General features: G+C 38.8%; 1 protein-coding gene, 1 long non-coding RNA gene and 1 pseudogene across 7 annotated transcripts; 1 reads left to right on the top strand and 2 right to left on the bottom strand.

The window, feature by feature from the left end:
* Window positions 1–1,919: 1,919 nt before the first annotated feature.
* KLHL24 (kelch like family member 24) lies at window positions 1,920–41,452 on the bottom strand. Of its 6 annotated transcripts, XM_033403124.2 has the most exons (10): window positions 41,182–41,448; window positions 36,273–36,403; window positions 34,807–34,848; window positions 31,771–31,843; window positions 30,056–31,036; window positions 18,550–18,734; window positions 17,279–17,397; window positions 13,505–13,693; window positions 12,203–12,391; window positions 1,920–7,042 (listed from the first exon to the last, which is right to left on the bottom strand). In XM_033403124.2, the coding sequence occupies exons 5-10, from the start codon at window positions 30,973–30,975 to the stop codon at window positions 6,842–6,844; spliced, it is 1,803 nt and encodes a 600-aa protein (XP_033259015.1). In that variant the 5' UTR covers window positions 30,976–31,036; window positions 31,771–31,843; window positions 34,807–34,848; window positions 36,273–36,403; window positions 41,182–41,448; the 3' UTR covers window positions 1,920–6,841. The 6 variants fall into 6 exon arrangements, with proteins under 6 accessions (XP_033259015.1, XP_033259013.1, XP_033259016.1 ...); XM_033403122.2 differs by lacking the exon at window positions 31,771–31,843 and having other exon boundaries at window positions 41,182–41,447; XM_033403125.2 differs by lacking the exons at window positions 13,505–13,693; window positions 31,771–31,843 and having other exon boundaries at window positions 41,182–41,452.
* A 3,900-nt stretch (window positions 41,453–45,352) lies between these two features.
* On the top strand, window positions 45,353–48,139 carry LOC117196043 (uncharacterized). The gene is made up of 4 exons (XR_004476016.2): window positions 45,353–45,682; window positions 45,822–45,903; window positions 46,071–46,217; window positions 47,696–48,139. It is a non-coding gene; the product is annotated as an uncharacterized LOC117196043 (long non-coding RNA).
* Window positions 48,140–49,673: 1,534 nt separating this feature from the next.
* LOC117196042 (translation machinery-associated protein 7-like) lies at window positions 49,674–50,833 on the bottom strand (annotated as a pseudogene).
* Window positions 50,834–58,626: the final 7,793 nt, after the last annotated feature.

Here is a 58,626-nt window from a genome sequence, read left to right as displayed (position 1 = left end):
ACCTCTGTGCTGAACATGCCATTCAAACATAAACATGTGACTTATGAGTCTTAATTTATAGAGGTGACTGGGTGATAACACGGAGCAGTCAGTGCCATTGAAAGAAAAGTTTAGTGTTACAGTTCTCCTAGAAACAAGAGGCACAGTGTGTCACACAGGGCCACAGGGGAAGCACCAGTGTCAGTCAGGAGGCAGAAAGAAATGAGGGGGAAGCATAGGACAGAGCCTTTACTGGGGTTTCCATGGGTAAGTCAAGGCATAGCAGGGTAAACAGTTTAGGGTTGGCTAATTTGAATAATCCCAGCTGGTTTGGTGACACAAGGGGTGGTTCTTAGCAGTCTGGTACCTGGCCCTAGGGTGATTTAGGGCATGGGAAATGTTGGTGTGAGAGTTAAGGAGGCGGCTGGAGTTTTGGACAGGAGATTGGTTGGTTTATATATGAAAGCTGGGCTCACTGACAAGCTGTTTACTGCCTCTAGGAATTAGCCAGTCCTGGGAGGAGCAGTCTCTCCCCAGCCAGCAAGGTCCCCCAAAGATGTCAAAACATCATATAAAAAATATAAAAGACCCCAACATAATTAGGAGGAAATCATGCCTTTTGATTTTCTCAGTCTCCATTAACAGTTAATGAATAGCAGAGAGGCAGAAGGCAGGTTTAGCCCATTTTTCCCCCTCATTCTGTTAAGAGCACAGGTTATTTTTTGAAGAGAAAATTTAAATTATATGAGGCTTCTATTCTCTACCCATTGCTCATGGTTTTCCAATTATAAGCTAACAAATGCTTTTAATTCTTTCAACTCCTTCCCTGACTTTGCATACTGCATTTTTGTCCTGAAGACAAAATGCATAGAAAAGGAATCAACATTTATATTCTCCTCTTCTGTGCCAGAACTCTGTTCACTCTTCAACATACATCCCATTATCCAACAAGCCTGTAAAGTGAGTATTACGACTGCATTTCCTAGAATAAGCAAAGTATGGCTCAGAGAGGTTAAACGGCTTTATGGCAGAGCACAGGTTGGAATCAGAGCCGATGAAGCCTATCCACTTTCCAGGTGTGGCTACAGAGGAATTAAGTGAAATGAAAACAGCTTTAACATTTATTACTTAAGACACATTCTAACTTGCCATTTTATTTTGATGGCACAATATAAAAACTAAGCATAACAAGCTAAAGCATTGCTTGCACTTCTTTTTTTTTTTTTTTTTTTGCGCGGTACGCGGGCCTCTCACTGTTGTGGCCTCTCCCATTGCGGAGCACAGGCTCTGGATGCACAGGCTCAGCAGCCATGGCTCACGGGCCCAGCCGCTCTGCGGCATGTGGGATCTTCCCGGACCAGGGCACGAACCCGTGTCCCCTGTATCGGCAGGCGGACTCTTAACCACTGCGCCACCAGGGAAGCCCCTGCTTACACTTCTGTAACATATCTTTTCAAGATTTTACTTTTGCTAATGTAAAATCAGACATTGCCTCTGCAGTAAATAATGTGCCCTCTTCGACACCTGCAATAAAATTTCTTAAGTTCTTTACTCTTGATATTACTATAAGGGTATTTTTGAGAGCCAAATCAAAAGAACACTACAGTGCAAATGTTATGGATCACTTTCATAATTAAAAATTAAAATCATAATAAAAAAATTCTGAATAGTAACACTTACATGTGGTTCACACTAAAAAACTGATTATGTGCATATTTATATAAATTACACACAATTCTATAGGAGTATGCAGTGAAATTGCCTTTTTACTTGTCCCTAAGCCACCAATTCCTCATACACACCAATGTTTTTAGCTTTTTGTTTAGCCTTCTAGTTACTTTGTGAACACACTAGTAAATACATATATTAACTTGTAATTTCCCCCACTCCTTTTTCAAACAACCACTTGAATATATTTAAGGTAAGACAAAACAACGAGCTTTTGGTAAATAAAATTTAATACAACCATAGTCAAGTAATAATGGTTAAAAGACATTTTTTATTAGATACAACTTTTTAAAAATTAAAGACAACTATGCACAAAGTATATTTATACAAGACATATAAGTATTAGTGTGCTGCAACTAAATTGAAAACAAAGAAATACAAAGCTTTTTTTTTTTTCCCCCACTGTGAAGACTCTGGAGCATCTGAAAGCAAAAGACACTTGGCTGCCACAAGTCTGTACAAGCTGTAAAGCACATTATGCTTTTGTTCAACTCTATAATCGTGTTGTCTTAGATAGCTCCAGAAACTCTCAACAAGATTTAAATTAAGAAACCATGGGGAGGGGTGTTGGAGAAAGAAAGACTAAGAACTTTTTCAGGAAAGATAAATGAAAGAGCCTGTAGAAGGAAAAACAAAAGAAACAAAACAGTACATAAGAATGAAACAAAAATAAGTAGACTTACTTTTTTGACTTTAGATGCAGATATTGCAAATGATGTTTACAAGGGTTTAATCAACCTAAGATAGATGTTTTTCTTAATATCTTAAAAAGCACCTTGGCATCAAACAAAAAAAGTCCCCCCAATATAATAAAACTCCAAACACCCAACAACCTTTCTTAACATTTTCTTTCAAGCAACCACAAGGCTGGTGCTCATTAAAGAATTCAAGAAGGGAAATTCACTCTATAGGAAACAAGTATGAAACTTATCTAAGGTAAGCTTTATTTAGATTGAAAGAAAAGTTGAAATAGCACTAGAGAACTTAAGGCATATAAACAAATTCAGATGCAGTTATTTTGAAAACATTAAAACAAACTCTTTTCTTTGGGACAATACATAAAGTAAGTTATAACTACTGGTATTCAAAACATTTTTTAATGATGATCTTTAGCACTACAAAAATTTAATATCTAAGGCAATCACACAAATGTAAAACACTCATAAAAAACATTTTAAAAAAGTCTGAAGTATGTTGAAACTGTCTCTGGAATTATCAATTCACACTCCTGGCTCAAGTGGTTTCTGATGACTAGCATTAGATGTGACAGTAAGTATAACTAGCTAGTCAAACCTACTGCCTTAAAGGCCAACCAAATTGCCCCATTCTGGTTTCTTGGTATGGTGAATTTATTTAACTAAAAGGAATAATGGGGTGAGGTGATATAAACCTGGTTTTCAATATAATGCACAAGAAATTCTAAGAAAGGCCAAAATTATGTTGAGGTTAACTGGTGTCTTGAGTTTAGGAAAATAAAGGCAGTCCACAGGAAGCCTTTAAGAGACGTTATCTTATCACTTGGCACCACATAAAGAGCAATCTCTTCTCTTTGAAAATACAGTCTGGAGTAGAAGATATCTTTTCCACATATAAATCTCAAGAAACAAAAGGCACACACTGATGATTCAACCCTCTCTTTTCATGTATGGGTTCTCACAGCATTTCTTTTTAAAAAATCTATTGCCATATCCACACAACAGGAAAAAAAAAATACACCTGGTTTGTACACTGACAAAAGTAGTATAATTGAACCTTTATATTTTCCTGAGTTTCATTTCAAAAGGGTATGACAGTAGAGATACATAAACAATTCATATTCACTAAGAGAAAATGTATCAGTCCACAAAACATTTTCATCTTTCTAAATATAAAAAAATGAATGTTTAACCACCGCCATGTGTGAAGCCCCTTTACCAAACTGAATTTACTCTAGAATCATGAACTGCAAGTTACTTAGATATGGCACTTTAAACACTCCAATTAGGCAAAAATGACAAGTTAATACCCTCCCTGAGTATTTACATCATTTTTTTGTTAACACCTGGTTTAAATGGAGTAAATACCTATATTTCAGTCATCTAGGGGAAAAAAAAAGGTTACTGAAGATACAATAGGCTACCATTTCATACCTGTGCAGTAAAGTCAGTGGGAAGATTAGAGTAGAAAAGGAAGAAGGCCTTTTTGTTGTAAAAACTAGACCACTTTATAGCTCATTCACATATAGGAACACATGAAAAATGATTAAAGTTCATGGAGAAAAAACTGTACATTTCTGTTGACCCACAAAAAATACTTTTGAATTCCTTCCCCACTGAGGTATATCAATGGCTAGGTTTAGCAAACTTGTATCTCCCGTCAATTTGTTTTCTGATCTTGTAAAACTGTATGCATTATATAGATTCTGACTGTATATGAGTCATCATACTAATATTCATCATGTACTTTCATATGTAACAAAGTATTCTAGAAATGCCCAAATTAAAAAAATATACTTCTGGAATTGAATTTAATAAGATCAACTAATTTTTACTTTATGTGCCTTTTTCTGATCAGAAACTGATAAAATTCTTGATGTCTGTATGTATGTGTGTACATGAGCATACCATCTATCTACATATATACACACATGTATTGAATATATACATACACACTAACCCAAAGGCTTATACGAGCATCACCCACCAAAAGAAAATATGTCAACTATGTGATGAGAGCATGAATATAATCTGATACCATTTTGGTTGATAAATCCCTTTTGATATACTAATTATACCCTAAATTCTTTATTACTTTATCAATGCTAACATCATTATTTATCAAAAATCAGTAAATGAAAATAAATAATTTAAGAAAATTAAAGTATCAGTTGGGTAACTTTAAAAATTGTTACTTTAATTTCATAGGATTCAAACTAAGTTCTTGGTGGCTACTTAATTTATGTAGTTTTAAATTATGTAGAGAAAAAAATTAAGCAATATTGGTATGAGGTCCATGTTTAAACAAATTCTGTTTTATAGGATTTCCAATTTACTACAACAGACACCTGAACATTAAAAATAAATGTATAACAAAATACAAGTAAATAGTTAATACTTTTATAATAGACGAAAGTACTAAAATACAGGTTATGTTGAGAAAGTCTTCTTTGTGTGAAGTGTCTATTTATGGATGGGCATGATCTTACAAATACACATGAAAATAACAAGTATCATTTGTATAATTCTCAGCATTTACAAAACACTTTTCTCATATACCACAGAGAATTTCTGAACTAAATAGGTTCCATTATCTACAAAAGGTATGATGCAGAAGTAGAAGTTTACTCTAAAATTAAAACAAGTATCCCAATTGTATCTACTACTGTCTTTCAACTAAAATGGTAGAAAAGTGGTTTCTGAATTGCTCTGATAATTATCACAAAAAGGTATACATCATTTCAAATTATGATCTGAAAAATAAAAATTCCTTAAAGATTTGTTAAGTGTTTTAGAGTTTTCCTCAGAATTCAGACTCCAGCTAGGCATTAAAAGTTGACTCTGTATAGGTTTATTTCAAATCTTTGCATCATTCTAAAATGAGAAAGAAAGAGTAGTTTATCAATGTTAGGTTTTTGATTACTCCCTTGTTTTTAACAGAAATCTGGTGACACTATAATCACATATTTGCATCATTTCTCCTATGGCAAATATATAATTATGATGTGAGACAACAATAGTGCCTGGGGAAGTCGAAATATAGCAGGCTACCTGAACATCCCTAAAATGTTTTAAATTATATCTGTCCACCCAGGAATATCAATAATCACGTACACTATAGTTCCTGCCATTTCATTTGCCTTAGAAAAAGTTTTACACTCTTCTCTGAAAACCAGTAAGCTTTATAAACTGGAGTTGAAACATCTAGACAAAGGCAATTTGATGTAGAGAAGCTTGAGAATATTGATCACTATTTTACACAATGGGTACCAAATGAAAGATTTATCTTAGAAGACTGCAACTACTGCTGTTAGTTTCTTCAGATAGCTAATTTTAAAAGAAATATGGACCCACTGAGACAGGTGGTCCCTGCTTTATCCTTTAAGGGCAGCTTAACAGTAGAGACTCCCAGGATTTTTAGCTGTTCACAAGAAAGTAGGATAACCAGGAAGAGGTCCTCACCCAAAGCACCATAGTAATGAGGTCAAACCCTACTGGGCTACGGAGAAAATCTGTCCCTGTTTTTCACAAGATAATATTGCAAAGTGGATTTCAACTCTTCTGCCATGTTCAAGAAAAGGCGCATCCCTTAGAGGATTTAGAGATGATATATAAATACTTTTGAGAGCCACAGTGGGTCATTTTCCCTTCAATGGTCTTAGATGATTTTTTCTTAGGAACTAACATGTAATTTTAATCTCCATTTTAAGGGCACTTGCTTTTGTATCTCCTCCCCCCAAAATACCTTTAATATAAGAAAATAATTCTAAGAATGAAGTCATAATAATTCAGTATTTTATGATACTCAGATTGTCATCATTACACTTTTATCAATTACAGAAAAAAACCCACAATAAAATTAATCAACTTGGATGTATTTTTTAGTGACAAAGATTTTAAAAACTGGTTTTTCTACCTTAGAATGATTCTAAGTATTCTAAGCATTATATGAGTCAAACTAAATGAAAACTTGCCATGCAATTATATATATATATGTATGTGTGTATATATATATATATACACATACATATATATATATACACACACACACACACATATATGTGACAAAGTAAGGAATATACAGTCTTGCAGATAAACATACATAAATGAAGAAACCATCACAAATTCCTAAAAGGTATGCAGGCAGACATTATTTCCTACTCCACATAGGTTTCTTACAAATACTCACAAAGGTACACTCTCAAAGCCCAAGCAAAGACCACTATTACCTTCAACAACAACAAATTTTTTTTTCCCAATTACAGAAAAGCCTTTATTACAGTTTGAAAGATTGATATTTTGGGAAGAAAGGCATGACAATTATTATTTTTACTTTTCTGTGCATATTGCAAAAAGGAGATATGTCAAGTTCCCACTCTGGAGTTTTTAAAACCTCTCATCTTGGATTGCTGTGGCTTCTTGGGTGAGGTATCCTGGTTTTAGAGCTTAAAGCATTTCTCATTGTATCTATGAATAGTCACACATCCATGATAGGACACTGGCCTGGGCATTGCAGCTACCCCTGTGATGATACTTGTTGCAGGATCATAACAGAGAATAGTGTCTGTGGCTTCTCCATTTTCCCGTCTTCCACCCAGGATATATATTTTACCATTACATACAGACATACCACAGTTTTCCTGTTCAACCAAATTAAAAAAAAAAAATTAACTGTTGACAGTAAGGGATTTGGCAGCAAACTGAAAAGTAAAATAAGACATGCTTTAACAAGTCAAAAAAGGAGACATGAAATAATAAGCTCCCTTTTGCCCAACTCCTATGTGTGAATACTAGGTAAATTTGCATGGGTGAAGGGAGTGTTAAGATAGAATATATGTCACTAATTGGGGTCAAGATATGGGAGGTGAAGTGGGGGTGGTGGACTGAGAGAAGGGTTTTAGTTAACTTAATGGTAGTTGAATGAAAACATCCTTGAAGACTTGCTTCTCCTATTACAGGAAGGTCCTTTATTATAGAAAGTGGCTATTACATGATCAAAGGGTAGGAACATTATTCATTATAGGGGATTACCCACAAGTTGAAAGAATGAATGAGAGTTATAACCAAATTAAAGAAGCACTGTTATTAGGGGCCTTGGATGGGGCACAGAAACTCCCCAGATAACATTTTATAGTTAACTTTCCATGCAATGAGACTCTTAGCTAAATTTTACTCTTCTCTGTCAGTAATACAATTATTATATAAAACAAATACTCTTGCAAGGATAAGAGTGATTCTTCAAAGAAAGAAATTATACTAAAATTGTCTCACTATTGCATGAATCTGGTTATGCTGCAGGTCAATTATTCTTCCATTTAAATTTCACTTTAATTCAGAAAGTTATTGTATATTATTATCCTGTTTCCACATAACCAACAATGAGATGGGTTCTACCAGTGAGTACAATAAACATTTTTACTTGATCAGATTTGCTATATATAAATTTCACTCTTGTAGAAAAAATTAAATCTTGGTGGATTTCTATAATAGAGGATAGTATCTTTGGGTCTAGAAGAATTAGTGAATATTTTAAAATGTCTACATTAGAGTTTATATATTATATATAATATTATATTATATATAATAATATATATTATATATAATATATATTATTATATATTGACTTGGGGCCCATATATATATATATATTATATATTGACTTGGGGCCCATTATCATCAGTGAATGACAAACTTTTATGTAGAATACCACCCATGAATTGTACCAATTATGTACCAGACTATAACATTTTCCATCGAAAGCACAATGAGCTCTTTCTATAAATTCTGAAAGTTCTGAACACAATAAAAGACAACATCCTTAGTTTTCAAGTACAAGCTGGCTTGCACTATTGAACTTTACAGTCACTTTGATGATGATTCTTAAACTATATAATTATAGGATCTTGTTATTAACGTCATTTCATAAATAGTGCTCAGAATTAAATGAAGCAAGCAACCTTCAGAACAGATATTCATTCATATCAGGAAATTACTTGCATAGTAGTTTATTTCACTCTATGAGAGTCTCAAGGGTAATGGCAGCTAGTAAGAAAAATAATTCATCAATACATGAAGTTTTAATGTTATTTTTCATGACTTAAATGAAACACAATCTTAATATTGTAAAATATACCCCTCTCCTTAATTATTATTTTTTATAATGCTTAATGCTTAAATGTTAAAACGCCAATAAAGAAAAAGAATCAGATTTCTTTTCAATTATTATTCTAAACTTTAACGACATTTTAAATACCTAATCCGCTGAAGAAGGGTAAAAAAAAAAATCTTCGTCAGTAAAAAAAAAAAAGTTCCTGATGAAAGTTAAAAAGCAAAATATGTTTAAAATAGCAAGTTGTGGAATTTAGGAATTATGCAAAGTCAAAAGGCATGGAAATGGCGAGGTAAAAACAGAGAAAAAGGCTGGGTCCATTAGGACTGGGGAAAAAAAGCTCATTTTTTCAGTTCTTTTTTTGTCATTCAACATTCTAAGCATTTAAAAACACCACAACCTTTGACTCAAATAGCTGTCTACCATGAAATTACAGTTGATTTATCATTTTTCATTTGATTAGTATTAAAAGGGTAGGCAGGACTTCCCTGGTGGCGCAGTGGTTAAGAATCCGCCTGTCACTGTAGGGGATATGGGTTCAAGCCCTGGTCCGGGAGGATCCCACATGCCGGGGAGCAACTAAGCCCGTGCGCCACAACTACTGAGCCTGTGCTCTAGAGCCTGTGAGCCACAACTACTGAGCTCACATGCCACAACTACTGAAGCCTGTGTGCCTAGAGCCTGTGCTCTGCAACAGGAGAAGCCACCACGATGAGAAGCCCGCACACCGCAACAAAGACTGGCCCCTGCTCTCCACAACTAGAGAAAGCCCGAGCACAGCAGTGAAGACCCAATGCAGCCAAAAAAAAATTAAAAAAAAAAAAAAAATTTACCGAGCACCAATCAATCAATGCAAGATACATGAGATGAGTTAGAAAACACAGTATCCTTAAGAAGACTGAATTCCAGTATAGAAATGAACATTTATAACTATAAGGAAATTTATCACTTGCATTATAGAGGTGTTAAGTGTAGTGACAGATCAGAAAAACAAGAGATTAATTCTGAACAGGGCAACCTCAGTTTGTTGTAACTGTGAAGTGGTACTTGAAAGATGAGTAGAATTACAAATAGAGAAGGTAGAAAAGGCATTAAAGGCTAAGAGGACAACATGAATCAAGGCAAGAACACATACCATCTGGATAGCAAATGCAAGCAACAGATACTTAATGTAATTTGGGTAAAGGTGAAGAAAGTGAAGCTAAAAGGCAAGAAGAGGTCAGACAACAGGAGACCTAGAATGAAGTGGGAAAACTTTTAGATTTTATTCAGTACATTTCCAGAGAAGAGACATAATTTGATTTGCTGAAAAATAACTGGTGGTAAAATGGGTTAGAAAAGCAAGACATTAGAGAAAGGAACACTACTTAGAAAATACTGTTTTAGTTTAGGTAAGAACTGATGAGAACCTGAACAAAAGCAAGAACCACAGGAATGGAAAAGAATAGGAGAAACTCTTGAGGACACAGAACTGATACGATGGATTGATTCAATTTAAGAGAAATCAAGAAAAATTTTAAAAATTAAGTTTCTAAGTGTGAAATAATAGAAAATACATATCAGCCTCTGCCCCCAGTTCCTGACACAGAGCTCCTAAATCCCTTGCAATTTCCTGGTTGATGGGAGTGTCTTTTGTTCTAAGGAGGGACTGTTGCTGGGCTCCTAGATGGGGGTTGGTCACCAGAGAAACCAAGCCATAATTAGAAGCTTGTAAGTTTCACCCCACCCTCCCTTTTCTGGAGAGGGGAGCAGGGCTGGAAACTGAATTATAACTGATCATGTCTACATGATAAAGTCTCCATAAAAATCCCAAAAGTATAGGATTTGGAGAGCTTCTAGGCTGGTAAATGCATCTATGTCCCAGGAGGGTGGTGTACCTCAAATCCATGAGGACAGAAGGTTCTCTGCTTAGGACCCTTCCAGACCTGGCCTTAGGTACTTCTTTATCTGGCTGTTCATCTATGTCCTTTGTAATATACTTTATCATATAACAAACCTGTAAACATAAGTAAGTGTTTTCCTGAGCATTATTACTGAACCCAAGGCGGGGGGGCTGTGGAAACCTTGATTTATAGCTGATTTGTCAGAAGTACTGGTGAAAACCTGAGACTTGTGACTGGCATGTGAAGTGGTGGCAGTCTTGCGGGACTGAGTCCTTAACCTGTGGAACCTGAAGCAAATTTCAGGTCATGTCAGAACTGAATTGAATTGTAAGACACCAGCTGAAGACAGAGATCGGTTGGTGTGGGAATAAACCCACATACCTGGTGTCAGAAGTGCTGTCAGGGAGAAACAGAGTTTTTCCATTCACTAGGTTGTTTGGAAACAGAAGAAGTAAACTTGGGGAAGAAGGTGAATTCTGTTTTAAAGTCTTGGAATGCCACGGAAAACATCAAATAGGCAGTTGGAAATTTGAGTCTGGAGCACAGGAGAGAGGCTTTAATGGAGAATAAGATTTGAAGTCATCAGTACTGAGCAGTAAATGTGATCACTCAGGAACGGAGTATAATCTGGAAAAAGGGCAGGGAAAAGAGGCTCAAGGAATACCCATATTTAAGGGTTGGGTAGAAAAAAACAAGAGAACATGAATGAGACTCAGGAGATTATTAATGACCTTTGGGAGTACAATCTCTCTAGAGTGGTACAGGTAGAGCCAGATTTCCAGCATCAGAGCCATCAAGCATTTTGATGGTGGAAGGAAAGAGGGTAGAGCCACGAAACAAAAGGCCAAGGGAAGGCCTTTATGGGGCAGGGGTAAAGGCCATATACGGGTACAAGTGCAGTGTGGATGAAAGAGACCCAAGTACAGCCATTTTCTTTATAGCAAAAACAACAAATTACCTAGTTTCTAACCGCAGAAGGAAAGAAACCAGTTTGAGAGAATTTCTTCTCTTTCAAAAATGTGCTAGAGAGAGGGATAAGAACTGGAGTAGGAGTCTCAAAAAGGTTAAGGGGAAAAAAACCCAACAGCCCAAGAGCAATACCTACTTTACCATGGGATGGTAAAAAGTAAGTTATTTCAGGGAAGGAAGTCCAAAAGGGAGGGGATACCTGTATGTGTATGGCTGATTCATTCTGTTGTGCAGTGGAGGCTAACACCGCATTGTAAACCAACCATACTCCAATAAAAATTAATTAAAAAATTAAAAACAAAAGTAAGTTATTTCAATAAATTCCTTGGAAGGAGTTCAAAACAAGAATACCATATGCTTTATGTGGAGTTTAAACAATTTTTGAGGGACTTCCCTGGTGGCTCAGTGGTTAAGAAACCGTCTGCCAATGCAGGGGACATGGGTTTGAGCCCTGGTCCATGAAGATCGCACGTGACGCAGAGCAACTAAGCCCGTGCGCCACAACTACTGAGCCTGCACTCTGGAGCCCGCGTGCCACGACTACTAAAGCCTGCGCGCCTAGACCCCGCGCTCCACAACAGAAGCCACCGCAATGAGAAGCCCGCGCACTGCAGCGAAGATTAGCCCCCGCTCTCTGCGCTAGAGAAAGCCCGGTGGGCAGCAACGAAGACCCAACGCAAACAAAAATAAATTTATTTATTAAAAAAAAATTTTTTTTTTTGGAAATAATCCAAGCATACATGAAACACATAAATAGTAAAGTTACTGTATATTCATACTGGTCCTGTACTTGGTCTCTCCTACATTGATTATTCTTTTGGACTGTTTTATGTTATTACCTGTCGGCTGAATGTATTCTGTACATGCATCCAGTAATCTTCAACGGGATCATAACAGTATATTGCCTTGGTCAGTCCACCAGCAACATATATCAGGTTGTTTAAGGATACGGCTGTTATACACCTCTTGGCAATTGGGATAGCTGCACGAAGTAGCCAAGAATTGGTTTCTGGATCATAAGATTGAACCTAATAATATATAGAAGTACTTAATTAAAATTTCTCAACAAAAATGCAAATTTACATAATAAATAGTCTGCCAATATACAGAAACATGATTAAAAATAAAATCCCATTAATTCACAGAATTAAGGGAGGTTGGCTTGAGAGTAAAATATCTGAATTATGAAATTCTCAAAAGAAATACAAATTTATTACTATCAAGCAGAATAGAGTAAGAAACACAGACCGTTTCCAAGATGAATGTCTAGCAGGTTTGCTTTTTTTTTTTCCATTAAAAATAACAGTCTTCAAAAAAAATAAAATAAAATAACAGTCTTATAAATTCTGTTATATCGGATAAGTATGCCTCAATTTGAATATAATTTCTTCACATGTTTAGGGAGTCCTTTCTTCAGAAGAACACCAGCGAACCTCAATTCAGTATACTTTGAATTATCACAAATTCTGAATTAATGAATTCTAAATATGTAACATTTGACATTATATTAAAATTTAATTTAGAAAAAGAATTTATTGATTGACAAAGTTCAGTAAACTATTGCTAAATGAATTAGGCATTAGACACGTTTGCAGAATAAACGGGGTATTTTCTGAGATGTCAGGATGGCACATGTTCTTTTGTCTCACGAATTCAATGAACTGCAGCAGCTTTGAGCCATCCTATATTTACATTAGAGAGGTTTTCTTTTCTTTGTTCTAAGAATATTTTCAAAGTATGCAGAAAATGACCCAGTTGGAAGCAGTACAGTATCTTACCCTTTGCTAATTCACTTCCCAATTGTTTTATGTGAATAATTTTTTGATTTTGTAAACTATACCAGTAAAAAGTTTTAAAATGGTTTATAGTATAATGCTGAGATCAGTTTCATCTCAAAAAAACTGGATCACACTTTTAACAGAAAATTGTTGGATATGTTATGATCTCACTTTATGATCTCACTTTAGTAACTTGAAACTCAATGTTTTCCTCCCTAAGTATAAAGTACCAGACAATTTTTAAAAGCCCCCTCACTCTAAGGGACCAAACTACCTACTTGATAGGCCTTCCATATTTCTCTTCTTGTGTATATCATTGGTAATTTCTATTTAAAAAAAAAAAAGAGAGAGAGCATGGCTTACCTTATCAGAACAAGTATTATCATCAGGTCCTCCACCAATCACAAACAATTTGCCTATACAGCTAGTCACGGCAGGAGAACTCACTGCTTCCTTAAGGGGGGCAACTTCAGTCCATCGATTTGAAAAGGAATCATAACATTCTACACTGCTAAGTCTGTTTTGCCCATCATAGCCTCCAACAACATATACCTATATGTAAAATACATGGAGAAATCTTAATTATCAAAAGTTTGAATTTTTAACTAGTTGGCTAAAGAATTAAGGGATGGGGGCTTCCCTGGTGGCACAGTGGTTGAGAGTCCGCCTGCTGATACAGGGGACACGGGTTCGTGCCCCGGTCCGGGAGGATCCCACATGCCGCGGAGCGGCTGGGCCGGTGAGTCATGGCCGCTGGGCCTGCGCGTCCCGAGCCTGTGCTCCGCAACGGGAGAGGCCTCAGCAGTGAGAGGCCCGTGTACCGCAAAAAAAAAAAAAAAAAGAAAGAATTAAGGGATCTCTCCCCTTTAAAAAGCCCTTGGTAACTGTAATTGCAATATATTTAGCTCAGTTTCTGGACCTTTAAAAAAAATTATCATTCTCTCACCACCACCAAAGAGCCTTTTTAGACATTTTTTTCATAGTAGCCCCCTCCAGTGAAATTTTTAATACCACAGATATATTGTATATCTGTTATATATTGTATCTGTGCTTTATACACAAAACAGTATGATTTTTTTTCACCCGCCCAAGAACCAATCTTCATCCCCTTAGGAGCAATATTGCTTGCACTGAGAATTACAGGATTTAGCATAAATGCTCATACTCAGGGATGGTGAGAATACTTGAATATTATAAAGTAATAAAAGCTATGAAACTAAAGTATTAAGTAAGGATTACTAGACTGTGAGATCTTTGAAGGCAGGGCCTATCTTGTTCTTTAATTTAGTCCCTGCAGTACCTAGAAAAGTACCTGATACATTATGAACTCTAGAATGTGTATTTCAAAGGGCTTCCATGTACATTTTCTTTTCACAAATATGAGGAAGGTAGGGCAGATGAACTAATCAACAAGCCATTAATTAAATCAGTTACATGCAGAATAATCCATTAAGCATCACAAGATATACAAGAAACTTTCAACCTATAGAAGCTCTCCTAAAAAAGAAAAAAAAAAGCTCTCCTGTTTAACACCTATAATTCTTTTAATGAACAGTCATCATCAACTCTTTTCTGCATCCATATCTAATTAACTATTAAGTTCTACCAAGCGTTCTTTCACAGCATCTCTCACGTCTGTCCCTTCCTTTTGTTTCCCACTGCCACCATCCTTGGGGTCCATATCATTTCACACCTCTCAATCTCCTGGTCTCCACTCTTGTACTCTCTGAACCACAGCTTAATCTTCCTAAAACACCTCATCAACTCCTTTTACTAGTTTAACAATGAATGCCTAAGGGTCAAGGCCAAACTTTATACATTGTCATTCAAGTGTGTCCACAAATCTCTTTCTGTACTCTTCCAAATTTCCTCAGCAGCTAATGCTATTTCAATCTTGCATTTCTTACATTATGTGAAAATTATCTGTTGGTGGGTTTGTTCTCCCAACACCAGGCAGCCCAGAGAGGTTAAGTAACTTATTCAAGGTCATGCAGCTAGAAGGGGTATGGAAACTGTGGCACAATGTAGTACTTAAAGGTATGGGCTTTGAAATCAGGAGAGGTAGGTCCATCTTTAGCTCTGCCACTGCAAGTAAGACCTTGCTTGGGCAGTTCACCTATCTTCTCTGAGACTCCATCTTAATTTCCTCAATTTAAAAATGTAGACAATAATAGTACCTATCACATAATATAATTTTGAAGATTAAACTTTATTACTATTCCCCTACCTGCATAAACTAAAAATATATGCTGTGTGCCTTAAGATAAAAGGCCTCTAGATTAGGAAAATCTGAGCTTTTACCCCTGCTTTATCACTTTCTGTGCAACCTTGGGCAAATGACTTGATCTCTCTGGATTCAGTTTCTTTGTAAACTAAAGAAGTTACATTAAATATTCTCTAAGATGCCTTCTTGCTCTAAGATTCTATATTCCAAATCATCCTAGGTTTCCTTAACAGAGTGCATTTACAACTTTAAATAACTTTCTGTGTTTGAATTCAGCCTATATTGTAGTTTTTGGGATAACTGTTTTCCATGAATTGAGTACTTGCTGTGTAAGGCAGGAAGGATTCCTTTTATTTCTTGATTTAGTGCTTCCAAGTTTTGGGCACCTTCAAGTCAAATATACTAATATTTGTCAAATAAATTTGTGTTCATCAATCCATATACGATATTTGAGACATCAATCTTTTTCACATGCCTCTGTATGTTCAGACTAAATAATTATAATGTTTTTAGTAAGACCTCATCTCTTTTCAACACCTTAATTATTTTAGCTGCCACTTTCCAGTAATATTTTGTCATCCTTGAGGTATAGCTACCAAAACTGTATATAATATAGTAGGTACTAACAAACCAGTGGTTTTAGAAAATACTCTATTAGTATTTTATTTCCATTACATCTACCTCAAAGTCCTCATTATTTCATTGCTCTTATAGACAGCAGCAACACAGTAGATTAATACCCTTAGGAATTAACAATACCTTTCAAACTGCGCTTTGAGAAGCTCTAGTACTCTATAGTATAGCGATTTCAAGACCTTTCTGTGGGGAGATAGGAGGAGGGAATCAGAACTGATGGGTGGCTGAGTAGGAAGGGTTCCTGGCATTATCTCTGTTCCAACTAGAGCAGTTCTGCTTTCTCACTGGTGGCTCTAAAATGTCTTCAAGAGAGGGCTTAAGAGGCAGCAATCTTTTTAGAAGAGAGTACTAGGGGACCAGACAAATATATACGTGCAGTATATTCAATATCTTATGATAACCTATAATGGAATATAAGCTGCAAACAAACAAACAACACCCCTAAAACATGAATCACTATGCTGTACACTTGAACACAATATTGTAAATCATCTATACTTCAAAAAAAAATGTGCGAGCAAGTACGCTGCTTTTATTTAGATTGCTCATTAATTTGAAGTGGCTTTGGAGGAGATGATAGAGACAGAGGCAGGGAAGGGCTACAGAGTCCAAGTTAGCCCTTGATACACAGCTGTATTTTTATCTGCTTTATGTAATAGCTTTTTATATTAGATTTAACTTCAAAAAAGTTACTAGTCTACTAGTGATTCAAAAATCACTAGTCTACAAGTGATTCTCAAGTTCCTAAGGACAGTAAATGGTCCAGAATCAAATTATATGTTTTTCATATTTATTAGCTGCAGCCAATAATAAGTTTGCTTTAAAATATGTTGGTGAGTTTATCTTAACACTTATTTGTTTTGTCCCTACTTGTACAAATAAAAAAGATAAAATAATATCACTCTACATAAATATATCTTGGCCTGAATGCCAAAGTCAGTAAAAGGAAAAAGATTGCTTGGATTAGACATTGGCCTGTTTTTGTACTTGATGTAACTGCTTTATTTTCCAGTGCTTCTCAGTCATTTAGACCGCATTGGTGCCTGAGAAGAGAAATGTGCTGCACTGCTACAAATTCCTAGTTGGGAGAACAAAATATCCATTCAAAAGTACAGTGTCAAATTGTTTATATCTTCAGTTTATGTATTGAGGTTAGAAATGGAAGGAAATACAATCTGAGTTCAAAATACCCAGAGGGTGAGTAAAATCAAGGATTCATCTGTGGTATTCATTCTGGAAACGTAACAGCAATAATAATAAAAAGTGGTTTCTCTTACTTTACCAAGGAGGACAGCCATTTTGTGACGCCATCTGCCTTTATTTAGAGAAGCAACTCTGATCCAAATATTCAACTGTGAGTTATAAATCCAGACATCACGGCCATTGATTCTTCCACCTTTAAATGCAAAACAATGCACACACACTAACATGTGTATCACCAAGGGATCTTTGCCAAAGGCATAATGAAAACATTGAGTTATTCACCCAGTCCGAGAATTTGAGGATTCAGTTCAATAAATGAAACAAGGACCCTCTTAAAACTTAAAATGCAAATGGTTCTACAGAGCAGATTTAACTTTGTCAGTTGTTATCCTGAGAAGTAATAACTATATGTCCCAAATAATAAAATGCAGAATATGAATTTACCAAATGTGTAAGACTGTTCATTTAAGAGTCAGACAACAGAAGCACCCAGACAAAAGAGTTATTCTAGAAAGATTTTTAAAAATCACCCGTTTTTTAAAAAGCATACCATTGTACAAAATAAAGTATGCGTTGTTATATTGTTCAACGTGTAGTAATATAGTAACCTGCAAAGGTGGTAAAATTAAATTTAACTAACAAATTAATCAACAAACTTAATTAAACTTCAGATTATAGATCCTATAGTTATACTTTGTATATAAGTCTGTCACTTTATTGTCTGTTTGATTTTAGAGGTAACATATCACATATTATAATAAAAGTTCAAGTTAAGAATTTTAAGGAAAATCCTATTTCATAAACGGGGAGAATTTCAGAAAACATGGGTGGATTAGAGATGATTAACTGAGTACTTTTCATTTTGCATACGTTACTGTGTTCCTTAAAACAAAGTAAACAGGTAAAAGTTTTAAAAATTGTACCATATTCTATATGCATTTGAGAGCATTTAAAATACGATATGGCCTATTGTTTAGTGCAGGGAACATAGTCAATATCCTGTGATAAACCAAAATGGAAAAGAATATGAAAAAGAATTTATATATGATAACTGAATCACTTTGTTATACAGTAGATATTAACACAACATTGTAAATCAATAAAATAAATTTAAAAAATATGATATAGTTGAAGGCATTTTCTGGGGAATCTTTTGTAAATCATTCTGCATCATCTTGTGCCTGTTTTTAAGAGCAAAAAGTCATTTTCAGTTTTATTTGTTGTATAATATGATCTGCCTAAGGTGGGCATATCTACTTTCACTGTTTTCTTTTGACACTTATGGTTTAAAATGGCCAAGCTGTGATTAAATTAAAAGTAGCTACTGTAATAATTCTTTATTTACCTGAAACAAGAATGTCATTCCTTAGAGCACAGACCGCATACTCTGATTTGGTAAATTCTGGAAGCTTAGCCAAAGACTTCCACTCTCCTGTCACAGGATCATAGCACTCAGTGTATGGAAGATTAAATCCTCCAACTCGTTCACAGCCTCCAACGACAACTATCACCTCAGAATAGCCAGTTGACCTAAAATAATTATTATAAGAATGCAAAATTAAAATACCCTCAAGATTGTTTAAAACCCTAAAAGCATACCATTGTCATAAAGAAAGTAGAACACTATTATAAAGTGAACTGTTTATTCTCTCAGTATATGCCAACTAATACAGCTTGCTAATTTACTGACTTTGAGAACATTTACAAGGGATTTAGTGATATCATCTTTCCACAGAAAATTTCTATGGGTATTTTTTTCTATGAGTTTTACCTTAAAAGTTATAAAATGGTCCAAAGATCCTACCTAATTCAATTGGAACCCTGGTAATATCAAGGATGACTTTCAAATGCAGTCTTGCAGCAATTCAGATATGCATAACCACACAAGGTAAGATAATGCACTTTTTCTAAGTGTAGGAAAACGGAGCTTTTTCATCAGATTGCTAGTTCTAAAAAAACATTCACAGTACAATCTAAGTACCCTTTAGAGAAGTATATGTACTTGTTCAGACACTAGTTTTAAAAATAAACTTGGGCTTCCCTGGTGGCGCAGTGGTTGAGAGTCCGCCTACTGATGCAGGGGACACAGGTTCGTGCCCCGGTCCGGGAAGATCCCACATGCCGTGGAGCGCCTGGGCCCGTGAGCCATGACCGCTGAGCCTGCGCGTCCGGAGCCTGTGCTCCGCAACGGGAGAGGCCATAACAGTGAGAGGCCCGCGTACCGCAAAACAAAAATAAATAAATAAACTTTTTTTTGGCTGTACCTCGTGGCTTGCGGGATCTTAGCTCCCCAACGAGGGACTGAACCTGAGCCCTAGGCAGTGAAAGCGCAGAGTCCTAACCACTGGACTGCCAGGGAATTCCCTAAAAGTAATTTTTCTAAAGTTAAGTAAATTAAGGTAATCCAGTTCAAGGTGTTGGGTGGTCACTAAAGATGTTAACAGAGTTTATAACAAAGAATGCTAAAGGAAAAAAGCAAGATGAAAAATGTACAGAAGGTCTGATCAATACTATGTAAATAATGTGTCTGGAGAGAGCATACCAAAGTGCTAATGATGGTTTTCTCTGGATTGTGTGGCTTCCTCCTTTATATCAACACAAATTTTCAAAACAATAATGAGCATGGGCTACTTTTAGAGTGGAAAAGACAACTTTTAAGAGCACTAAGGGAATCCAAAGTTTACGTTAATTACTGGCTTCTTTTACTTTGTAGTTTAAAAAGATACTGACAGGAAAAACTAAAAGCTTATCCAAGACTTTTCTTTTTGTTCATAAGGCTCATGGAAATGAAAAAGTCTTGTAATTGCATTTTATGTCTGCTACGATATTAAGTCTCACAAAGAAAAATGCTAACAATGCCTCTTCTCTTACTTAAATGTGGAGGGAAAAAAGACAACATCAGAACACTTATTTGTAGTTTTAGAGTGATGTTTTACAATTACACTAGAAAAAAACAAAGTAAAGCGACATTGGTATGTCCCTTTAACAGAGCTGCTATATTCTAGCTACACTTACAGCTATTTCAACTAACAATCATTCACCTAGTCCATGCCAGGCATACTTTTTCCATTATAAAATCAAAAATATATACTGTAGAAAAGAATTTTGTTCACAGATGCAATAAAAATTACTTTCAGGAACCCAGCAAATTATATTACCCTAACCTAGAATATAGTAAAATATTATCAGAAGGACTCAAATACTATCAATAATATTTACTATTTTCCAAATAATTCCCAAATGAAAATATTAAAAGTAAATAGTGGACAACACCAGACACTTAGTAGTATAACTAATGACTAATTTATCCTTCTTTCCATAGAAGTATTATTTCCTAAAATCTTACTTAAAATACTTCTGAGACAAACCCAGGTGATATTCCTCAAAGTCTTATTTACTGATTGAACAAAACAAAAATTGTTAAATACTGTCACTGGGGTTCAGTCACTCCTAATAGTTTTAATACAAAATGAAGTTAATTATTACATAGAATTTTGACAGAATTTTGTTTTATACTTTCCTTATAGCAGTTTACTTGTTTTATACTTTCCCTTTGCTTGCACTTGCTTGCTTTTTCAAGACTTCTTAGCCCAGTAAACATATATTGTCTGTTTTGCACCTTGGAACAAGAAGAGAAAACAGCACAAAAAGCTAATGGCTAAAACATTTAGTCTCACTAAATAAGGGATTATTTTAGTGTCTATATGTGTAAGTATCTGAAAGGATCAGCAAACTAGTAATTTTGCCTGACTGAAGGTCTTATTTGCAACCAAATGGCTTTTAACTTAATTAGAGACAAATCTGGTGTTCTCATTAGAGACTGTTAACTCAATAAAATAGTTATTTTTATTTCTTGAGCTCAGAAAAATACTTATCTCAGGCAGGAAGATGATTGCCTCAAAGGAAATGAATTGCTGCAGCTGATAACGGTGACTAGAATAAAAAAGTGGCCAAGATGATAGTATAGGATGAATAAAATTCTGGATACCCATGCAATCTATTTTTTAGGGTGAATGTTACTTTATTAACCCTTTTAAATGAAAATTCTGATTTTCTGCTGTGACTAACAAATATTTGCTGCTTTAGTATTACGTCTCACCATTTGTTCCTATGAAAGTGGGACAAGCAAATTCTCTTTTTTCTACATTGGTAAATATTTTTTAAAAAGCCATCACACTCTTTTATCATAAACTTGAGAAAAGATCAAATTAAAAAGTCACATTCTTTGATTTATGTGAAAGATAAAATAATTATAAATCCACAGAATATTCTAAACCTAATCAGTAAAATGGATAGTAATTACCAGGTTCAGTTAAAAATCTCAAAAGGTGAAATAAAGGACTTGCTAGCTGAAATAACAGACCTACTTATTATCAATGCAAACATGCCAGAGACAGATGAACTGCCAAACTAACTTTCATCAACAAAAAGGGTTCAGGGCTTCCCTGGTGGCGCAGTGGTTGAGAATCTGCCTGCCAATGCAGGGAACACGGGTTCGAGCCCTGGTCTGGGAAAATCCCACATGCCGCGGAGCAACCAAGCCCGTGCACCACAGCTACTGAGCCTGCGCGTCTGGAGCCTGTGCTCTGCAACAAGAGAAGGCCGCGACAGTGAGAGGCCCGCGCACCGCAACTAGAGAAAGCCCTCGCACAGAAACTAAGACCCAACACAGCCAAAAATAAATAATAAATTCATTTAAAAAAACAAACAGGGTTTCCCTGGTGGCACAATGCTTGAGAGTCCCTCTGCCGATGCAGGGGACATGGGTTCGTGCCCCGGTCCGGGAAGATCCCACATGCCGTGGAGCGGCTGGGCCCATGAGCCATGGCCGCTGAGCCTGCGCGTCTGGAGCCTGTGCTCCGCAACGGGAGAGGCCACAGCAGTGAGAGGCCCCCATACCGCAAAAAAAAAATAAAACAAACAAACAAACAAACAATATCTTAAAAAAAAAGGGGGGGTCAAAAGGTGATCCTGGCTAATAAGAAAAATAACAATATATTTAAAAAACACAAAAGGAAATGTTTCCATATAGTGGGAAGTTGGAAGGGAGAAGGGGGAGGTGTTAGTGACATAGTCTATTTACCATTCCAAGACTCAAAAATACCTGAAAACCAAGCCATCACACCAAAAACTGAACTTAAATAGAGATATGATACTTTAAGCCATAAAGAGAGCAAATGGCTCTCTAGTCTGCAGGATATGACAGTTAATAAACTTAATATATTAACTATATATCAAAAGAGGGGATTGGTCAGCCCTAGAAACAATAAGTAAATGAGTGAACAAATGAATGAAAGAGTAAATAATAATCACAGAGGCAAACATTTTCTGTGCCCATTCAAGTTATTGTCTAAAGGAAAAGAGAAACCTTAGCTAAGCTAACTAGAACATTACTGGGTTTTTGGTAAGAATATTTTATGGTAGGTGAGACTTTCTCAAGCCATACTAGCTGAGAAGACTCTGGTTCTAAAGACCTACTAGATCCCTTTGTTTGGATTCTAAACAACCTTTTTGAAAACTTTGGTTTCTCAACTGGTAACCTGCACATAGTAAGAGAATATGCTGGAAAGGGTGACTTAAAATATCTAGTCTGTTTGACAGTTCCACTTCTTATTGCCAATACATGTATATAAACTAAAAGATAAATGAGTTAATCAGTCTCTCATAATTAACATTAAATCTGCCCCTAACAGTCTGATCTTACTGTATCAAAAAAAAAAAAAGTTTCTAAGCCTAGAGGAATCACTGGATTATGGTTCATCAATATAAACGAATATAAATGACCCCTTAAGAGGCTTATGCCAGCCATAAACCTAATGGCTTTCTAAACTTAGTAAGGACAGTTTCAGCTTGTGTGGTAAGGCTTTCCACCTGAAACTGGAACAGACAGAATGGGTTCTATAAAGAAATGGTTGTACTGAAAGATTCAAAATGTTTACTCTTAAAAATAAGCAATTATATAAGAATTTATTATCAGGAGCTGATCACAGATGTGATTATATAGCCACAAAGATGTTCATCTCACTTACTGGTAAAAAATCAGGAAGAGTTCAAATTTGGGTGGGATGGCTATGGTTCACTGTAGATTTCATGTCATGAAAACATGTTTACCATCTATTAAATAATAACAGCAAACTATGAAATAGATTACAACTTTGTAAAAGAAATAATAAATTCCTAGAGAATAAAAGGGAAGAATAAAGCCAAATGCCACAGTGCTACCTCTCGGAGAAGGGAATATGGATATTATTTTTTATCTACAATTAACATAAATTACTCCACCCCCTCTTTTTGCCTCAAGTTAAGAAAGAAAAAAGGAGAAAACCCATACCTTTCTATTAATAGCCACTACTGGGTTGTCTGCTCTTACATATGGGACAAGCATTTCTGCTATCACTTTTCTGCTACATGATCCTGCTCCCAAGGCCACAGGTAACCGTTCAGAGAAGGCTGTCTAGCTGAATCAGAGATTATCTCTCCACATGAGATGGGAGACATTCAGTCTCTCTGAGTGACTGAACTTGTAATATAGAAACCAAATCCCATGAGTGGTCATATTCAACCAGACTAGTGAGAGAGAATGATGCAGACATGCAGAGAAAAGCAGAGGCAAGCCTGAAGAAGACACAGCTTGGTTTCTGATGGCTTTTCCGTAGCCTGTTCTAGTCTTCTTGGAAGTCCTGTTGAATTTCTGCCCTCAGGTTCTACAAGATAACGACTTCCTGGACCCTTTTAATACATATATCTGCCTTCTATGCTTACAGCTGGTGAGCTGGTTTCAATTACTTGCAATCAGAATTCTGATACACTAGAGTTCAATGAACTGCAGAAAAAAACAACCTACAAATGGTTTTCAAACTCAGGAAAAGAGGCTCAATCTTCCACATTAAAGAAAGGCAAATCAAAATTATGGGATATAAATTTTCACTTTCCAGAGTAGCAAAGATTTACAAAAACTAATAATACACTGTGCTGGGAAAGGAGTGAAGAAATAGGGACTTTCGTATTTTTAGATGAAGTATAAATTGGAAGTCAATTTTTACAATATCTACCAAAATTTAAAATGCGCATAACCTCTGACTGAGCAATTCCACTTCTAGTAATTTATGCTATAAATTATCAGACATATGTATAAGAATATTCACTGAGCACTGTTTGCAATGAAAAAAATCTGGAAACAACCCAAATGTCCATCACCAAGAGATGGATTAAATAAATTATGGTATCCATAAATGTGATACTATACATCTCTTTAAAAAGAATGAATTTGAAATTTTCCATAATGAAGAGTAAAAAAAAAAAGAATGAAGACCTATAAGTGCTAATATAGAACAACCTCCAAGATTTTTTTTCGGTACGCGGGCCTCTCACTGTTGTGGCCTCTCCCGTTGCAGAGCACAGGCTCCAGACGCGCAGGCTCAGCGGCCATGGCTCACGGGCCCAGCCGCTCCATGGCATGTGGGATCTTCCCGGACCAGGGCACGAACCCGTGTCTCCTGCATTGGCAGGCGGACTCCCAACCACTGCGCCACCAGGGAAGCCCAACTCCAAGATATTTTTAAGTGATTAAAAACAAGGTGCAGGAACTGTGAGAGAAGTACACTACGGTCTGTATAAAAAACAGTAGAGACGTATGTGTACATACATACACACACACACACACACACACACACACACACACATACTTCTATATGCAAAGAATATTTCTAAAAAGTTAAAAAATACTGGTAACAGGGAGATATCCTTTGGGATGAGAACTGATATATCAAGGGTCAAGTAGAGTGAGACTTAGGCATGTATACAGTACTTTTATGTAAAAATGAATTCAAAATAACAATGAACTAACATGTATAAAAATGGTAAATCATGCATCCGATGATATAGTAGATTATCAGTCTTAAAAGGGACTGGAACAAAAATTCAGAACACTCAGTTCTAAAATTTTATTTCTTAAAAAAAATCTTAACCTTAGTCTTCTCACTGATTTACTCAATAAGAACTTGAACCTTGTCCTCATTATGACAATCAGGTTCCTATTTTCATTATATAGTATATATATAGTAACTGCTTATCAGACAAGAGGTAGTAGAAAGTATTAGAAGAGACAAGTACTTAATTAACCAATTCCAAACTCAAAGTGATGAACTTATTAAATCTTAGCTATCTCTATTGTTTAATGGAGTGTGGCAGATATTTTTCCATAGTATGAACAATTTATACTTAAAATAAACCATTTGATAGCAAGCATTTCTGTCTCTCAAACCACATTTCCTATTCTATAACAGTATAGCTCAAATTTAAAATGTATTTTGATTATTCACAAAACCAGCAATAATTTTTATTAAGCATTTTTGTGTCAAATACTAGGTTATGCATTTTTCATATGACAGTTCTAGTCCTCACAACAATCTTACAAGGTAGATGGTATTATGCTTATTTTACAGATGAGGAAACTGACACATAGAGAAGTTAAAGTGCTTTGCCCAGCATCACAGAATTAACTAGTTATTAGAGCTAGGTTCTAGTCCAGAGGTCTATCTGATTCTGAAGCCAGTACTTTTGACACATCGTGGGGCTTGCACTATGTGTTTATTAAAAACACTATTATACATTAGTACAGAAATTTAAAGTTGTATAACATATATTAGTAAAAACAACTATTCCTAAGCTTTACTCCTTCTGTGATTGGTCTCCACTATTTCTTCTTTATATACCCAAGGTTTACAACTGGCAGTACCGATTATCAAAGTTTTCATGGTCTTATGTTCTATAGCCTCTTCCTAGAAACCTGCCATCACACTCCACTTCTAATATAATGTATCTTGGGTTTTTTTCTGCCATTTGAGACACATGGATGTATATAGGCAGACTATCCAGTATGGCTTGAGCTCTGGAAAATACTTGGCACACAATAAACACTAAAGAAATACTGGATGATGTGAAGAGTATAACCTAACTGCACAGTGGTGGGATGGGACTGTCACTACCCTAATCCAGAGCTGATCTTTGCCATCACTAATGGTGGAACAACCAGATACGCTGTGTCTCCCAACGTGATGCAATGTGATATATACATTACCTAGGATGAATTCTAATCAAAAATATTTAACTTGTCTCCATCGAGCTGAAGCTAACTTCCAGTTTCCAGGAAACAGCTAAATGCAGCTAAGTGACACCATAAGGAAGCAATCAGACTAATACAGAAGGTGGGATATTTTTCTGGTCAACTTGACCATGAACAAGTCAGAATCATAAAAAAGAAACTTTTGAAATAAAAGACTTCATGGAAATAACCAGGTGCAATAAGTAGTCCTGGACTGGATCCAGGTTCATTAAAGGACAGTTTGGAAAAGACTGGGGAAATATGAATATGGATTGGATATTAAATAATATGAAAGAATTATTCTTAACTTTGAGGTTAATTTTGCCTATGTTATTGTTTTAAAGATGCATCTTCAAGTAAATATATATATTTTATATATGTATAACTATATGTATATAATTAAAAAAAAACATTGGCTGAATGACTGAACAAATGAAAAAGTCTGGGCTGGAGATATAGTTTTGATAGTCAATAGCAAGCATGGTAATCAAAACCATGAGAATAGATGAGATCATCTAGGAAAGTATCAAGGCAAGACGAAGAGAGATTAACCAAGGGAATATCAACATTTCAGACACTAGAAAAAGTGCTATCAAATTGAAAATGAGTAGCTAGAGAAGAGGACCATGAGGGAAATTGTACTCCTGAAGCTAATGGAAGAGAGTTTCAAGACAGATTAAAGCAATTAAAAATGTCAGATCCTAAACAGAGATCAAGGTGAATAAAGACTGAAAAGAGGCTAACAAATAACAAACAGAAGGTCACTGATGACCTGATTGAGAGGAGTTTCAGTAGACTGACTGGAGCAGAAGTCAGAGGAGTGAGCTGCAGTTGAAGAAGTGGAGGCATCACTCCTCTTACAAAGTTTGTAGCTTCTCAGAAAGATGAGAACCTGTATAAATAATACATATTGTTCAGATAAGGAAATTCGTAGTGATTAGTACTAACATGCAGTAACACGTAAGTGGAAGACAGAATATAAAGGATAGAAGGTGATGGCATAGTTGTAAAATAAAGGATTCCTCCAGATTCCTCACGTAATACATAAAATATAAGATTTACATAAAATAAATATCTGCTATTATATTTACAATAGTTTGCAAATTCAATAAAACTATAGTTTGATTTTTTTCCTGCTGGCCTCCTAAAGAAAAGTGATATCATAATCTTATATAGATGTGTTTCACTGTATGAAATGGATTGGTTCCCTTAAAAATTGGATCCCTTAAAATTGTAATTTTGTAAATCAAATAACTAAGAAAATCAGAAAATTCTCTAGTTATAACGTAAGGCTAATTACCTTTAGGCTGTACTCTGATTTCATTCCGGTCATATCTTTATAAACAAATAATTTTAATATAAATGACTTTTGATTCTACAACATATATTCCTTGGTCCCTATTCTAATCCTATGCAGATGGGAGATATGGGGGATAGATATTATTAACTCTATTTGACCCAAAACCATTCAGTCTGCCACAGGGGATTCTGTTTGTAAAAGTATACGATTCTACCCTTGGAAAGACCCTGTTTGCCCAGAAAAGTTCTGGAACAGTCCCAAAGCTGTTTAGCTTTCTTAAGTAATACATTTAAGAACCTTGGTCTGTCACATTCTCAGGCTCAGTCGAAGTCTCTTAACAGTCCTAAATGGAAGAACTTAAAAAAAATCATCAGTATATTTTATAGAATAAAACTGCAGTTTTTGTTCTTTGTTAAAAGACTAGGAGTAAAGTATTTTATATTTCTTTTTTTTAAATTTGTTTTATTTTTTTTGGCTGCGTTGGGTCTTCGTCGCTGCGTGCGGGCTTTCTCTAGTTGCGGCAAATGGGGGCTACTCTTCGTTGCGGAGCACAGGCTCTAGGCACGTGGGCTTCAGTAGTTGTGGTGCACAGGCTCAGTATTTGTGGCTCACGGGCTCTAGAGTGCAGGCTCAGTAGTTGTAGCTCACGGGCTTAGTCGCTCCACAGCATGTGGGTTCTTCCCAGACCAGGGGTCAAACCCGTGTACCCTGCATTGGCAGGCGGATTCTTAACCACTGCATCACTAGGGAAGTCCTTATATTTCTTTCTTATAAAACAATTACTTTTAACTAAAGTAGCCTGACTTTGAAGAGAAAATGCACTCTAACCCTAATACGAAGAAATATTACGTTAATTTTTTTTAAAAAATAAATTTATTTTTGGCTGTGTTGGGTCTTCGTTTCTGTGCGAGGGCTTTCTCCAGTTGCGGCGAGTGGGGGCCACTCTTCATTGCAGTGTGCGGGCCTCTCACTGTCGCGGCCTCTACCGTTGTGGAGCACAGGCTCCAGACGCGCAGGCTCAGTAGTTGTGGCTCACGGGCTTAGCTGCTCCACGGCATGTGGGATCTTCCCAGACCAGGGCTCGAACCCGTGTCCCCTGCATTGGCAGGCAGATTCCCAACCACTGCGCCACCAGGGAAGCCCCTACGTTAATTTTTGTAATAATAGTTACTCAATATTGTATCCAATTTATAAAGAAGTTCACACTGTAAAGTACTGGGAGTTTTCTTAAAGTGGGTCAGACCAACACTACACTATATAAATAATAATGGCCAATAATTTTTAAAGCACTTCCTATGTACCACTTTCTATGCTGAGAAGCTTAAGGATTACTGCGTTAAATAGTTTCAATGGCAAAACCTGTGAAGTAAGCACCATTTATCATAATTTTCATTTTACATATGAAGAAACAGATTAAATATTGCTATATCCAAACTAGTGTAGATTTTAAAGACATGTTATCTCACAGTATGCTGAATTTTAATTAAAAACATGCTATCTCACAATATGCTGAATTTTAATCACATGCCAAAAGAATGATAATCAAAATCAATGCCAAAAATGTGGTTTGAGAGCTACGCTATAGTAAATTTATAGAAAAAGTGGAGGTGGTATGGGAAAATAAACATCAGTTTCACACAATGTGAATATATTTAACACTATTAAACAGTACACTTAAAAATGGTTAGGATGGTAAATTTTATGTTATGTGTTTTTTACCAAACACACCAAAAAAGTTAGCTTTGTTAGGAAAATATTTAAAAGATTCTTTACTATAATATTTCTCACAATAGCCAATTTTGGCTTATTCACAGTAAAACACGTTTAATACTATTCCTTCCCTTATTAAGGCATAGAGATTATTTTTCTACAATTTATGAATTAAAATCTATAGGTGTTTCAAATCTAGTAACTGTGGCAATGAGAAAAGATCTGAAGCCTTGGTTTTACATCTGAGAACCCCCTCAATCTATATTAGCTTACTTACTTCACCTCTATATTTCATGCTATCTGTTAGGAAAACGGTTAGTCTGTGAATATACAAATTGTTTTTTATAAGTAGAGGCAGTCCAACAGAGTCTAACAAAGTCTAGCTACCTTACATCCAAAGATCTTTAGGGAAAAAAAAAGTGGAATAAATTTGTTACCCTACAAAGGTTAAGAGAAATTAAATATGTTGAAACATACATAGCTGCAAAGACCCTCTGCAGTGCCATCTCGTAGCTCAGAATAACAGTAACGAAAAATGCTATTGTTGAATCTAGTCTTCACTGGGAGAGAAATTCTAATGATTTGTAATCCAAAACAAATCTCAAATTATATAAAGCAACATGCAGATGATACATATAAATGACTACACTGAGATTACACTCAGGAAGTTTTAAAATATTTTAAAAACAAAAATTTTTGTTAATTATATTGTAGTTAATATGTAAACAGTCTTCTTACCTGCGTGGCCTTGTCCTTGGGGACATCATTTCATTCCCAAGTATGTGGTACCGTCTTGCTTCATGCAACAGCTGATAACACTCAGGAGAATTCTGGATCAGTTGGTCCACCTCAACTGTCTGAACAAAGTAGTTGGGATGCAACAGCGGGAGTCTCACATGTGTCAGGAGCTCATGTAATAGTGGTCTTCTCAGATCAACAGCACGATAGACCCAACGCATGACGGCTTCAAAAACCATCTCCTCTTTGCCAATGACAAGTTCATCACTACAAATATAATCAATAAGTTCATCTTTGTCAAGCTCAAGAAATTCTTCATGCTGGGACACATCCTCAAAAGTCTGTAATGCAAAATGCTTGCATTTTGTGAAGAGTGTTTTGAGGGAATGGGTATCAGCAAAGCGCTGGATTCCTAAGCAATTGCAAGGATCAAGTTGCTCCTCCAAGAACTTGGCACATGCATCACGGAGAACACTAATCTGAAAAAGGCTTGATGTTTCAAAGAGATACTGTACATTCTCTGTAGTGATCTTCACTTTTCCAGTATAAACATACTGCAAAAAACATTCCATAGCTTCAGCTAAAATACCATTGATCTCAACCAACATTTCTCGGCTTTCCCTGTGGTCATTACAAAACATAGCTCTGAAGTAGCTACTACAGGCTGAGAGAACAGCTCTATGGCAAGGAAATTCTTTTCCTTCCACACAAATGATAACATCTGTGAACAAACGACTATCTCGGAATTCATTAAATATCTGGAGTATGTTTTCAGCATGGGATGATCCTGAAGAGAAGTCAAAAAACTCACGGCCTGTCAGAGATTTAGGGTCCATTTCAAAAACTTTACGCTTTGTTGCTGGTGAATCACGCACTCCGAGATCCTCTCTGTTTAGTCTTCGTCCCAATATTAGTACCATTGTTACATCAGTTGACTATATAATTGTTGAGAAATAACTGTTAAGGATCTTCCTTATGTGGCTAAAAGTAAAAAAAATTAACCCATTTCAATATGTAGAAAGTTCAGTACTCAACTGACATTTCATTTTGATGTAAACACTACAATAAAATTACACAATCAATATATTTCATACAGGCTTTAGAGCACTATATCTCATTTTAATAAAAACTGATAAATAAAAATTTATACAATTAGAACATTAGGGGTAATTTGCAATAGTAGTCCTTAAACCCCCCCAGTTGAAAAGATGCTATGTAAGTTGTGAATTACTAATAACCTTCTGTTTCCCTTTTACACAACTGGGTTTCAGTTACTGAATGTAGAGTTAAGTCAGAATGCTGTAAGACACAGAACTTGAGTACATTCAAACCCTAATATAAATGTTTATTATTTTAACATAGTGCTGCTAAGAAGAATTCAGCTATATCTATCAATGGCCTTTAAAAATATGTATGTTGTTTGAACAGTAAGTAGATAGATTGCTTTCTAGCAATCTATCCTAAGGAAATAATCAGGATTATACGGAAAGATTTATCTATAGTTGTTCAATGCTGTATTAATAGAAAATACTTAAAACAACCTAAGTACCCTACAATAGCGGATTAGTTAAACCATAGTACATATTAAGGATGGAACACAGTCCCTGCAGCCATTAAAAACTATATAGACTATTTAATGACATGGGGAAGCATTAACCAGGTAGTAAGTAAAAAGCAGATATCAAAACATATGCAAAAGGGTATAAATACACTACCAAATGTAAAACAGATAGGTAGTGGGAAGCAGCCGCATAGCACAGGGAGATCAGCTCGGTGCTGTGTGTCCACCTAGAGGGGTGGGATAGGGAGGGTGGGAGGGAGACACAAGAGGGAGGAGATATGGGGATATATGTATATGTATAGCTGATTCATTTTGTCATACAGCAGAAACTAACACACCATTGTAAAGCAATCATACTCCAATAAAGATGTTAAAAAAAAAACTGAAGCAAGAGTTAGAGCTGGACTAGGGGTATCTGATAAGAATTTTTCTCAGATTCTCCCCACTCTACGTAGGTCTCTAAGAATTTTTATCTAAAGCAGCTGGGAGACTTATGAAGCTCTCTGTATGCTACGTAGGCACAAATTATAGTATAGATGTATGTATGTATAAATGTTTTTACTGCTGGAAAAGGAAAAAAAATACACAAAAAACATACAAACAAAAAACATATGCAAAGAGGGGTGCAGTGGATAAGACTCTGCACTCCCAATACAGGGGTCCCGGGTTCGATCACTGGTCAGGGAACTAGATCCCATATGCATGCCGCAACTAAGGAGCCGACATGCTGCAACCAAGAAGCTGGTGAGCCGCAACTAAGGAGTCTATGTGCCACAACTAAGGAGCCCACCTGCCACAACCAAATAAATAAATATTTTTAAAAATACGCAAAGAAAATAAAAAAATTTAAGTATCATTACATCTAGGCATAGAAAAAAGGAGGCACGTATGTCAAATGATAAGTATTTATTTATCTTCTGTCTGCCTCTATTTTACCCAAAATCTGCACTATAATTATATAGTACTGGGTTTTTAGATTTTTTTAAATGTATGTTATTTATGCCCTGCTCCCTTTCACTGATAAGAAACATACTCAAATCTCCCTCAAAAACGGCTCTGAATAGGTAACTGATGGATTGAGGCACTGGACTATAGCTATCAATTCTCTTAAATTTTGATTTTTAAGGTGGTTCTTCTACTCCTACTCTCTTTTCACAAATCTCTATAAGTTGATATGTGATCCAAAGTGTTATTTGTAATTGGCTTCTACCTCCATACATTTAAAAAATATATGAATTTATTTATATTTAATTTTGGCTGCATTGGGTCTTCATTGCTGTGCGCGGGCTTTCTCTAATCGCGGCGAGCGGGGGCTACTCTTTGTTGCAGTGTGCAGGCTTCTCATTGTGGTGGCTTCTCTTGTTGAGGAGCACGGGCTCTAGGCACATGGGCTTCAGTAGTTGTGGTGTGTGGGCTCAGCAGTTGTGGCTCATGGGCTCTAGAGCACAGGCTCAGTAGTTGTGGCACATGGGCTTAGTTGCTCTGTGGCATGTGGGATCTTCCCAGACCAGGGCTCGAACCCGTGTCCCCTGCATTGGCAGGCGGATTCTTAACCACTGTGCCACCAGGAAAGCCCCCATACATTTTTGCTTTCTCAAAGTTTAAATGAAAATGTGTTCAGAATGCAAAACAAAATAACATACTGCAAGTACTAAGAATTTCCCTTTGGCTAAAAGTGACAAGTAGGAAAACATAAATGAAAAGACACTCTGCTTTCTGTATCCAATAATTTTACTGTATCTGGTATTTGTTATCTGGTATCTTATTGTATCTGTATCTGATAAATTTGGGGATAGCATATTGAGTGAGTTGGATTAATATAAGGCTGATTAAAATTTTATATAAGTTAAAGGTCTTTTTATGCTATTTTCTGCCCCTGAATTCTCACGGCTATTTTCTTTGATTGTTGACTGCCAAGAGGTCTTCCACTGCTTTACCAGAAAATCCTGAATTAGAATAGCTATAAAATCACCTGGTATTAAATGCATTCAACAGCAACAAGATACTTGTCTACTGCTTTGTATGTAAAAGAGACTATCTCATAGATCTGGGCTATTTCCTTCCAAGAAGCTTCTGTGTGGCTTTTTGGACAGCCTCACTTTCTCTGGACTTTCTGAGAACTCTTCCATGAACTAGTCCACAACAGCACGAAATATAAACTCTTTGTATTGATGACACACTAAATGATTTATGCAATTGTGTCTTAGGAATATGAGATGCATTTCAGAGTGTATCCTTTGGGCTTCCAGATGTAATTCAGTAGACTTTAAAATTAGACTGAATTCTTCTAAAAATTTAGCAAATATCAAAGCATCATTATTCCCATCAGGAAAAAGTAGTAAATAAGTAGGCAAAACATGACGACAATGTTTGTTCCCAAGAAATATAATGACTGAAAATAATACCTACATAAGTTAGTGGATGCAAGGGTGACTGGACTCTCAATGACTGACTGCCAAAGACACATAATTTGTCTAGAAAAGGTAGTATCCCTTTCTTTCTCTCATTTCTTTCAGGAGCTTTCTTCTTGGAACTAAACTCTCGCTTGAAAGGAAGAATTTTAAGAGAAAGATTCTTCTGGTTAAGAGTACTCTAGAGTTTATTTCCAACTACAGAACTCATAAATGTTGTAGACCTAGTTTCAGACTGCTAGGTAGATTTAAAAATTACCTGTTTTTGGCCTATGTCCCAGAAAAATGAAGGGAGATAACTTATTTTAGTGTCTTTTGGACTGGAGAAACGGTAGAATAGGGACCGAGGATATTCGGAAGGAGTAGAAAGGAGTGTGTAAACAGTTTATCTGGGGGCTTCCCTGGTGGCACAGTGGTTAAGAAGCCGCCTGCCAATGCAGGGGACATGGGTTGGGTTTGAGCCCTGTTCCGGGAAGATCCCTCATGCCACGGAGCAACTAAGCCCATGAGCCACAACCACTGAGCCTGCGCTCTCAACTAGAGAAAGCCCGCATGCAGCAACGAAGACCCAACACATCCAAAAATAAATAAATTTATTTTAAAAAAAAAAGAAGTTTATTTGGTAACAGAAAAGTCTGTGATGCTGCCTTCCTAGCTGATCTTGAGGATAGAATTGTTCCCTGTTACTCTGATGGTCTGTGACCCCTGGTTGAAGGAAAATGATTTACATTTTCTAATAACAATGCTTAGAGAGTTTATAAACGTTATAAATATAATACCTTTTTAGCATTTGCTTGATCAAAGCCCCAGTTTTTCCACACCTAAAATAAATGGAAAACAGCAACACATAAATCAGATAGTAATCACTTTGTGTATAATTGGTGTTATTTACTAATATGTTGAAAGAAGGTTTTAGTAGATTTCAGTTTGTGACTGAAAGTTAACTTCTGCATAGGAAAACCAATCCTGAATAATCCTTAAAGCAAATTAATAACTTTATGCTATATCTAAAATAGTTTCCTTATTTATCAACTTCCTTACTTGACAATTTTATCCTGCAGTAAGGTTTCTTGAGTGAAAGATGAGTAAACAAATATTCATGTCAACATCAAGCTAACGGTGGAATTGAGATGAGGAAACATATCCTATGATAACTCTGCACTGGATATTTGAAGAATGTCTGGTAACTAATGTTTCATCTGAGTTTGGGGTCATTAAATAATTCTGAGTTGGTCTATCAATACTACCCAAAGCAAACAGTTTAGTCATTATATATTTTATATAACTATGAAAGCAATGACAAAATCTCAAGTATTCTGGGTAATTCAGGAAAAAACATTTCAGTTTTTAATTCTTAGTTATCTAGATTATCCATATAGAATCACCATGCTTATCAAGTAATTATGTTAAATCTTTTAGTATATAAATGCATATTTCTTCTGCTTTTTTGATCCTTATAGACTTTAGTACCTGTAGAAACCAACAAATTCAGCACAATTTTTCATTGTTGTTGTTGGAAGGGGAAGAGAGGAATGCTTAAGAGAGAATACTGGAACCTTGAACTGTACACAGAATACCAACAGTATTTAAGCACAAGTGATTCTGGTTTCTGGCCTAGATATCTATAAATAGAACTCATAAATTCTTAACAAGTTTAGACAAATTCAAAAGTGGATCCAGAAAACCAAGATATGGACTACTGATTTTTTTCTACATGTATACACAAACACACATCTCTATACCCTGATTATTGTTTGATTGCGAAGTGAATGTTATCTTGCTTGTTTCCTTATTTGCAAAAGTCAATCTAATTTGTGTATATCTTGGTAAAGAATATTTCAACTTGGTCAAATTAGGGGACTGTTAGTCCTAGCTAAGTAAGTTTTTCCCCCAATAAGACAATAAGATCCTGAGCCAATGTAGGGATTCAAGTCAATTCAAGAAACAATTCTAGAAAGCCTACCCCCTGTCTGCCACTGGGGTGGTGAATATTGGATTCAGATCCAATTTTAGATGCTGTGGGGTTGGTTAAGATTAGAATCAAACAAGAACTCAAAGATTGATACTACAATAGATTCAAATTCTCAGTGTTTCTCTGGCAGAAAACACAAATTGTTTTTCTGCTGGAGTGCAAATGGGAATACATTCTCTCATGACTGATCTAGTCTAGAATTATACCTTAAGGAGTAGAAGGGCAAGGCAACTCACCCGGGCATTTTCTGCAGGGTTTTTAGGTAATACTTACCAACCTAATCAGTAAGGGCTAGGGACCAAGGAGGTCAGTGTAGGAGGTCCAAAGGTGTTATATAGTATCAGAATTGATTTTAGAGTGTAGAACTGCAATCAAGCTTATTTTTCCTTTAGCATGCAGGACCCCTATACAAAGAAACAAGTTACTATTAGCCTTAAGATAGCATGGATTAGTGAGGGGTTTACAAAGACTAATAAACACCAGATGGTAAAGGAAACTAACAACATTTTGACTAACATGGTCCCTGCAACTTGCAGTAATGAATTGCTACATGCTATGCTCCACACTACTACTCCATTTTCTCAAATTGAACTTTGAATGAAGAACAACATAGCAGAAACAGCAAAACTACTAAAGAATTAAGAGTTTTATCTTTAAAGATATACAGTAACTCAACAGAAGGAAAGTCAGAAAACACTGTAACATAGTAAATCTATTATTTAAAAATAACTAGGAAATATTTAACATGGAAGTATCTGAAACCAAGCAGTTTTTTTCACCACATTTTCTCAAACGCTAATTTATTTGAACCATTCTGTTTAATGACCACTTTTTAAAAGTTGTAAATTTATACTCTTCAATTTAAACCTTTACTCTTGGAGTAGTGGTTCCTGAACCAAATTTTACAAATGCAACACCTAAAGTCCAGTCTTCAAGCTGTTATTTTCAACATTTCTCTTTTTCTTAATGAAACCACCAATAACATACTTACTCACCATAAGATATCAGAAACCAAAAAAAACCCTTAAATTTCTTTGTCTAGAATTATAGCAAGTGATTATCCCTTGTTTACATGAACCTGAAATAGTCAATACATTATTACTTTGATTAATGAGAGAAAGAGAAATAAGAGGTATCTGATGATGAAAAATTCAGGAGTTCTTAAGCAATGTGTCACACTAAACAATTATGGTTCTATAACTGAAAAAAGAATGTCTTCTCCCAAATCACAGAACAAAAAAATTGAACTTATCCATTCACTGTTTCGCTCCCTTGCTTTAAAACTTTTGGCTACTAATATTCCCCAACCCCCAAAGGAAGGAAAAAAAATTGTTAATCATCATACTTGATATAAAGCTGTCCTACTGAACCTACTTGACATGTAAACTTAATGTCCTTGGTTTTATCTTGCTAGAAGATATCTAATGCATTGTTTTATTTTAAAATCTTAAGACCTGTAGATATATAGTTATCTTTTCTTTTAGCGAAATTGTTTTTGGGGGCTTCCCTGGTGATTCAGTGGTTAAGAATCCACCTGCCAATGCAGGGGACACGGGTTCGAGCCCTGGTCCGGGAAGATCCCACATGTCGCAGAGCAACTAAGCCCATGTGCCACAACTACTGAACCTGTGCTCTAGAGCCCGCGAGCCACAACTACTGAAGCCCACGTGCCACAACTACTGAAGCCCGCACACCTAGAGCCTGTGCTCCGCAATGTGAAGCCACCGCAATGAGAAGCCTGAGCATGGCAACGAAGAGTAGCCCCCGCTTGCCGTGACTAGAGAAAGCCCGCACGCAGCAACGAAGACCCAACGCAGCCAAAAATAAAAATAAACAAAATAAATAATTTTTTTTTAAAAATTGTTTTTGGTTCTCTTATTAGAATTAATTAAATCTGCAAGGACATGACCCAGTACTCTGCCACTTGAACAAGTTTGAGATCCAACATTTTTCGTGACCTCTCTATGGATAAAAGCACTTTGAAGTCAGTGATTTTTATTTACCTTAGTGGTGATACAAATTATTTACAGAAGTAAGTTTTAGAAAGCACTGAGTAAAGAGCAAAGCCTAATGACTTTTATACATCAATTTAGCAGACTTTAAGATGTGCCAAATGCTGAAATATTGTAGCCCCTGGGTGATGAATTTAGGCAGAGTGACAAACTTTAATTTAAAAAAGCTAGTTTAGCTATTGTTTGTTTGTTTGTTTTTTGCGGTACGCGGGCCTCTCACTGTTGTGGCCTCTCCCATTGCGGAGCACAGGCTCCAGACGCGCAGGGTCAGCGGCTATGGCCCACGGGCCCAGCCGCTCCGCGGCATGCCGGATCCTCCCGGACCGGGGCACGAACCCGTGTCCCCTGCATCGGCAGGCGGACTCCCAACCACTGCGCCACCAGGGAAGCCCCTAACTATTGTTTTTAATAGGAGAAAGAATAGGGTTTTAAAATATCAACAGTTGTTAAATGGCCACATACTCTTTGTTTCAGTCACAACAGAAATAGAATCATACAAAATATATATGCTTATATATTTCATATACTTATGAGGATATACTAGGATATTTTATTTACATTTTTTATACAATCCACACCTAAATATTTATTGAAAAAGGATGTCCCAAATTCCTAGGTAAGAAAAAAGTACATACAGGTACTTCTTTGGTGGTCCAGTGGTTAAGACTCTGCGCTCCCAATGCAGGGGGCCAGATTTCGATCCCTGGTCAGGAAACGAGATCCCGCATGCTGCAACTAAGAGATCCCCCCGTGCTGCAACTAAGACCTGGTGCAGCCAAATAAATAAATATTTTTTTAAAAAAGGAGTATATACAAAAAAATAACTGCAGTCCCTCATTTAATGAATAGTATTTGTTTTTCACAGGCTTGACCTTTGGGTTTTAATAAAATGGCAGAAAAACAAAGAAACTAATACAAAGTTTTCTGAAAAAGCATTAAGGTTTTAGCAACTTGGACAAAAGCCAAGAAAGTTTAAATTAAAGCTGATAGTAAACCCCAACTCAGAATATTATTTCTTCTTCCTGTTTAGAGACTAAACAGGCTTTGTCTGGATAAGCAGGCTTTGTCTGGATAAGCAGGCTTATGAGTGGTGGTTTTATTTTTTACAAAGGTTAGAGGTTTGCAACTTGTACTTATTTAGAAATGTTAAATGCCTTCAATGCACAAGAGATGAGGCAGTTCAGGATCACAGAAGCTGCTCCTTCGGGCACAGTCATCCCAACTTGAATTTTAAAAATAAATTAAGAATGCATACAATGAGAACTGTTCATAGTCAATTCCTGCTTCACTCAGGGCGCTCAATCTACCTCCTACAGAAATGCACTGTCTTGGGTGAATTCCTACAGATTTATAGGAAAATAAAATCTGATAAAACCCAAGTTACCTATTAAATCACAGATTAGGAAAACCGCATCTTCAACACACTGTGGCTAAAATGATTGTTCTTGTAGATTTTATTACTGTCATCATAGAAGAGTGAGCTATAATCCCCCAAACAAGGAAACAACTCATCTAAACCGGGGTATAGAAGAATCTTAACTTTTTTGGGGGGGCGGGGGGGAGGATATCCTCAAGTTATTTTTTTAAAAAATAGAATTCTAATTTTACATCTTAGTCGACAGCAAGCAGATTTTTCATCTATTTTACGTATTTGACAAAAACCAACCTCGCCGGTGGACATAAACAGTCTGTAGCTGCAAATACTAAGAGATGATTTTTAAAAAGCTGTTCAAGAGAGCAAGTGATTGATCATTAAAATCCACTAACATTAACTGCGAAAGCTCGCTGCCTCAGGAGTGACTGTGAGGCACTCTAAAATGTGGCTTTACGGTCCTTATTTAGCTATTTAAACCCTGTTTACAGAACAGGCAGGAACTAATTCGCCTGATGGCTTTCTTCCCACCATCTGGGTGGACAGGGCGACAGGAGTTAAAGAGGGATAATTTTCCGGTCCTCCGCGGGCCCCAGAACAGGCTCAGGCAGAAGCCGCGGCAGCCACCAAAGGATAGCGGGTCAGCTGGGCTTAGCTCCCGAGTCCCCCGGCTCGGCAGCGCGCGCCGCCAGATGCTCCGCTCGGGTCGCAGCTGCACAAGAGGCGAGCGCGCGCTCTCGCGTGTCCTCCAGATCACCTTCAAGGGGGCGGGGAAGAACTGCCTGGGCAAGTCCACCTCGCGACAAGACACCCACCAATAAACACTCGGAACTCGCCCAGTCGTTCCGCCCGAAAGCACCCGCAGGGCCCCAATCCCCGCCGCGTTAACAGTCTTCGCCCCGAGTGTCCAGAACCTGGGGGCGGGGCCATTAGGAACTAAATTAAGAAACCGAGGCCTGGAGTGGTGGGAAGGGGAGATTAGGCGGGGACTCCGCCGGCGGAACGCCCGCTCCCCCGCCCGCGCCCACTTCCGGGGGACCTTCTTTCCAGGGCCCGGCTCCCGGAGCGGGCCCCCAGGCGAGCGGTGGTAAACACAGGCTCGCTGGCGGTGAGGGCGGGGGTAACGGTCAGGTGACGGCGCCGAGCACATTTCGCAACTGCTTTAATGGGGATTCTCTAGCCTGCAGCCCTGGGACCTAACTTGACCCGTCAGTCCTCCCTGTTAGGATCAAACTGTCGCCCCCACCAAGCGGGAAGGTTTGATTTCAGACCTTCGCATTCTCAGCGCTACCTTCGATTAAAAAAGCGACGTTCCGTTCGAAGCCCATCGGCAAAATGCGGGACCCCTCTCCCCAGCCCTGTCCGCCAGCTGCTCCCCGTCCCCCAGGGTGACCCGCACCTGCTACCCCCCGCCCCGGCGGCCATGCCCCTCCCAACCCGCCCCCGGCGGGTGCGCCAGCAGCGCCGCGGTTCCGGGGCGGTAGTGTCAGGAGTTGGGGGTGCCCTTCCTTTCAGAGTGTGGTTGCGGAACCGGGGCTGACAACCCCCAGGGGAGCCCCGGAGACCTCTCGCCCCAAACAGGGGCCCTGCAGCCCCACCCGCAATCTCTCCTCGGACCCCTCCTCTGGCTCCGAGAGGCCGACCGCCGCAGGCTTCCCTCCTGCAGACATCCCCGTGGTCAAGACCTCGGCCGCCCCTCCGCCCCCGGCTCTGGCCGGTTCCTCGCCTTTCGGCCGGTCCCGGAGCTGTCATCCCCAGGTACCTCTCAGCGAAGGCTGGAGGCGGCCCCCCGCCGTACCTTAGCTTCCGGCGGCGAAGCGCTGTCTCCTGCGCCGGCGTCTCCTCCAGCCACCAGTCCCTCCGCACCTCACAACAAAGGAAACATGTGACCGCCCGGGCCAAAACACTGAGCGTCACGCAACCCTGGCCAATCCGAGTGGGCGCCCCCCGCCCCGGGAGACCCTGGGAGTTGTAGTTCCTATTCCGGGGGGGGGGGTGGCCGCCCCGGCAGCTTGGATTTCCCGCTATAGGGCGGGTGTCGGACGTGGGGCTTGAGATCCAATCCAAGGGCTATTGACTCGGAAACAGTTTTAGGTAGAGATAGGTTAAGAAACTGCATCTGTGTTAGGAGCCTAGTGGGAAACCTCAGTCGGATGTTTATTGCCACGTCCCTAGGCAAAAGCACATAATCAAGAATTCTCAGAACCCTAGAGTTTGGGACCAGGCTTTAGAGACCTTTTAATTTGACCCCTTGGTATAGAATCGGGAAATCTGAGGATCTGAGAGATGAAAGGGACTACAACCCTAGTAGCTAGACAGCGCAGGTAAACTAAATTTCACTGTAAATCTATTACTGTCACCTGTATCATCCTGGGTTAACTTTCTATTTTAAAAGTACATGCAAATCAGACAAAGTTTTCACAAATCCCTGTTTTCTGATTCCCCAAAAGACAGTATTATTTTTTTAATTTAATTTTATTTATTTTTTTGTACAGCAGGTTCTTATTAGTTATCCATTTTATACATATTAGTGTATATGAAATAGAGACACAGATGTAGAGAACAAATGTATGGACACCAAGCGGGGGAAGCGGCGGGGGTGAGGGCATGATGAATTGGGAGATTGGGACTGACATATATACACCAAAAGACATTATTTTATCTTTTTGTTTCAGCAAATATTTTTTTCAAGGTTGAGTACACCTCCAGATTTTGAAACATTTAACTAGTTTTTGGTTTCTGATATCAAAATTATAATTTCTCTCTCTTCCATAATTTATGAATACAGTCATGCTTTTATTAAATAAGAGGATGTGTTCCAGTGATCAGAGGTGTATATAATATAGAAGGCTTGTGTCCAGGCCTTTTAAACAGGCATTTTAGTTCTCTTTTCCATCTGTTATTAAAAATGAAAATACCTACCATTTATTGAGTTTCTACTAAGCTCCAGACAGAGTGTTAGGCACTTTACGTATATCCTTTAATCTTCATAATAACCCAGCAAGATAGTGTTATAATCCCATTTTACAGGTGAAGAAACTAAGCCACATAGGGGATAAACATTTGGCCCTCGTCACTCAGTTATTAAGTGTTGAGGCTGGGGTTGACACATTTAAAAAATATATATATATGTATTAATATAGGTACATAATTGTCTAAAAAGTGTATTTACAAAGTTAAATATTACAAGTCTAGTAGTACAACTGGAGTACCATCTCCCACCCTTCCTCATTCTTCATTCTCCAGAAGCAGCCACTTTCAACAATTTGAGCTATTCTGATATTTACATTTATCTTTCCATATAATGTATGGCTATTTCCCATTAAGGGAGCTGTCATCCCTGTCCCCCATCCTTCCAATATCTTACATTTCTGCTTAACTAATTATTTAATGTTTATGTTATTAAGACTATGTATTTATTGTTCAACGATGAGTTAAACAGTATACAACTTCCTTTCTTGGATGGCTTTTCATTTTTCCTTGGGTAGAAAGGCAGCTAAGCACCTGGGGGTCCTCAATACCATCATAAAGTTCCAACTCCCTGAGAGAGCATTTAAGGGTCTTCCTGATGCACCCTGGGGCCCAACTCTGCAGCCTGAACACCAGCCTCAGTGAACTTCCCACAGGACTCTTGCCCAAAGGACTCTCGCTGTCTGTCTCCAGGCCATTCCCATCCATATCCTGCTCCCTATGCCCCTTATGCCCCCTCTTCCCCTTCACCCCATTCACTAGGTTAGCTCCTGCTCTTCCTTCCAGGAGTCAGCCTGTGAGTCCTCTTTCCAGGAAACCCTCCATTCATCCTCATTGCCCTCTGGGCTAGGTATCTCCCCTCCTTCTTCCCGCAGCAGCCCATCTTTACCTCCTTCCCAGCAGTTATCATACTAATTGTGTGACATCACACTAATTGTGTGACATCACACTAATGCAGGGGTTAGGGGCTCTCATCCTCTGCACACCTGAAAATCTGTGTATAGTTTATAGTCAGTCCTCCACATACCCAGTTCCTCTGTATTGCTTCCACATCCACAGAGTCAACCAACCCTGGATGGTGTAGTACTGTAGTATTTACTACTGAAAAAAAAATCTGCATATAAGTGGACCTTTGCAATTCAACCCTTGTTGTTTAAGGGTCAAGCTATATATTTACATGCCTTTCCCAACTGAGTATCCTCTGAAATGCCTGAGGTCAGGGATGATGTCTTATTCATTTTGTGTTGCAGTATACCAAGTAGATGTTCCATATGTATCTGTTAACCGGTGAGTGATCTCTACTTCTTGAGGTTAAGGGGCCTTGAGAGAAATAAAAGTGCCTCCAGACCACTTGGGACGCCCTTGGACTGGCCTGCATGATGAGGTCCTCAGATTCTCTTGGGGCAGATGGATGCAGGGTGATCAATCACAGTTCTGAGAGTGGAAAGGAATGAGGGGACTCACAGGACAGCAGCCCCGGAGACAGGCAAGGGCCTATTGATGGGTGTGGGAGCTCCTCAGGCAGCCCCCGGAATAGAGGTGGTTTTGGCATTGGTAGAGGGCCCTGGGAGTTATGCGTACCCCACAAATCAGTGAGCATGCCTGCCTGGCAGCCTTTTCCTCAGCTGGCACTGGAACAGAAGCAGAGGTGTCAAGTCCAGGGGCAATCTGCTGAAATTGAGTGATTGTAATATGATTTAAAAAAAAATTTTATTGGAGTATAGTTGATTTATAGTGTTGCGTTAGTTTCAGGTGTACAGCAAAGTGAATCAGTTATACATATACATATATCCACTCTTTTTTTTTTTTTTAGATTCTTTTCCCATATAGGCCATTACAGCGTATTGAATGGAGTTCCCTGTGCTATATAGCAGGTTCTTACTAGTTTTTTATTTTATATAGAGTGGTGTGTATATGTCAGTCCCAATCTCCCAATTCATCCCCCCCTCCCCCTGTAACATGATGTACTTTATGCAGTGTTTACCATCCAGGTCAGTTTGATCATTTGAAGTAGGTAGCTACTGAGGGGAATCCGAGGGTCTTCAGACCAACTTCCTCTCCTTTCAGGGATACAGTATATTGCTGCATATTCTGTCTTCTTGCACACACCACATGGAAGTTCTTGTTCTGCTCTCCAGAGCATTCGTGACAGCCTTTAAGGTCTGAAGGTGAAGCGTCCGTAGCTCCTCCAGCCATTCTTTTATTTCTCTCCAGCCTGCTCCTCTTCCCCACGCAGACAACAGTTGGGACATAGTAAATCATCACTCCCTAGACATACCACACACTTTCAGACTTCCCTGCCTCTGCTCTAGGTCTCTTGCACTTGAAGTCCCCCTGTCCCAAATTCCAGTAGAAATATTGGTCATCCTTTAAGGCCCATCTCTGGTGCCACCTGTTCTAATCCTCTCCTCTCTCCCTCACCCGTTGTGAAGCTGTGCACACCTCCCACATCCTTTATAATGTGACACTAGCACTGTGTTTATACCCAGCCCTTGAATGCAGCTGGATCCTTTGACCAGCTACGGGCTCGGCACATTTGCCCCTTCCCTGCAACAAGCCCCAGCTGCAAAGCACTTGATGAATGGAGATTTTACTGAAGGTTTCACAAAGAGAATTATACAGCATCTCACATCGCAAAACTCCTTAACAATTCCCTTTAAACATCTCTGCTCCCTCACCTCAGCTCCTCCTTGGTACCAACTACTCCTCTTTTCCCACCATACACCCTTTCTCTGGGCCTCTGTCCAGCCACAAGATTGGGGTTCCTCCCCTTCCATGATCTCTGCCACCTTCCCCCTAGACAATCCCCTCTACCCTTCCACCCCGCCCCCCGCCATCTCTTTTTCAGTACTTTGCATTTTCACACTCATCACCTTTCAAACAAGAGAGTTCCACTCTTCAGAAGATACAGAATGCCATAAATAACAAATTATCTCAGCGCACCCCACCGCCACCCTTTTCTCCTCCACAGACATGTTTAACATCTCAGCAAGTCTGTTACACAATAACTCCTCAGAGTGCTGAGTGGAGACAAGAGTGAACACAATACACTATTTGCTCGTGGCACCTGAGCCTCTCCAGTCTTGAGGCCTACCCCTTCCCTCCCTTCTCTGGTGAAGAGAGATGTGACTCATCTCTGCAGCTCTTTTGGATACAGAGGTCTGACTCTCTCTGACTCTATAGTTACCAGGAAGGCTGTCTCACCCAGGCCCAGAGAGTCGTGGGCCCTACTAGGCCAGTTAAACCTTGGAGTCAAACACAGTAGTATTAGGATTTAGCAAGGAAAGACATAGATGGAAAATTTTCCATTTTGAGATCTGGGAAAAGAGGTAAGTCTTCTGCCACCTAGAAGGTGAGCTCCCTACCCCTGCTCCCGAGCTTTTCCTTCTGAAACAAGAAATGTTTCTCTTGGGAGTGGTATGGGTGTAGTGGCAAAGCTTGCTTTGTTCTTGAAACCATCCTTCACAGGTCGAAGTCGATGAGGTGCCAGGAATTGGTACCTAGGTGCCTCGGATCCTGTTTGTGACCAAACTTGCCACACCAGATGCAGGTAAGGATGACTGCTTACCACCGTGAGCCCTGGGCTCTGACTTCAGGGGACTGAGGCATACTTGCCTCCTCCCTGCATGTGATGCTGGTCCCTGTTTTTCTCTTCATTCTTCTGCCCCAAGGACATCTGATTTCACCTCCCTCTCTTCTTCCTGATTACTTCCCCAGTAATGAGAATTTAGGTGGCCCCTCTGGTCTCTGAAGAAACCTGATGTTTTGGAAGTTACTCCTGCCCTGACTGCTCTAGGTAGGCCTGATTCTCCAAGGGACACCTCATAGCACCTTGTCCTATGACTTGCTGCAGAACCCTCTCAGGTATGAACACATATGGAAAGTGTCTTCTCCTGCTTATGGCATCTGGTCACAAGTTTAGGCCAGTTTTTAAAAATGACCATAATCCCACAGGCTGCTCAGCAGTCTGTCCCACAGTTGGCTGTGAGTCCACATAGAATTCCTGCTGCTGGTCCCAGCAGACTTTAACTTCATCTCCAGTTTCTTGCCACCCTGTGACATTTAAGAGGCATGTACTAATTCCAACTTGATGTTCCTCTGCTGTCTCTGGCACTCTTCTTCCAAATGCCTGCAGTTTAGGACAGTGTGTCTTGTCCATCTTGTGTCTTGTCCATCCCTTTTGCCTGATGGGCAGCCTTCCAAGAATCCTTCAGTAGGTATGAAAGGGCTAGACCTGACCACGAGTATCTGCAGCAGACGTTTCCTATTCTTGAAAGACTCCATCCAGTTTCTTAGGAAATTGTGTTGGTTGAGGTTGGCCCACCTATCTCCAGCCCAAGAATTCTCACTGCTCATTGGATGCTCTGTCTGAAGCATCTGTTGCGAACAGTGCAACCTCCCAAAAACTTTAATGCAGATCTCAGAGCAGTTCCCACACACTGCTAGTCCAGGACCACCCTAATTTGTGCTGTTATTTTTCACTCCCTTACATAGCTTAGCACTTTGACAGTCGTGTTCTCTATCTCCCTATGAAGATTTGAAACCTAAGTGTTTCCACTGGCGCTTTAGACTTGAAGAGTCTAGGTTCAAAACTTAGCTTTGTTTCTTATTAGCTATATAGTCTTGTGTAAATTACTTAATCTTTCTCAGTTTTCTCATCTGTAAAAATGAGGATAAAAACACCTACCTCATAGAATTGTTTTGAAGATGAAATGAGAAAAAAAATATAGTGCCTGGGATATAGTAAGTGCTCAATAACAACCAAATTTATTACTATTATTACTGTCCCCTTCCCCACCAATTCTAGCTATGTCCTCTATGCTCTGTCCTTTGCTTTAGGAGGGGTAAAGAAGGAAAGAAAGGAGGAGTAAAAGAACATATAGCCTTTGTAAACTATATTTGATAAAAAAAGCCTGAAGACATGAAGTGATTTAGAAAAGCTAGAAACCAAAGCCAGACTTTTTGAACATTCACCAGGGTGCTGTCCTCTAACTTCTTTTGTCTTTCCCAATGGGGATTTATAAGATTAAAAAAGAGAGAGACTGCCCACAAGATGTAGAAAAGCAATTTGCCTCTGCTCATAAAATATCCACACTCAAAGGCCACATGGCTGAACTTAAACCATGGTTGCCTTTGAGATGCAGACCAAGGGACTAAGAGTAGGGGTCGAGACCTTTGTTTTTTTCAGTAAGCTTTTGACAATTAAAAAAAACAAAAACAAAAACTACCTACATATATACACTTTTCAAATTTAAAAAAATGTTTTAAAAAGTGCTTGCCTGACTAATGTGATTAAAAATAAGCACCTGTGCTAACTATTGTGCAATCTCTTTTGCTTCCAGCCCCAGATCTCTCTGCAACTGGCCTAGAAAACAGCGAGGGCTCCTAGGTCACCAGCACACAGGGACAGATACTCGACGCTGCTTGTGACAGCATTGCAAGCACATGCCTGACATACTTTGGAAAGGCTGCCTGGTTCTATTACTGGTGCATGAAAGTTTTGCTCCGGTAGGAAATCTCTAAATTTAGATGATTTTCAGGATGAACTCTGAGTGATCTTTGTCCCCAACACGAGTAAGGAACTGGAGGTCACCTTGCTTTTTACTATTTATTTTTTAAATTTATTTACTTTATTTTAAATGCCAGAGTTGATGTTTTATAATGCAAAACTTTTGAAGATTGCCATTTAAAAAAAATAAATTTATTTATTTATTTTCAATAATAAATAAATAATAAATAAATAATAAATAAATAAATTTATTTTTAATAAATAAATTTGGGTCTTCGTTGCTGTGCGTGGGCTTTTTCTAGTTGTGGCGAGCGGGGTCTACTCTTCCTTGTGGTGCATGGGCTTCTCATTGTGGTGGCTTCTCTTGTGCGGAGCACGGGCTCTAGGCGTGCGGGCTTCAGTAGTTGCGGCTTGCAGGCTCTAGAGCACAGGGTCAGTATGGTTAGTTGCTTAGTTGCTCCGCGGCATGTGGTATCTTCCTGGACCAGGGCTCGAACCCGTGTCCTCTGCATTGGCAGGCAGATTCTTAACCACTGTGCCACCAGGGAAGTCCCAAAGAATGGAAAATAAAACAAACAAACACAAGGGAGTATCTAAGATTTCTCCTTTACGGTTCTCATAAAAATTTTACCCTGAGTTCCTTTTTTTTTTGGCTTGAGTGTGCAAATCATTATTATAATAATACATCATAATAATACTTTGCACACTCAAGTGAAATAAAAACAAATCCAAGGTAAGAGCTCTATGGAGGTGTTTAGGATGAATCCAGTTTAGGGATTTAGTTCTTATATAATGTCAAGATGCTTAAAGGTTGCCATTTTAATTGAAGAAAAGACAATTTCACTAATGAGATAATTTTTTTTTTTTTCTTTTGCGGTACGTGGGCCTCTCACTGTTGTAGCCTCTCCCGTTGCGGAGCACAGGCTCCGGACGCGCAGGCTCAACGGCCATGGCTCACAGGCCCAGCCACTCCGCGGCATGTGGGATCTTCCCAGACCGGGGCACGAACCCGTTTCCCCTGCATCAGCAGGCTGACTTTCAACCACTGCGCCACCAGGGAAGCCCACTAATGAGAGAATTTTAAGGAATGCTGAATTTAATGGAGAATCAGCTCCTTGAAAGACGAGACTCAACAGAGGATTTTTTGGTATGTGTACAGTCAAGGTATTTTTATTTATGTACTTTAAAAAAATTACTGGGGTGTATTTGACAGTACAGTTTGTACAGTTTAATGGTTTGATATACGTACACATTGTGAAATGGTTACCACAATCAAGCTAATTAACATACCTATCACCTCAGATAGTTACTGGTTTCTTTTTTCCTTTTTTTTTTTTTAACATAAGTTTATTCTTAAAAGTAGAATAGGTTCTAAGACTACACTTCAGGGACTTCCCTGGTGGCACAGTGGTCAAGAATCCGCCTGCCGATGCACCCTAATTTGTGCTGTGGGTTTGAGCCCTGGTCCGGGAAGATCCCACATGCCAGAGTAACTAAGCCCGTGCGCCTCAGTTACTGAGCCAGCGCTCTAGAGCCTGCGAGCCACAAGTAATGAGCTTGCGTGCCGCAACTACTGAATCCAGTGCGCCTGGAGCCCGTGCTCTACAGGAGAAACCACTACAATGAGAAGCACGCACACAGCAATGAAGACCCAACGCAGCCAGAAATAAATAAATAAATTATTTTTTTAAAAAAAGAATAAGACTACACTTTTCTAGCTATAGGTGGCAACTGATGTTATGGCAGGGGATCCAAATGTTTAAACAGGAATGGAATTAAGGACCATCGTTGCCTCAAGCACAAGGAACAGCTTACTTTTTGCCAAATTTCTTAATTCCACCTGTGACCTGGGGGCCCTTCCCTGAGGCCTTCGCTTTTAACTCCCTGAGTTTCTTCTGCTCCTCTTTCTGTTTCTGCTTAATGCCTTATCTTCCTCATCCATCTCCTTGGCCTGCTTCTTGGGCTTCTTCTTACCACCTTTGCAGCTGGACATGGTGTCTGCCACTCCTTCCCCAGCTTCTTTCCCTTTCTTATGCAGTGAGAACACTTAACATCTACCCTTTTAGCAAATTTCAAGTATACAACAAAATATTGTTAACTGTAATCATGTTGTTCTACATTAGATCTCTAGAACTCATTCATCATGCATAACTGGAACTTTACATCCTTTGACCCACATCTTTCCGTCCCTCTGCCCCCAGCCCCTGTTAGCACCATTCTGTTCTCTGGTTCTATAGCGTCAACACATTTTAGATTCCACACACAAATGATATCATGCAGTATTTGTCATTCTGTGTTTGGCTTATTTCACTTAGCATAATGTCCCTCACATTCATACATGTTGTTGCAAATAGCAAGATTTCATTCTTTTTAAAGGCTGAATAATATTGCATTGTGTATATATAGCCAACAGTGTTTCTTTATGGAGAATCAGGAAGGTAACTTTGGATTCAGATGGACTGGGTTCAGATCCTGACTCTGCTACCACTGTCAGGGTGACAGTGGATGGTTTATTTAATTGCTCTGAAGCTCAGCTTCTTTGTGTGAAACCTAATAATACCTTCTTATTATGAGAATTAAATGCTTATGAAAAGAGCACATAGACCTCAATAAATGGTTAAGTATTATTCAGCCAGGACATAATGGTTAAGTATTATTTTGTCAAAATATAATGATAATTACTATTATGACAGGACATAATGGTGCATTGACAGATCCTAGCAAAGAAAGATTCTTCCTGTTTAACAAAGAACAACATGGGGTAATGGAAAAAATACATAGAAAAGAGAGGGATCCTGGGGAGCCCTGCCATAACTTACTCAGTCACCCTGGACAAATCACCTAATCTCCTTGAGTCCCAATTTCTTCATCTCTAAAAGGAGCACTGTGCCTTCCACCATGAAGGTGTTTGGGTGAACTATTTCTAAAGGCCTGTCTAGTTTTAGAGGTACAGGAAGTTTGTGTATTTTTTTTTTTTTTGGTACACGGTCCTCTCACTGTTGTGGCCTCTCCCGTTGCGGAGCACAGGCTCCGGACGCGCAGGCTCAGCGGCCATGGCTCACGGGCCCAGCCGCTCCCGGACCGGGGCACAAACCCATGTCCCCTGCATCGGCAGGCGGACTCTCAACCACTGCGCCACCAGGGAAGCCCCTTGGGTATCTTTTTGATTGAAAGGACTGCAGTGGAAAATTTCTTTTGGTTCAACAAGCACCCAAATCAAGACATTCCTGGGAGCACATAGAATTCTTTGGGAAGGAGTTGGGTGGCTGTAAGAGGCTACGAATGACCAGAAATTAGTTTCCAGCTCTGGGAGTGAAAAGCCTGCTTGATAGGCTAATGGGATTTGGGGGAGGACACGGCTGCTTCCTTTGTGATCAGACTGAACTCGGTTTCTCTACTGAACCTTTAAAACAACTCTCCCACTCCTGAAGCAATACCCTCCACAAAGTCTTTCCAAGCTGGGTCCCTGGACCAGCACGCCCTGCTTATGTAGCCGTACTCTTAAGGGTGGACCCCAGTCAACCACCTTTCCCTCCAAGTCACCCCACTCCTGTACTTCACCTCAGTTTGCCCTGCTCACAGCGCTTCTTGTGGGACTCATTACCCCCCCAAATTCAGCCCTCAGCTCTTTCTATTTTTAAGTTCCCACTCAGTGACTTTTGGGAGTGAACAGTCACATGTGCTGGGGAATTTATGACATTACTGGCTCACACTCTCCCTCTTACCTTCTCACTAATAATCCCTTGCTTTAAAAAGAAGAAATTAATAGTTTTTAAAGTTCCCTTCCTCCAAATTTAAAAGTATTACATGCCAACTGTAGGAAACTTTAGAAGGGATAAGGAAGAAATTGGATATCATCTATGATCTTCCAACCCTAAGAGAGCTACTGTTAGCAATATATTTCCAACCTTTTATTTCTTTGTATCTATATTTATAGTGTGTCTATAGCTATTTATACATATTTTTGCATATTTGAATTAATACTTACATGCAAAATAAACTCTTATATATCACCATTTAATAGGTGGCTTTCTGTTTCCTTCTCTCTGATCTGTCTTGATCTTTCACCTCTTGGCAGTCCCAATGACACTGACCTGCAGCTTGGAACTAGCTTACATCAGCATGTTATTACTAAATATTGAGAAGAGTTAGAGTTTTATATGCTAATAAAAAGATATCTGTCCGCAAAGTGAAGATGATTTAGGTTCATCAACTCTTCAGACATGAATACCAGGACAAATTTATTGATGTTTTTTGAATTTCTCAGCATACAATTTCTTTCAGTGTTCCCTTGCTTTTTATTTTTAATTTTATTTTTATATCCCCCTTTTCATTTTTTATTAAACAGAAATTTGCAATAAGGTTAAAGTAAATCTTTCATTAAAATATTACTCATAATGCCATTATGCTACCAATACAACTATTTAAACATTTCATATACATTTCACATAGGCTCAGAATCTGATTACATACTATTATATAAATATATATATTTTTAACTTAAGACTCTATGAGGAATATCTTCTGTGGTGTATTAAGTCCACCCAATTAACTGTTTTCTTTGACTTTATATTAATAATGAGAACAGTAATGGCCAACATTTATTGAGCACTATTCCAGGTGTTTATTAAGTGCTTTGCCTACATTTTCTTATTTAATCTCCACAGCAACACTGTGAGGTAGCAACTATTATTAGCTAGCCCCCGCTTTTATAAACAGGAAAACTGAGATTCAGGAACATTAACTAGTTTGTCCAAAGGCTGGAGCGTAGAAAATCTGACTCTGGGGTCTGTGCTCCTTCTGAATCATTATACAGTTCTTTTTGCTTAATAATGTGCCTTGGTAGATATGCTATACTTTGTTAAACTACTCCATTGGTTTTGGATACTTATGTTGCATCAAATTTTTTCCCCCAATTTCAATAACTCTGCAATGAATCAGTTTCTGCTTCTCCTGCATGATTTCCTTATGGTTAGTTCTCAGAAATGGAAACGGAAAATAATTTTATTCAAAGGGAGCTTATTGGAGGAGCTGTTGGGAGAAGACAGGAAAATTTATTCAGTTTTTTAGCCACAGGCTCTGTTCCCGAACCCCACACTATGGAGTTGAAGGAGGTGTGGAGGTAGGGATACTGGGGTGTTATGGAATCTCGTCCCTTTCAGGCTGTGTTTGGGGCCTCTCCTACTATGGAACACTGGACTTCCTGTTATTGTAATGTTTATTAAAGACATTTAAACTTATTTTATTTTGTTACCCCCCAAGAAAAGGACTGTCTATTTTTCTTTTTTGTATCCCAGGGCTTAACATAGTGCTCATTACATAGTAAGTGCTTAGTATATGCTTGTTGAGTGAATAATGAAGGTTAGAGAAAGAAAGACCTCTCTTAACTGTGAACTCTCAGTTTCAATTGAATTAACTGTGATAGTAAGGACTAATACCTAGTCAGCGTATGTATTAAGAATCGGGATGGGTTAAGTCTTTTTATTTTTGACACTTTTTGCAGCTTAGCTGACACCGGAAGGTTCTGTCTTCCCAGGGTTAGGAAATTCCTACAGATAAGCAAACAATTCCCCTGGGAAAGCAAACCAACCAACTCAAGATCACACCCCAACCACCTGGTTTATTGGGTGCTCCCAGGACTCTCACCTTTGGGCCACTATTCCCCTGTCCTAATCGCCTCAGGGCTAGGTACCTGGCAACTAGAGACGGCCCCAACGCCCCAGAGTCTGCTGAAATTATTCAAACTAGACAATCCTAAACCTACGTACCCTGCCTCACCTATTCCTTCCTGTGAAAACCGTAATAAAGGGTCTTGCCCACATTTTCCCCTTGATTCTTCTGCCCCCTGATCCACACTAGTGCTTCCCCTTGTGGCCCTGTGTGGCGTGATGTGCCCCCACCTTTTGGGAACTCTGAATAACGAGTTATCTTTTCAATGGCAGTCACCTCCTCCTGTGCTGGCCTCACTATACTTGAATAATAATGAAACCTACATCTTAAAACAGGTACTAAAGTTAACAGTGACTGAGATGATGGTGGGTGAAACATTGTGACGATGTAAGGGGACAGTAGGGCTGCAAGATGTAACTGACAGTAGTAGTAGCATTAACTAACAAGGTATATGGTTAAAAGCCAGGGAGAGGGCATGATAATTATGATAATTAATAGCAATAATAATCATATAAATTTTGCACTTTAATAATATTAATAATCTCACTATTTTATACAGCACTTTCCTACATATTATCTAATCTGCTTCTCACAACACATACCTTTTAGATAACATTATTATCCTGTCTGATTACAGAATGGCCTAGGCCCATTCATAGAACCAGAAATAAGATTGAATATCACCGGATCCAATCTCCTCAATGTACTTGAGGAAGCTGAGGCCCAGTGAGGGTGTGATGGTTAATTTTAAGTGTCAACATGATTGGGCCATGGGGTGCCCAGACATTTGGTGAAACATTATTTCTGGGTGTGTCTGTTAAGGTGTTTCTGGATGAGATTAACGTTTGAATCTGTAGACTGAGTAAAGCAGATTGCCCTTCTCAATGTTCATGGGCTTCACCCAATTGGTTGAAGACCAGAATAAAACAAAAGGTGGAGTAAGAGAGAATTCTCTTTCTGCCTGCTGTCTTTGAGCTGGGACATTGGTCTTCTCCTGCTGTTGGGTCACTTGGGCTGGAGCTATACTATTCATCCTTGCTCTCCGGCTTACCAACTGCAAATCCTGGGGCTTCTCAGCCTCCATAATTGTGTGAGCCAATTCCTTATAATAAATCCCATTGCTTCTGTTTCTCTGGGGAACCCAGACTATTATAGAGGGGAAAGGACTCTGACTTTGCCTTACCCCATCCCTCCTAACTGTGGTCGTAGGTATCCTCTGCTGGCTAAACCCAACCTAATTTAGGAGCCCTCTCAGAGCCCAGTAGGGGACGGGGCAGAACCCCAGCAGCTGGTGGTCTTGGGATCAGTTTCTAAGGCTCCCATCCCATTGAGGTCTGGCTGACACCCCTTGGTTACCACCCAAGGTCCATCCCATTTACCTTAGGCCAGAGGTAAGCCAAGACCCCAGGGTGGGTCCTCTTACCTCTGCTCACAACACTTCACAACAGCACCTGTCAAGGCACCTGAGACAGTACTTAAGAAGGACATGGCTCTTCTGTAGGGTAACTGCCTTCATATCCCTGGGATGCCAAGCTGGCTTGGACTTGGGAACCCAAGAAGGGGATCAAGGTCATCTGAGGTTTCAAGACAGGGGCTTGGTTGTAAACCATTCCCATTCCATTAGTGGGTTCAAAGTGGAACTGGCCACAAGATGAGGATACAGAGGCCTGAATTATTGGTCCAGGTACCTCAGACTTCCCAGGAATGAAATTTGCCCTAGAGTGTAAAGTGAATTTGCAGCCTAGAGGGAGGTAATGTATAAAGCCCTACAGAGCAGGGAGCTGGCCAGTGCTGCTAGACAACTTTACCTCTGTTAGTTTCACAAGTTCTCAACCTTTATTAAAGAACCACTGGGAGCTGGAGGACTCAAGGTCCAGCTGATGGGTCTGACTCTGCTCAGAATCAGAGAACTTCTATTTGAGACAACATCTAACGGTGACAGCAAAGCTTGGTGGGAAAAGAGAGGCAGCGGAAAGTGCAGACAAAGAGAAAGAGCAAAAATGGAGAGCATGCGAATTGCCTGAGCTAGTTTCTGTGCTGTCAACTCTAGCCAGGAGCTACACAAACTCCTGCTGATGTCACCATCAGAAATAAAATCTGACTCCTTTGCATCTCTACCTTCACTAACAAAATGTTTTGTCTATCTGTGTGCTGAGGACAAGATCAAGAGCTGGTGTGAGTGTGCTGGCTGGGTGGGTAGCCAGCAGGGGCAGAGCAGGGAATCAGGGGCTTGGCAGAAGCCAAGGGCTGGGTCACCAAGGGGCTCAGACAGGATCCGGGGGAGCTGTGGGCATAAAGAGGTATCAGATCAGTAAACCCTCAGAGGGAAGCTGGGTTCTCTGATTTTCAAAAAGATTCTGAACCAGAGGAGTGGATAAGGCAGAAATGGAGGCTGCAGGGCCGGAGACAGCACCAGGGAATTTCCAAATTTCCCTGAGAGGAGGGCACAGCCCTCCTTGGATCAGGATTTTTCTCCCTTTGCGGAGCACAGGCTCTGGATGCGCAGGCTCAGCGGCCATGGCTTATGGGCCCAGCCGCTCCGCGGCATGTGGGATCTTCCCGGACCGGGGCATGAACCCGTGTCCCCTGCAACGACAGGCGGACTCTCAACCACTGTGCCACCAGGGAAGCCCTGGATCAGGTTTTTTTAGAAAAAGAAATTGGATTAAGTTTAATTAATCAGGGATGGTTCAGGTTTTTGCATTTAAATTTAATTTTAAAACGAATTAAATTTTACAGACAGCTGCACGCACAGGATGGTCTTTCTAGGCCTGCAGGGACCAGACCTCTCAGGGAAGCCCAATGCCCACCTGCATCCTCACTTCCCCAGAGGCCCATGACAGATGGCAGGCTGTACCTCTGGGCAGAGGGGATTCATTTGAGGATCAGGGATCATCTTTGGATTTTTCCTTCAGGACTCAGCCTCCCACCTTTTGGGATAAGAACAAGTGGTGGAATTATAGAAAATATAGAAAGCAGGGTAAAGAAATGGAATAAGCCGCCCACAATTCCACTCTTCAGAGGCAATCACCCTGCTTCTGCACCTGTGGAGTGGGCATAATTACTATAATGGATTGTCATATTAGATGAGGGAGAAGCTATTTTAACATTTTGGTGTGTTTCCTCCTATTCTTTTCATTAAGCATTTTAAAATTGGAATCACACTGTATATATAATTTTTCCCCACATTTGTTCCTTAATAAATATCATGGCTATTCTCATAGCCACAAATATACTGTGTGTGTGTGTGTCTGTGTGTCTGTGTGTCTGTGTATGTATGTTCCAGTAAAACTACCTACAGAGCAGATGATGGGTCAGATTTAGTCGTGAGCGGCAGCTGGATGACTCTGGGTGTAGAGAGTCCAATGCCTGGCCTGCCCCAGTGCAGAACAAGGGGCAGCCCCTGATAAAATCACAGCTGACAATGGAAATGATGATGCTCTCCTCCTCAGGGATTCAGAGGTCAACTGGTCACATTTCTACTTACAGGAAACTCACCATCTAAGATGTGTAGGGTGCTGGGGGTTAAACCAGCAAGAGACGAGATTTAAACAGATTGCATTCTGTTTAAATCTGTTTAAGCCGCATTTAGTCTGGGGTTCCCTGGGTCCATATTTAATACCTAACACAGTGGCATGAGTTCTCTGAGAGGGGAAAGTGAGGACCTTATCTCATAACTGAAAATTTCCTGGAAGCCCCAGAAGAGGTGGCTGATTCTTGCCCTCTGTGGCCCTGCCTCTCATCATCATTTTGGAGGGTATCTGGGCCGTGCCTCCAGGGCAGGAGAGTGCAGGCAGGAGCCAAGGACTTGGCAAAAATACTTTTTTCAACTGTCACTTTTGATAATTGCTTTATATTCTATCACATGATCAAAATGTAATTTATTTATCCCTTTTCATTATGTGGACTATTTAGGTTGTTTCTAGTTTGCTGTTAAAATACTATAAAGAGCATCTTGGTACATAAATCATTCTCCTAAACTTAAGCTCTTTTGTGAGTATTAGATGGGAGGAAAACTATCTTAACATTTTGGTGTGTTCACTTCTAGTCTTTTTATTTGGCATTTTAAACATGATTGGAATCATACTGAATAAATAATTTTATTCCACCTTTTTTCTTAATAATATATCACAACTCTTCTCATGGTTATGTTTTGTTTACAGATACAATTATGTTAGCATCTGAAAGCTTAAGGCTCTTACTACATATTATCAAGTTGCTTTCCAAATAATTATACCATTTATTTCCAACAAGCTTTCGGTCTCAAACACAGACTTTGATTAAGCTTTTTTTTTTTTTAAAATGATTAAGCTTTAACAAGGATTTTTCAACTGAGAAAACCTGGGCTTGGTTTCCTTACTTCCATTTCAGACCTGAGTGGAAGAGCTTGGCCTCCTTGCTCTTGCCTGTTGGTCATGTACTCTCTGGGGAGTGGGAGTTTGAGAGGAGGGAACACAGGGAGAGACTTGGATTTCCTTTCCCCACCCTATCTGGTACGGCTCACCCAGAGCTGAACCCATGTTCTGATCTTGTCCTCATCTCTCAATCTTGAGCTCTTTTCCCTGGAAGCAGTAGGCTGGTGTAGAAAAATCTTTGGGTTCAAATCCCAGTTCTGGGACTTACTGGCTGAGTGAGGTTAGGCAAAGCTCCTTACTGTCTCTGAACCTTAGTTTCCAAATCTGTGAAAAGGGCATGATAATAGGCATGTAGTGAGAAGTAGATAAAAGAAACTATGTGAAGCGTAGGTGTATTTAACAAATGGTAGTCCTTTCCTATTCTGTTCTTCTGTTATCCAGGGATGGCCTGGAGTTGCCATCTCAGATGAGGCACTGGAATCATCGTTCTCATAACTGTGGTATGATTTGTAGGGGAAGGAAGCCACATTCCCTCCAGGCTTTTGTACGTTTTGTTCCCCAATTTAGATCAATGATTCTTAAATTATACTATGCATTAGAATCACAAATACTGATGGGCCCAAAACGTAGAATTTCTGATTCTGTAAGTCTGGGGAAGGGTCTGGGAACTTGCATTTCTAACAAGTTCTCAGTTGATGCTGATGCTGCTGGTCTGGAAACACATTTTGAGAACCTCTGG

The sequence above is a fragment of the Orcinus orca genome, chromosome 5, assembly GCF_937001465.1.
Source record: "Orcinus orca chromosome 5, mOrcOrc1.1, whole genome shotgun sequence".
NCBI lineage: Eukaryota > Metazoa > Chordata > Mammalia > Artiodactyla > Delphinidae > Orcinus > Orcinus orca.
Note: the sequence above shows the minus strand (reverse complement) of the source record. Positions and strands in the feature narration are given on the sequence as shown.

Bases quoted from the DNA above. Each gene is read 5' to 3' on its own strand.
- KLHL24 (XM_033403124.2), bottom strand. From the start codon at position 30,975: ATGGTACTAATATTGGGACGAAGACTAAACAGAGAGGATCTCGGAGTG. The intron at 12,392-13,504 runs GTAAGCCATGCT...ATATATTATTAG, and splicing joins ATAATACTTGTTCTGATAAG to GTTCAATCTTATGATCCAGA. The intron at 7,043-12,202 runs GTAATAACATAA...TTGGTTGAACAG, and splicing joins AGAATACATTCAGCCGACAG to GAAAACTGTGGTATGTCTGT.